Source organism: Scardinius erythrophthalmus, assembly GCF_964197995.2.
Source record: "Scardinius erythrophthalmus genome assembly, chromosome: 20".
NCBI lineage: Eukaryota > Metazoa > Chordata > Actinopteri > Cypriniformes > Leuciscidae > Scardinius > Scardinius erythrophthalmus.
Genome location: NC_138240.1, coordinates 3588482 through 3649429, shown reverse-complemented (window position 1 = coordinate 3649429; position 60948 = coordinate 3588482). Strand labels below are relative to the sequence as shown.

General features: G+C 37.4%; 3 protein-coding genes across 3 annotated transcripts in view; 2 read left to right on the top strand and 1 right to left on the bottom strand.

Moving 5' to 3' along the window:
* Positions 1 to 221: 221 nt before the first annotated feature.
* adra1aa (adrenoceptor alpha 1Aa) lies at positions 222 to 23176 on the bottom strand. Its single transcript, XM_081348434.1, has 3 exons — positions 22999 to 23176; positions 14615 to 16344; positions 222 to 2731 (listed from the first exon to the last, which is right to left on the bottom strand). The coding sequence occupies exons 2-3, from the start codon at positions 15537 to 15539 to the stop codon at positions 2220 to 2222; spliced, it is 1437 nt and encodes a 478-aa protein (XP_081204560.1). The 5' UTR covers positions 15540 to 16344; positions 22999 to 23176; the 3' UTR covers positions 222 to 2219.
* A 28919-nt stretch (positions 23177 to 52095) lies between these two features.
* Positions 52096 to 58950, top strand: tmem230b (transmembrane protein 230b). The gene is made up of 4 exons (XM_081348768.1): positions 52096 to 52316; positions 52468 to 52548; positions 53775 to 53900; positions 57820 to 58950. Exons 2-4 carry the CDS (start codon positions 52468 to 52470, stop codon positions 57958 to 57960), a joined length of 348 nt encoding a protein of 115 aa, XP_081204894.1. The 5' UTR covers positions 52096 to 52316; the 3' UTR covers positions 57961 to 58950.
* A 948-nt stretch (positions 58951 to 59898) lies between these two features.
* The window catches only part of LOC308680434 (protein turtle homolog A-like), a gene marked incomplete at its 3' end in the record, with an annotated part of 40505 nt that continues 39455 nt past the window's right edge, over positions 59899 to 60948 (top strand). The window contains exon 1 of the mRNA XM_081348562.1: positions 59899 to 60320. The remainder of the gene's footprint in view (positions 60321 to 60948) is intronic.

The window sequence follows — 60948 nt, the reverse complement described above, 5'->3', positions numbered from 1 at the left end:
CCCCAAAATATTAAAAGTAAACACAGTTCTTATTTATTTCTCATCCTTGATGGTTACAGCATGACACATTTCCATGTAATTGTGAATAGCCGCCCGTCACTAGGGGAATGTGTGTGTCCACTGCTGGAATATCATAGAAACCATGAAAACATTCTCATGAGTCGTTCCGGGCGCTATGCTATAAGTGGGACGCTTTATCAGAAGTTATTCCCAAAACGTTTGATTCAGTATGTTTTATTGGATATTATCCATATTGGAATCACATGATTTTCTTTCATTTGAGAAACAAACACAATAACAGAAGTGCCACTTTTTATAAGGCATTTAAGCAACATAAGTTGGTCGTTTTGAGGTCATTACATATTCATTGTTATGGTCAAGTATCAATATCACATGGAAATTTGTGCATTTTCCAGATCACAGTAATAGAAAAACAAATTATGGGAAGGGTGACTGTTAGTCCCACGGTGAAACACATGGAAAGCCGTGTCTGACACTCGTGGAGCCATCTTTAACGTAGCAGGTGTGCACAGATAATAAGGTGACCATGCAGGAATACCAAAAAGACACACTGAGGATCAATTCTCTGTTCACAATGTGCATCACGATTAATCGTGGTCACATGGGTTTTCTGTAAGACTTTTTGATTATACTCAATGCAAACAACCAATGGCCATTAACTGTAGTGCAATTTCAGAAACTGAACTGGTGAGCGAGCATTCGAAAATATAATATTCTTTTCTTTTTTACATATATAGAGACACTCATCAAACATTGGTAAAATAACTGCAGTCAATAATAATAATAATAATAATAATAATAATAATAAAAATTGCTGGTATTTATCATCACAGACCCATGCAGAATGATGTCCACCATAATTTCCGAGCAAACAAACACGTGCACTGCCTCCTTTTAAAGGAATAGTTCACTCAAACATGACTTTTCTGTCAGTATTTGTTCATGCTCATGTCATTCCAAGCTTAAAAGCATAAAACAATGTGCCCATGTTTGTCAAACTCTAAAAAAAGACAAAAAAAGACAATAAAAGCAGCATAAAATAGTCCATAAGACTTGTGCGTTATATATTCAACATCTTGTGAAGAACATGATAGCTTACCGAGTTAAACCCTATAAAGCCTACTGTATCATAAATGTCTAAGGCCTCTTAATCATCAGCATGATCAAAACTGCTGTAAAACCTGTTGCACACAATCTACATGGCTTCTGTCGTCTGATTGATCGTTTGTACTTTTTGGCAAGAAAAAGGCCTTTTTGTATAGCCTACAAGTAAAAACATTCCTCTTTTGTGTCTTTTTGCTGTGAAATTAACGTTTTTTTATCAAGTAAACGTAAGAATAACTTTAATATTGTTGGTAATATTTGAAGATGAACACTTGCTGGACTGAAGCAACTCAGGTTTACTTGATTATCCATACATTTTCCTTTAGAAAAATCATGTTCAATTGTGTCAAATATGATCCATCAGGCTTTTAAGGAAGGTTTATTTGTTGTTTTGCATATGCTTTAAAACTAAAACTGATCATTAAACTAAGCATTTAAATATCATCTTTTTAAGACATTGCAGATATAGAGTGATGACTGATATTTATATGCATGTTATGTAAGTATCTGCTGTACTGTTATAAAGATCTCACTGATTTACATTACAAGCATCAGAATTTCATGTTTTTGGTCATATCAGCATCTGCACCAAATTGCAAATTTTTGCTCAGTTTGAGCCTCTGAATATTAAGAAAATTGTGAGCTCGATATTCTCATATTAGCAATAAAAGCCTGATGTATCAAATATGATACAAAACATATGCAAACTTTTTTTCCAGATTTTGTTCCATTGCAGTAATTAGATTTGTTCTGACTATTATTTCATAATTCAGGCTTTACAGGGTTAAGTCATTTCCCTCATTTCCCTCCGTTGAAGCTGCGAAACCTCATGCGTTTTAATCCACTGACTGTCAGTTGACAGGTTTCGAACAACATGAGGGTGAGTAAATAAAGACAGTTTACATTTAATGGTAAACTGTCCCTTTAATAAGCATCAACGGCGTTGCATCAGCTTTTAATATTCCCAGCGCAGATCGTTTCAACTCAAAGCGTCTGGCTTTTCTTCATCAGTTTGTGTTCTCGAGTCTGAGACTCAAGTGGCATCACAGTCAGAGTGAGTCTCCTCAGAGAGATTTCCCCAGCGTGCCGCTCATTCACACCGCATCCCCGTCCTCACACAGCGAGAGCTGATGGATTTTGATGACGGGAAGCGAGTTGTGCGCAGGCGGTTCGGGCTGTGGCGAGTCCATTACCACGGTGCAACACGTCCTCAGCAGGTTCTTACCACACATTCCCGCCACTTTGGCTCCCACGCTGACCCCGGTCGTCCCCACCGACGAGGTCCGGGACGGGGCTTGCCACTCCCTGGAGGAGGGGCTGCGGGACATCACTATAGAAGAAGACGGGCTCAGATGGGACGGATTGTCACGGCTCGACAGGCCGAGGATCTGAGACTGGCCGTGCCGAGGACTGGTCTGGTACAGCGGGTGGGACGGCGTCGATCTCTTGCGGAGGCAGCGCGCACCCAACACACTCAGGAAGGCTTTCTTAAACTCCTGACTGGAGCAGGGGTAGATGATGGGGTTGATGCAGCTGTTGAAATAGCCCAGCCAGAACGTTATCTTGAAGACTGTTTCCGAGGGTCTGTACGTTGGGAAGATGGAACCTAGACAGACGAAGAAGGGATTTTACATCATTAAATGTTTACTTGATGTTTTCAATAATCATTAACGAGTTAGTGATATGCAAAGCTGAATGTTCAGCATCATTACTCCAGTCTTCAGTGATCGTTCAGAAATCATTATAATATGATGATTTGCTGCTCAAGAAACATTTCTGATTATTATCAATGTTGCTGCTTCGTATCTTTGTGAAAACTGTTGATCTTTTTTTTCAGGATTCTTTGATGAACAGAGAAGTTCAAAAGAACAGCATTTATTTGAAATTGAAATTGAAATCTTTTGTAACATTATTAATGTCTTTACTATCACTTTTGAACAATTTAATGCATCCTTACTGAATAGAAGTGTTTATTTCTTTTTTTTTTTTTTTTTTTTAATCATACTCTACCCAAACTTTTGAACAAGTGTACAATCAGTGACAGTGTTTACATTAGGGCTGCACGATACTGAAGAAAAATGCGATATTCGACATGCGAAACGATAATGCTTGAAGTGTGTAAAATAAACTTAAATTATGTTTAAAATATATTTACAATTATATAACCGACATACGTGTTTCACATTGTTTTTGTGACAAGAAAACATCCCTACAGCTTCTGAAAGTGAACATCAGTGTTTTACTGTGGCATAAGAAATGCTATTTTAACATCAGTGTAAACCACGGGTTCAGGAAGGCCTACATTAGGGTTATTTAACAACAGAAACTGAATAATCACATGTAAAAATAATGATTGATTATGTGTCTCAACATGGTAGATGAAGAGGAGACATCAGATGAAATGTAAATATTATGAAAAAATGAATTGGATAATGAGCACTGAAGAAACAAGCAGGTGAGTTTCCATGCAAAGTAAAACCAGTTCCCTGATGAAAGAACAGTTTCAGGTGTGTCCATGTCTCTACACTGTCTGCGTAATAATCTGACCACATCCAGTAAAATACATCTGGATTCGGATCATAATGGATTACCAATCGATAAATTAAATAAGGCTCTTAAAAGGTTTCAGCTGTTTCACTCTCTGTGAAAAAGATGGGAACGATTAATGGGACCTGAAATGAATAATATAAGGAGCAGAAAATGAGAAAGGTTATGTCTGGAAACGAGAAAAACGCGTGAATGCTTCTGAAAGCATCTTTCTCACCACCGCCGTCTCCCTCCGTGTGACAGGACAGATAACCACGTCATGCGTCACAATGCCGGCCAAGTCTTTTTATAGAATCTGATCTGATCTCTCGCTGGAACGTTCCTCCGTTAATCAAGGTTAATAGTTTTATTCAAATTGCCATCATAAATCCGGCTCAATATGATCAGAGAAGGACCCTTCAGAGGAAAGGAATTGTTCAGCGGACACAGGCACAGAAAAGAGAATTTACATGGGGATATATTTAACCGTTCACACACCCGATGGATTTTTCTAATGCAATGTCGGCCGTAACATTAAAAGAATTAAAGTGTCTAGCAAAGCCACTTGGCCTAGAGACGCAGCATCTGTCTTCAGAGCATCTCGTAACACACTTTAAGAGCGAGTCTAGAGGGGCTTTTACGCACACAGGGTAGAAGATAAAGGAGAGCTAGAGACTGTTAGACGGGGCTTTGGGGATAGTCTCTGAACGACACAATTTAATCATTACTATCTGCAGGCTTAACAAGAGGAAGAGCTTAAACTGAGGTTCAGTCATCTACATTTCAGTGACTGTCCACCGGTGACGTAACGTTACATATTTCACCTCGAAATTTCGTTTTTATTTATTTTGCATGAAGAAAATTAATACTACTTTTATAGGACCATTAACACTTTTGGGTTTGTGAAATTATTTTCATGACAATTAAACAATTTTTAACATAAATTCTCATCATACAGTTTTTTTTATTCGCTTTGGTACTATTTTCACAAGTTAGGTGCACATTTTCCAAACTCTTAGTGCTAATATCACAACAGATCATCAAAAGTGCACTTTTTTCAAACATTTCATTATGTTTTCAATTGTGTTAGTACAATACACAAAATCACAAAGTATCCTTTCCACAACACAAAATAAGTGTTTCATCTTGTTTCATTCACAGTAACTGCCTTTCATAAAGCTCTTACTACCAAACTTTTGATTTGCATCTCTTCTTGTTCAGTTTAATACATTTGTCTATTATTTAATCCAAATGATCTTAATGGTTAATCAATGAATCATTTGGTACACCTATAGATTTCAATAGATATTGATTCTATATACAGTTTCTATAGAACTTGTTTGCAATTTCGGATATGGAAAACCAAATGTAATGAATTATTTTTACATAAGTGATTTATAGATAATAACCTCCATCATGTTCAAAGTGTGTGAACACGCATGTGTGTGTGTGTGTGTGTGTGTGTGTGTGTGTGTGTGTGTGTGTGTGTGTGTGTGTGTGTGTGTGTGTGTGTGTGTGTGTGTGTGTGTGTGTGTGTGTGAGAGAGAGAAAGATACAGAGAAATTTGCCATTTGTGCAAATACTGTAAAGCAGAATAGAGTATAAGGGAGAGGAGACATTAGATTGATCAGAGAAGCATCAGTAGAAGGGAGACAGATGGCATCAAATACAGCATTTTACATTACAGTATGTACGCCATGTGATACTGTCAACATGGTAGAGACATGGTAGTTAGATTACTGTAACTCAACCTTCATCTGTAAAGGTCCACTACAGTATATTCAGTCAAATAGTCAAAATCATTTACTGTATTCATTGCCAGCAAACTCTGTTCTAGCACAGAACATCATGGCTGTGCTTCATCACACCTTTTGATAACACACTGGATAGATACTATTACAAACATGGATAAAATTACATAAGTTAGGTTATGCACGTGTATTTTCTAATGTGGCATAGCCTGTATTACTGTAATTAATTCAGCAAAAACGGTGATTTGAAATATGTATCTTGCATTGTTTGCTGTTGAATGAGCTGATTGTTAAAAGTACTAAATTGAAAGAAGATCATACAGTTGTGTTTCTGTGATTAAACCAAATGTTCTCATTACACATTACAATAATCATGTGTTTGAAACAATGATTATGTGGACTGAAAACTTGTGCAACTGACTGAAAGCATTACATCAGGTTTTGAAAGAATGACTAGCTGTGTTACAAGTGTGATCAGTTTGGATTTTTGTACTAAGAGTTTTGAAAATGCACACCTTGTGAAAATAGTACCAAAGCGAATAAAAAAAACTGTAATATGTATTGAAAAATGTATAATCATATTAATTATATAATAAATAAATATTTTTATAATTTTTACTTTAAAAAATATATAAATAAATGTACATTTTATTAATTAAAATGCCCCATAGATAGATAGATAGATAGATAGATAGATAGATAGATAGATAGATAGATAGATAGATAGATAGATAGATAGATAGATAGATAGATAGATAGATAGATAGATAGATAGATAGATAGATAGACAGACAGACATACAGACAGACAGACAGACAGATAGATAGATAGATAGATAGATAGATAGATAGATAGATAGATAGATAGATAGATAGATAGATAGATAGATAGATAGATAGATAGATAGATAATTTTACTTTAGTCTCTTAAAAAAATATATATATATATATATATATATATATATATATATATATAATTTTTTTTTTTTTTTTTTTTTTTAGTCTTGTTAGATGTGAGATTCGTCCAGCTACTGATGGTCCTCGCAATTGTTGTTCAGGAGTCACAGTGTGTTTTAATGTACAAAGAGAGAAGAAAATATAAAATTGGAAAAATTAAATGACTGATGTTCTATCCCGAGTGATGCATGTGGAAATATAAATAGTGGATCTGACTAAATGATGCGTCAAATTGAAGGAAGTCAAAATGAGAAAACAAAAGCGATTTTGTCCGAGACCCATAATGATAATGACTGAAACACAAACGCTTTCTACTGGGAAAGTGTGTTTCCTCGAGTCAGACCCTGAGACTTTCTGTGCGACTGTGGCTCTCGTAAAAATCCTGAGCAATGAAAGTGGTTGTTTATCAGGTCAGATTCCATCAAAAGTTATGTCCTCAGCGCACTGAGGTGTGGTTTAAAGCTCTTTACGAGGCGTAGAGGATGGAAAGAAACAACCTTTCATCTGATGCTAAATCAAGCCACCAGGTCCTGCTGAAGCGTCACATTTCATATGCATAACAGCACTGTCCTTGACTGCTGGAACGACTGTTAGTCATCATTAGAAAGGGTCGCTGGGCTTATCCGGTGTTGTCAAACATTTCTGTAAACAACACACAAAGACCTCTGACACGGCCGCACGTTGCAATCAGTGCAGTCTGAATTGACTGTGCCATTTGTGGCTGGACATTTCTGCAGTTGTTCCCAATAATAAGACTCATGAGCCCCTTTCACACAGAGATTCCGGAAAATACACGGATAAAGTGACCCGGGATTTGACCCGGGTTCGTTTACATGGTTCGAATTACGTGGGAGCCAGTGGGAGCTGAGCTCCCATAGAGAGAGGATGAGCTCCCATGAAAGCAGTAAAATCATACACCTGTGGGGGTCTCTAAAAATCATCAGCACCACAAATAAAGCACTTTTTCCTTCAGACTACTGTAGCGTGACTTAAAAGATAGGACAAGATGGAACACGTGGATCTCGCGGGGTTCTCGGATCGTCATCACACTACATCCTTGTGCTTCGCTTTCTGCCAGGACTTTTACTGACTTTTCTCATCTCACAGAAGTGACGTTAACGTCCGATCTAGCAGAAGCATAACCCATCAGGCAAGTGTTAAATGGCCACGTGTTAAAAAATAGTCGGGTTTAAATCGGGCTCATAATTACAGTTAATGTGTCGGGCCGGGCCGGGCTCGGACACAACGTGCACATGCACGCGCTCGGGTAGGGTCGGCTTGATTTTTTGGGCCCGATCTAAGCTCTAACTCTAAATAGCCTACCGGTAGGTTCAAAGTCTCTGTGCTTGTGTGTGTGTGTCTCATGGCAATGCATATCCCATGTTGACTGCTTTAAAATGCAATGTTTGAGAGATGCTTCTGGTGTTACATCTAATATGTTGTATAGTCAAGTGTTTTATGGATATTGATAACATTGCTTCTATGTAGGCTACCTGGTCATTGCTGTTGGTTATGTTTAACGTGATGATTACGTGCTGCGCGAATAGAGTATACGATTATTATAAATATACGTACTGTAGGCTAATAACCCTCCCATGCATTTCATATGCCCCCCTTAAGACTGAGGTCTGGCGACGGCACTGCACACACCACGCCTGCTCATAGGCTACCTTTTTTTTTTTTTTTCAAAGAGACCCCCATCATAATTTGAACCCTGTTCGTTTAATTTGGGTTCATTCACATTGCCAGTGATTTTCCAGAATCAGAGTGCGTTCACACACATCCCGTAAAGACACGAGACATCGATGTGACTTGTAATGTCTCAGCAGCGTCTTAAGGTTGCTTATGAGCTGCGATTTCTCTCTCGAGAAACCACGCTTGTGTATTTTTTTCTCTGATTCGATCAAAAACTTGCGCATTATGTATTGTTTCACTATCTGGCGTCAGCGTCATCGCTACGACACGGCATTATTACGGCTTTTGTTCACACAGCGCACGTTCCAGGACTGAACACGGCAATGTTACAAGGTCCCCAACCCGGCATCGATGCCGCCATCAATCCCGGGTCGTGTCTGCGTTCACACAGAAGGCGTTCTGGCAATTTACCGGCAATTTACCGGGATCATCGTGCTGTGTGAAAGGGGCTATGGACTGAAGTCATCAGGCCCAAGTATTTTTTTTTTTGAAAAATCATGAGTATCAAATATGATCCATCAGGCTTTTGAGAAACGCTTATTTGTACATCATTGTATTGCATTGCATTATACGTTTAAAAACTACAGAGCTTTTGATTTTTTTTTATAAAAGTATCCACTGGCTATAATTTCATATTTCAGTCTTTACAGGGTTAAACTATTACCCTCTAAATATGTGGTTACAGTCTTGCAAAGTACCAGTTGCTATCATTACTAACCTAAAAGCACTACATGATTTACTTCAGTAAGTTTGTAATATGCTTCAATCATTTCCAAGTCAGTTCTGGTGTTTTTATTCACATTTGAAATGTTAAAGAATTGAAGGTCAATGCAATAACGGCCTTATGAAAGTGTTGTAACGACTGAGACAGTCAGACACATAACTATTTGTTACATTTAACAAATAAGCTTCAAAGCCCAGTCTTAGGAATGAAACATCCCCCCAAAAGAGACAAGAGAGCAGGAAAGGTTTCAGTCGCCAGGGTGAAGCTCAGATAAGAAGTCTTCATTGCTGTGAAAAATGTGACCATGTGGTCAAGACCTAGGCCATAGGAAAGACATACAGACCTTAAAACAGAGTTTCCTGCATTAATTTATCAACGAACTGATCTATAAATGAACATCCCAGAACATTTTGTGAACGATTTACTGTCTTGTGTAATGTCTTTTAATACTATTATTTTTTGCTACTGTGTAAATAGAATCAATGGTAAATGTAACCACCTATACCAAGTTTGGTCTCTATAAATTGGTACTTTGAAGATCGAAATGATATGATATGTTGATAGCTGCACATATTAGTATTACAAGAATCTTTCATATTTTCTTCATCAGCAACCAATCCAGCTGAGCACGATTGAAACAAAAGGTCCATAAATTGCCAACAGAGGAATTTTCCCGCTTGGAAATTCCACCTTTCTCATTGGTCAAGCAAACCCAGAGAGGTGGGACCTTTCTCGGGCTTTATTAGAGACAAATTCACAGTGACCCTCTCTTCTTTTCCTGGTTTCTACTGCTGCTTCTTTGGGTTGATGTCTGCGGGGAATTTCTTCATTCCACCATACCAAAAAACTGCAACTTTACCATCAATTAATGGACAACCATCAACTCTTCCGACTTCCTCCCTTCTCCTGGTTGCTCTGCGTGGCTTCTCTGGCCCAAACCATTCGAGTTCGTCACCATTTTTTTTCTTCAACACGGAAGAAATCGTTTGAAACTCATGGAACCATCAAAACCCGTCTTCAGGAACTTCACGAAATGCTTTCACTGCAAAGGCCATGCAAGTATACATTTAATGAGGTGCTCTGAAAATAATATGCTGATGGGTCTTTTCATAGTTAGATGGATCTTTTCCATAGTCCCATTTCCTGCTTCCGGTTTCATACTGTCACTGTGTGTATGTCACATTATGTGTGTAGATTAGTTATGCCTGTAATTTAGTTAATAAAACTTGAACACAATATATATTTGGTTCTGATTCTCTGCTTGCAACAAAGTTTATTTTATGATTTAGATTTTGACAACAGGCTCTTAGTAGTACTGTACAGTAAGAAAGACATTTCCCTTCCCCAGAAATGAACATTTCTTAGAATTAATAAACAATTAACACTGAGTGTTCACGGGTTGATTGATTGTAATATTAATTTTACTACATTAAATTAATTCAGTTAACAGATCCAAATATTCATAATGAACTATTACAAGTTATGATTATTAATATTTATTTTGAGCTAATTTTGCTACAGTGTATATCACTGCACCACACCACATTAGTCAATCAATATTTTATGCCAAGAAAAAAAGTCTATCAAATTTTTATTATGATTTTTTTCCATCCATTATTATATAAACAAACTAATGAGCTTGATAACACATAATCATAGTGAAATACTGATCAATTGTAAAAAATAAAATAACTTAAAAATATTTTAATGATCTCACATCCTCAAATAAATATGAAGTTTGAAAGATGCCACAGAGAAAGTGGAATTGTCATAATTGTATTATTTAAAAAAAAAATCACACTTTTTGTATTTCTGAAGTTTAATCTCAAATAATGTGACTTATTTTAGCACCCTGTTCATTATATCAGTAAGTCATGGATACACAAATGCCACTGTTTGAGAATGATCCGACTGCTCTCAAAAAGTTGTAGACGTAAAACGTTTGCCTGTGCTTTTCTTAATGTCAAGCCACCGCTGCTCTTTAATATTAGCTCTGATGTAATATTAACCACAGTAGATACTGATGCCTATTATTTATTAAAGCCTCACAGATCCCTACTGCATTTTATGTATATCCACTGTGCAAATGCTTCAAAAAATACAGGATGACTGAGCTCGTTTTCAATTTAATTTTTTCAGCCTGAGTAGTTTAGTACCTCCCGCCTCATTCCCCGTGGGCCCTTGTCAAGGCAAATGATCAGAGAAAAGAGAGAGTTTAAGCCATGTGAGAATTTCAGACATGAATTCAATGTTAAAGATTGACTCATGCTGTCTGACGCAGGTTTAACTGGATATATATGGTACATAGAGCACAAGTCTAGGAGTCTCTAAGAGAGCTTGTTCACACACTAACAAACCCTGAAACAGACTTGGCTACAGGTGATAAAAACATGCAGGGGTGCGGTTCCCAAAAGCATCGTTAGCCAATAGCCAACTATGGTCGCAAGTTCTGTCGTTGCCAACATAGGCTGCGTTTAACTCCACTTTTAGACATACACTCACGAACTTCTCCCCAGGGAATCCCCACCGCCATTTTGAAGTGCGTTCAACTTCGTCAAATGGCCGAGGGAAATGTATTTGGAACGACCGAGCGAGTACTCAACATGTACACTTCAGGCAGATCCATAGACCACAATTCAACATGATTGTAACTTCACTGCAGATCACGCTTAATTTCCACCCCAACACTCTAGTGTATGATATTGAAGTCATTTTGACATTTGACCGCATAATACTTGTGGCTGCCTTAAGTTGACTGTTTTTGCTTTTTTGTTTGTGTCATTTTTTATATTTTCTCCAACAGCAAAAGCATATAGTACAGGCCTATAGAATGGTTCGTCAAACAAATTCATAAGGAAAACAGGTAAATAATAAATCATAAAAACTTGCCATTTTTTGGTAATTATTTGTAACATTTGTGCAAATTCTAAGTGATTTTTTTTAAAGCCTATATATATATATATATATATATATACATACAGTATCAGTTTAAATGTAAACACTGTTTTTTTAGGGATGCAGAGTAAAATTGTATACTTATGTCACAATTTAAAATTAATATATATATATATATATTTTTTTTTTTTTTTTTTTTTTTTATTATCATTAGGCAGGGTTATTATAGTTAACTGAAACTACAACAAGAAAATTACTAAAACTTGGGACAGATGATGATGAAAATGGTGACAGAAAATATAATATCCCTGTTATATGACACCAAAGGCAATCTAAATGTAAAATAGAGGAAGCCATTAAATAAAAATAAAATGTAAATATCTAAATGATATACTACTGATATATCGCAAAGAAGATTTAACAAATTAAGAAATAAGAAATAAACAGAGCAATTCCAATAGGGTCCTCACATCATCAGTGCTCGGGCCCTAAAAATGAGTGTTCACCCATGCAAAACTTGTTGCTATGCGGTTGCTAGGGTGTTCTCACCGGTGGTTGCTTACTGACTCTAATAAACACTCTTAACCCTTTATAAAAATCCATAACTATTGTGCATGCACAATTATAATATGGTAAACTGTTTACCGTGGTGATTTTGCCCTGGCTGCTATATATAAGTCATTGTGTTCATGCAGTATTATCACACTGACTTTAATGCAGTGGATGGTCTTGAGACACAGCCAGGCTTAAAAGGAAGAATGTCTGTCCGAAGGGCAAATCCGTCATCCTAATACCCACGTTGGTCAGCAAAATCCCCCCGATAATATACTATACAGTATGTCTCCACCTCACAGCATCTACATGAAATCTTTCTGCCCCGGGCTTCCAGTGGATTCTGTGATGAAAACAGTATGTAATTACTTTACTGGGAAAACAATTAACTTGTTGTTTTTAATTATCACGGATTAAACTGCGACTTCATCATGAATGCAAAATGTCTCTCTGCTCCACCGTGAGATGCTATACATGCAAAAATAGAGTCGCATCGATCACCGTAACATTAAACGAACAACTTTCCTATTGAACGCAGTGTGTTAGATTTCACTGCTACAAATGTGGTTGCAGAGCGAGAGCGCTGACTGAGTCATGCTTATAAGGTCATTGAATCCCCTGAGCTTTATTAAACGCTCTATTATATGCAATTTAATGCCAGTTAATTAGCAAGCATTTCAGAATCGTGCAAATCGTGTTTCTTACAAATCGACATGCAGATTTATAATCATTTTTGTGTCCTTTTGTGTTAAGAGACTCCCACAGATTCATAATACTATGCTTATTTGTTTGCATTGGCTTTCCAATAATACTATTTACTGGAATCTTAGTTTTTTTCCTGACCAACTCTATTTTGTGGTTTAACTCGGACTGACCTTGAACCGAAAGGTCTCACAAGAGCCCTATTGCAGGGGTGGGAAATATAATAACAGCGCAAAAATTCATATCTGGGGAACTCAAGAAGCTCTGCTGTGCATTAAGAGAATTACTGATTGTTCTGACTCTCTGTGAAACTCATTTCTAGAGCCAAACTTATTGCGAGAACACTCTTGACCCTGTTGTCTGAGAGAACGATCGAAAATGAAGGTTTAAACAAACATCTTTTAAACCACTGGAATAACAAACACTTCAGCTGCACTATAAGATTTGTGGAGCCACAAGCGAGTTGATTCTTTCGACCTGTATACAGGCTTAAATTGCGAGATTAACCATGAGCGTACATGCTAAATATTTTCCTGATCTTCTCCATTCTCCACATGGCAGCATGTCACCCTCTTGAGGCAATTATTTTCCCATCTTCTAGCACTTGGAAAAAGTGCATCTCTGTGCATCTGAATCTCAGACAGGAAACCTAAAAAATGTCCCTGTGCATATCTGTTAACTTACTTCTGTCAAGAAAAAGCATGAAAATCACACATGCAGATATTTCACACAATGCAAAGAGAATCTCAGCTCAGGGTTATCTAAAACTCTTCCTCGTTTAATGACCTTCAATCTTATCGTAATTCAAACCACACTGTCCACTGACAAAGTCCTTTTTGAGGTAAGTTGGTTCACTTGGTGGCCATCTTGGAAACGCAGTGCACAGTATAACTCCTATCAATCTGAACGGGGAAATGTCGACATCTCTTAATCTTTGCCATGCTTTACATTTCAATAACACAATTCAAAATCGGCAATACAATCGGGCAAAAATGACTTAACTCTTCCGGATAATGCACATTCTAGATCAAAAAGAACAGGCCGTCGTGCTTTTGCCAAACAATCTCTTTTAAAGGTCATTCTAAAAATATGGTGACAAACTTTCACAAATAGTGAAGAACAGTTGCATATAAAATGCCTCATTAAATAATTTCACACTATATTGTTTTGCACATTGTGATAAAAGCAAAACTGTGAAAAGAGAAAAACAAAATAATTATATCAATTATTTTAAAAGAAAATTGTCACTTTTTTTCAATGATTTTGTCAATGTTAAAAACGTGTTTTGAAAAAATACAAAAGCTGTGGACAAATACTTACAATGGCGAAGTTCAGAAGAAGGAAATAATGGGCTGTTAGTTTTTGCACAGATGTAACTAATTTATGTTTAATTTAATTTGCATTTGGTTTATTTAAACATGTCATTGGCGTGACATTGTTTAATGTTAGTAAGAAAAATTCTAATTGGGGAAAAAGATTTAAAATAAAGAAGAAAAGTCAGAAAATCATGTTTATTTTGGAGAATGATCCTTAACCGAAAGATAGGACTCCCTTTTTTTACAGGTAAAAATAATTTTTTTTTTGAGTCAAAGACATTTTTGGCTTAGATTTTCCTCAGTCAGAGATATCTACACTTCCAAAATGCTGGTATTTGCCTATAATCAAATGTAAAAAAATGAGACACTTACTGATCGGAAGAACCAGGAAAAACGGAAGCCAACAAAGGATAAAGCATCCAACAACGATGCCCAGGGTCTTAGCGGCCTTTTTTTCCCGTGAGAACTTGAGCAGACGCAGTGTGAAGTTTGTCCGGTTGCGCAAAGCCTCGTCCTCGGACACCGTCGCGTTCCCTCTGTGTATCCGCAAGGTTACGGCCTCGGCGGCGTGATCAGACTTTTCCGTTAACTGTCCACTAATCAGTCCTCGAGTCTCCCTCCTTGCGACCACGTACACGCGGCAATACATTGACAGAATCACCACCATTGGAAGGTAGAAGGACCCCAATGCGGAGAAGATGGCGTAGCCGAGTTCCTCGGTTATCTTGCATATGGATTCGTCCTCTGGCGCCGGTTCCTTCCAGCCGAAAAGAGGTCCAATGGAGATGGTGATTGATAAAGCCCACAGAACAATGAGTGCAAGCAATGCCCGTCGCTCCGTCATGATGGACGGGTACTGCAAAGGATAGCTAACGCCAATATAGCGGTCCACCGAGATCACGCACAAGCTCATGATGGACGCCGTACAGCACAGGACGTCCATGGCCGCCCAGACATCACAAAACGTCCGTCCGAAGACCCAGCGACCCAGCATCTCAAAGACTGTGGAGAAGGGAAGAACCGTGGTGCTTAGCAGAAGGTCCGCGACCGCCAAGTTCACGATGAAGTAATGCGTAGCCGTGCGTAGATTACGGTGGCAAGCCACAGAGAGGATAACCAGGATGTTGCCCAGAACGCCAAAAACGATGAAGATCGCCAACACCGTTCCCAGAACGACGGCTTTCGTGACGTTCAGCTCCGGGGCGAGAACTTGGCTGCAGTTGCTACAGTTCTCAGAGAATGACTCCGGGGTCATGTTGTCTTTGAGGGGAACCATCTGTTCAAGACTTCCAGGCATTTAATAATGGTCTGATTGTGAGCCACGTGGCATCCAGTTCAGTTTGCACCTTAATATCGGATTCTCTCCAAAAAAAAAAACAGTACTACTGCATTGGCCGTGGAACAAGAAAATCGAGGCATTTCCAGTAGAGCTGTGAGGGAACGTAATGAAATTTAAACTGTCTCATTTCTCATTTCTCAATGCCCTTGATGGGCTTTTAATGATTCGTGGAAAATCGCTGTGGGTGAAAAAACAAACATGGGGGAACTAAACATATTATGCTGAGGAGAACATCAGATTCTTTTGTCATAAAGTCATAAATTCGAAGGATATTTTGACATGTTCATAACCATGTGCAGCTGCAACATCTTCCAGAACAATGACAATGACACAAATGGCATTGTGCTTTCCAGGCATCAGGTTTGATGCATGAGCGATCTGTTTTAGATGTGCATCAATGCATGAATGTGTGAAGGTGTCAAAACGCTCTGCAAACATCCACGTCGCTTTGCACATTCATAAAGCACTGTAAATGTGAAGAAAGGCTTCTCATCTTTTTTGTGCACATCTGCGATGGTTGGAAACAGTCCGCATGGTTCTGGCGGTCACTCGTAGATTCACACTGAAAGTCTGGCTGGTGTCTCTGAGGTTGCAAAGCGGAAACCAAGGACAAAGCTAAAAGCTCTTTGGCATGTGCAAGGGAGATATTTTTAGCTGAAGAGCAGTTCTTGGTGAGTCACACGAATTTTAGGTGAACAGCTTCAATCAGAATAGATTTGGTCGTAAAGCATCCACGCTGGTTCGGTTTGAACACTGTTGAACCCTGAAAAACAGAGAGAGAAAGTTTTATCAGTAAAGTGAATCCATTTATCAGACAGGGAACTTTTAAGCCATTACTCACGCATTATAATGAAGTGTGCAATCGTTTGGCATAAAATTATGAACCAGTTCCAGTGGATGATATATAGATTCATTAATTCATATTTCTCTGATAAAGGACCTGCAAATGGATTTCTCTCCATGAGAGATCCTCACAAAAACAAATGCTTTTATTTATATATTTCTCCTGAAATTATTCGTGATGTCAAACGCAAAATCAAATTGGATAAAATAAAATGAATGGTCACTGTTTAATAGAATAGATGATCAGCCCACGTTTTCCTAGGCAGTACAAGACAAATAACTATAAGTCTAAATAGGGCGTGTTTAATTTTTTGAGTGGAATAAAAGATTATGCAGTCATAACATTCACAATGCAAACTTCTCGGTTCAGCCCATACAGATATTTTTATTGAAACTAAACTGCAAAGACAGTTCAAAATGATGTGTTAAACAATGAGCTAATTAACATATGAACACCCACATTTACATACTGTATTTACACCTGTTTAATATTCAGTGACTTGGCCCATCGTGAACAACAAGCGTGCATTAGTGCAATCATAATAAAGGTCATTTTCATACAGAAAGATGCAGTGGTGACAGTGGTGACGCATTTCTGTACCAGAAGTTAGCAATAGCATCAACCTGGTTCCCTTGACAAAAAGCCAATAGGATTTTGCCATTGACCTTTTGATAATAAGCTTTGAGACCAGGAAATTGATTGATTCATCAAGATAATCTTCACAAATGAACAACTTTTGAAGCCTAAGTACAATCTCCAGAGGTAAAAAATAAATAAAAAAAATTGCTCCATGGTTCAACATCACCATAAGCTTCCAACCACCTTTTCCATCAATATTTACAATCTACAAGTTGGAGAGTTTTGAGTTAAAATAGTTTGCAAGAGCGCACGTATAAACACAACAAGGCTGTGAAAATGTAAAAAAGCGAGTTTCAGATTGGAAGGAAGCCACAGATGCAGAAAACAACCTTTCACAGGGGTTTTAACAAGATTGTGTCCTGTGAGACTCTGGCCAGTTCAGAGCGAAATGAAACAGCAACACACTTTTTTATTTTTTTTGTACATTACAGTCGAGGGAAAAAAAACCTGCGCCCACTGGGCAAAAACACAGACTGACTCAAAATCAGAGAACGTTTTTATGTTTGGCGTTTTCATGCTCTCTAATTCCCACTTTAATCAAGCCAATTCTTGCTGCTTGCCATAAGACACAGAAAAAGCCTAGTAAGTTAAGAAAACATATTTAATAACATTCAAATATTTCATGATTTCAGGCAAATCCTGAGGGACACAACCAAATCAGTTTTCTTTTTTCTGTCTGTCAACAAAGATGTATTGCTTTGTTTCATTTAAGAGATTTTTGGCTTCCTGACCTTTAGAGATCAAAATATTCTGTTCTGTTCTGTCATTCTTCCTCCTTTAACCAGTGTTCTGCCAAAACACATGAGCAGAATCAGACAGACAGAAAAACTAATATTTTTTGCCATCTCCATTTATAATGTTGTCAGAGTAAATTCAGCTGTGCAAAGCTGTGACAGTAGAGTCTGCACACATGCAAACCACTGATCATAAACCGTACACATGCTTCATTAAAAAAAAAGAAGAAAAAACTGATCTTTTTCATTACTATGCTATTATTTTTCCAGATTGACACTAATTACTTCTAATGAGATCGCCTACCATCCGTTTGTGACTCTATCAATTAACTTTGAGAGGAGAAATGCACACAAGCTTAACACTCCTACTCAGGCGCTCGCGTTTCCGACATTAGTCAGAATATTGATCTGATTTCCAGCCTAATGAGGCACAGAGGTGACTCTCGCTGCTGGCTGGACGCTGCCGAGGTGTTAGGACACGAAAATACTCCTGCTGTTCTCCACTGTCAACTGCCTTTTAGAAAACACAAGCTGTGCTGAAACACAAACACTGCATTGTTTTCTTTTGAAACGATCAAACTATTGCACTTTTAAAGCAAACCTATTAAAACATTCTCTTTCTTCTTTAAGACATAATAAGGCATTTTTCATTTACAGTATAAGCCACAGTAAAGTCAACTTATCCATTTGATTGGAAATTAATTAATCAATTTGAAAATGACCAGCATTGAAGTCTGTAACTGCATTTATTGATACTACCGTTCAAAAGTTCAGTAAGATCTTTTTTTTAAAGAAAATAATACTTTTATTCAGCAAAAATGCATTCAATTGATCAAAAGTGAGAGTAAAGACATTTATGTTTCTATTTCAAATGAATGCTTTCCATTCATCAAAGAATCCTGAAAAACAATCACAGTTTCCACAAAAATATGAAGCAGCACGACTGTTTTCAACATTGATGATAATCAGAAATGTTTCTTGAGCAGCAAATCATCATATCAGAATGATTTCTGAAGGATCATGTGACACTTACATTTTACAATATATTCAGTTAGAAAACAGCTATTTTAAATTGTAATAATATTTCACAATATTACAGATTTTCCTGTATTCTTGATCAGAACATAAAAAATATTACCGACCCCAAACTTTTGAACGATGGTGTATACTACAAATGTCTTAAATCTTGGCAGTCAGATCAAATAGTGAGCTGTTCAAAATCATGGATTCTACTTCTGATCTGTTCGTCATCACACTGGAAATGGAAGCTCTAGTTGAGCGCATTGCATTGTGGGATACAACATGCACTGCACATTTTGGCACATCAAGGTATTCTGTGCATACAGAAAAGTCATATGCTAATGTACGCATTTAGATCAGGATTTCACTTCTCAGTGCATGTTGTGCTCTGAAAAGATTATTATTTTTCCCACTCTCCTGGACTTGTCAGAGAGCGTTATTGCATTATGATGAAAGACTAAAGAAAAAAAACAAACAAACAAATAAAATGCATGGATGAATCACGCACAACAATGAATTCATGCCGCCTAAAAAATATGTTTTTAACACAAATCCCCTCGCATTATCTCCCTTCCTCTTCTTTGTGCATGCCAGCATTCATTTCCTCTGTTCCTCTGGCTAAATGCAACTGCCTTATAATCCACACAGGCGAGAGAAACAGAATCCCTTCCTTTTTAACAGACTCAGCGTGATAATAATAGTCAGAGGAATGAGATTGTGGAATGCAGCGTTCATTCAACAGCCATTCCGTCTCTGATCTCCCCATCAGGACATCATACGGCGTCTGACATTTGGGCCTCACCGGAGTGTCGAGTGGAGCTCCACGCTGACAGACCAGCTGTTCAGAGCCTCATCTGGATGGCTTTGAGCTGCCATGCTGCACTGCACACCAGCCCTCCTGCCTGCGCTACACCGTCCTCTCCTGAGCCGCTATCAGTTCACTTATACATATTAATGAGCATCGCTCAATCCCATCGACAAGACTCCTAGACGTAACCTATAGTGAGGGACGCGACTGAAGCACTTGTTGTTTTAGTCCGCCGTGCAAACCGTAAATAAAACTGACAGCCAGATGATTCCCACTAACGTCAGTAAGAAAGCTTGAGCTTCGCCAGACTGGCACCCATATGGTCGAGCACAACAATCGATTCGACAACACAGCTCATCACCTCAGCTAGCAAAAGAAAATCAGCGAGTACTAAAACACATCATTCTTTAATGTAATCTCTCTCCATCTCGATTTATTTATAAGGCACAGTAAAAACAACACTAGTTGACCTCTGTGCTGAACAACATCGACTGAACAAGCTGAAATGAGAGAATAAAATCATGAAGTAAACACAACACAAACACATAAATGATGCATAGACCAGCCCCATTACACTTATTGACAGATTATTGATTTAACCCATAAAAAATTAGGTTTGTTGAAATAAATTCATGTGTTTAGGTTGATTCAGCGATGTTAAATAATATTTTAGTTACATTTAGAATTCAAGCATTTCTTTTAATCTGCAGAACACAAATGATATTTTGATTATTTTATATTATATTTTAAAGGTTTAAGTGGTTTTGTCCATGCACTGGAAGTCAATGAGGTCCAGAAAATCAAAAAAGGACATAAAGGAAGTGAAATTAATATCACTCAAATCAAAACAGTGATCAGTGCGTGCATTTATATAAATAATACCTATAAATGTAATGTCTAATTCAATGTGTTGCTGTATTAAAGTGTTTTTCACTACTCAAACCTCAGTTTTTCCGTGATTTCAACGTGATCAACATCTTTGTTGATCCTGGAACAACAATCCAATCAACCAATCAGATTTGAGGGACAAGTTTACTGGTTACGTTAGGTTTAGGCTTCTCTAGTGAATCTACATCACTGATATTTCACCTGTCATTTCCATCTGATTTTAGGGATAACTTATGTTAAGTTTAGGGGTAGGGATAGGGTTAAGACTATACACATTTGGGACAAGAATGTTGTTCCAGGATCAAAAAAATTTCAGTGATCACAGAATCATCAAAATTTGCAAAGTCAACACGGATTCTTCAGAAGACACGGACTATAGCATGGAGTACCCCCCCCCCCCCCCCCCCCGTTTCAGATGTCTCAGATGTCTCATTAGTAGAGACTCAAAGACCTGAAATGGGTGTGTCAGACAAAGTAGATACTCCAAATGTGTTGGTGGGGGGGAACCAGGACAAGAGAACCACAAAAGAGTCTCTACCATTCATTAACAGATTGTGAAGAAATCAGGGCGGCCTGCGGGTGGTCCGAGAGTCTCACTCATCATGGAAACAGTCGATCCGTTGAGTTTGAGCTCGGTGTTCCCTCCACGGCTGTAGGCCACACTCACTCCGACTGAGATTAAATCACAATTATTGGTCTTTTTTGCCTAGTACTTATCACAGGCCTGCAGGGACGAGCAATAACCGGAGCCGCAGCGCTCTCTCTGTAATCGCCAATGCCACTGGCGAAATGAATGGATACGGTTGCCTGCTTTTACATAAAGAGAGGTAAATATTTAGGCTTCGCCGCTGAAAGGTAATGCCAGTCGAAGCGTACTAATGTACAGGCTTCAAAAAGACAGAAATGAGTCCCGTCACTGGCTCTGTGTTTATGTAGCATCAAAGCGTGAGGGTGAAGAGGGCACGCGGGCAGTGCCATATCTCTGCCGACTGACAGAGCTCAGGTCCACGGCTCTCTACAACATTCATCTTCAGGAGCACGTTATTCTCTCCTCTCTGTCATGAGCGAGAAATAGCGGAATTATTCAAATTGAAGGCGGTCTATGGACATTTGGCAACTACATCTAAAAAACATTATGCAAATATGTATATTTAAGAATCTAATTATAAAAGTTTTAAAATGTCTTATAATGAAATATAAGTTTCTTGTCATTTATATTCATCTTGTTTTTGCTTCACTGGCTTATTTAAACTGTGTGTGTGTGTGTGTGTGTGTGTGTGTGTGTGTGTGTGTGTGTGTGTGTGTGTGTGTGTGTGTGTGTGTGTGTGTGTGTGTGTGTGTGTGTGTGTGTGTGTGTGTGTGTGTGTGTGTACATTATTAGGACAAAATGTCTGAAATCCTTGTCCTTGTGGGGACATTTTTTGGTCTCCGCTTATAAATCATACTAAGTGATGTTTTTTGAAAATGAATTGCAGAGTTTTCTGTTCCCATAAAACATGAAAACACAATGTGTGTGTGTGTGTGTGTGTGTGTGTGTATTTATTGTTTAAATATGGGCAGTCAATGTGAAATATTAAGAGGCTTCTGTGTCTGCATATTAATTAAGAGACGTGGAATATTTGTACTTTTAAAAATGTATTGTTACACTTAAGTACCAAAATAAACCAGCAGAGTAAAAATGTGATTAAAATTAGAGAAACTTTAAAAATATATATGTGAGCAGGACCTTAAAAATGATTTTAAAAAATGTTCATGTAAATCTTAACCTAAAATCTTAATATTGCAACAAAAAGCGTATCTTATTATTAAACAAATTTTTTTAACTACTAATAAAATCTGAAACTCATTAGAACACAATGTAATTAGAATTGGTCTATTTTAGTAAGTGTTAACCATCTGCTCCATGATTACAGCAACAACTGTTCTGCGTATAGTTGCAATTTTGACTAGTCTACAAATGAAAAGCTACACATCTTTATGCATGTGTGTTTATCCTTCTTTTCAGAATATGCACACCACCATAGTGTACATATTGAGATTCAGATTTTTTTTTTTTTTTTTTTTGAGAAGACAGAGTCTAACGAGAAATTCTGCTTTACAATCAAACCATTTTTGCCCCAGTTAATGCAACACAACACGAGTATCCTTTTCATGTTGCCCATCATGCATAAATCATTCTGACAGCTGGAGAGGATGCAGAAATCTCTGGAACACAGCTGATCGATGCATTACATCAGTATGCACCAATACATCCGTTAAACAAGCAAACACACTCAATACCTCATTTTAAAGAGAGTAAACTGAAAGCGACAGCATATTTTGTGAAGTTATCAGAAGCAACCTGTAGACTCACTCCAGCGCACATCTGCCTCCGTTACATCACACGAAGTTTGTGAACGAAAAAAAAATACGTTTTATTCTGTGATGCATAACGATTGCCTGTTCAATACAGTCTAGCAGTTGTACGATTGAATGGACACTCACCTCAGCAGCGTGTCAGCGAACGCGAGGACTCGATCCGGAGGTGTTTGAGTAGATGGACGCGCGCAGCGCGTCTCCGGTTCGTCGTTCCACACTCTCCTGTCATCGCTGTGCAAACAGCTGCAGAGCTCAAGTTCAGCGAGTCAAGTGCAGTTCTGTGTTTCCACACGCATGTTTGAGCGCAAGGGTCTTCGGGACATCAGTATTTCTCAGAGGAGGTGACAGTGAGTGAGTCATGGCGCCGCGCCGCCTCCTTTACGCACAAACTTTGCTGCGCTCGGAGCTCGTGGATGTGGACGTGGCTATTGGCCAGCACTGGAACATCACATCAAAGACGAGTGAATCAGCTTCTGACGCGATATATGGTTAAAATAGCCTCCGACGTAGAAATGAAAATAGACATGGGAAGGGTGGTTTCCCAAAACTTGCTGGATCAAACTCCACAAGGTTCGTGAACTGTTCTTACTGTGATCCTAATTAAGCGAGACATATTTCACTCCAACATAAAAAGAAAATTATATTTCAATAAAGTTAATGAGGACATGGTGAGAAATGTGCTTAAATGTCACAGAAGTGCAACAACAAAAACAAAAAAACAAAATATATATATATATAGTATTTTTTTATGTAGATATGGAATGAAATAGGCCTATAACCCAGACGTGTTTTTGTGAGAGTAGCCCATGTGAAAACTCGCCCTTCTGTTTTCCCAAATGGTTTCTTCTTTGGGACATCCTGTCCATAAAATAGATGCTGATTTATACTGCCATACTGAAAAAACAAAATAAACGTTTCAGAACTGGTCCAAACGACTGACTTGTTTTTCACTGATAATCAATACCTCTAGTAACTCTGTGTGTGTGTGTGTGTGTGTGTGTGTGTGTGTGTGTGTGTGTGTGTGTGTGTGTGTGTATTTCAATGTTTCTTTATTATATATATATTGACTTGTTCACTGATAATCAAAACCTAGTAACTGTGTGTGTGTGTGTGTGTGTGTGTGTGTGTGTATTTCAATGTTTCTTTATTATATATATATATATATATATATATATATATATATATATATATATATATATATATATATATATATATATATATATATATATATATATACAGTATATATATATATATATATATACAGTATATATATATATGTGTGGCAGTATATCCATTTAACAGTGAACAGTGAATATATATATATATATATATATATATATGTATATATATATATATATATATATATATATATATATATATATATATATATATATATATATATATATATATATATATTAGTGGTGGGCCGTTATCGGCGTTAACGCGCTGCGTTAACGCGAGACTCTTATCGCGCGATAAAAAAAATATCGCCGTTAATCTATTCTCCAAATTGGGTTGGGAGCTGGCTCAAGCTACACAAGCTATGATGACGCAATCTACCCGCGGCCGCGAGGTACACCCGGCTGCAACGCATCATATTCGTCGTCATCTTAAGTAAACACGGCTGAAAGTGAAAGCTGGTGTAAAAGATCGGTGCAACATTCATTATTTGGACTTGGTTCGGATTTAAGCCGTCCGACGTAGACTGTGTGGTGTAACAGTTCGGTAAATTAACACACGACTAATCCGTTCTACCACCTCAAATTCAAAACGAAACATATCACTGAATACCAGCGCGCGCGTATTATTCCCAATATATCTGAGTGGTGTAGAACATAATCTCTGTCTGCGCCCGATTTAAAGAATCGTTGTTGTGTTTCTTTTTAACTGAAAAGACATCAGTTAGAATATTCTAATTTTAAATTTGGGGTTTCATAAGCTCCAAGCCATAATAAACATTAGACCTACTCAAGTCTCTGCAGCTAGTGTACTTAAATTTTTTTTTTTATCTGCAAAATTATGTTGTATACTTACAGTTTTGCACAATATATGTTCTCAAAACTACATGCACCCTTAAAAAAAAAAAAACCTTTAGCAGTTGTTTAGCAGGGTCTGTGTAACTATAATATCGTTATCGCAAGAGGCTGCAATGTATATCACAATATGGATTTTAGGCCATATCGCCTATCCCTAATTGATAGCCTATAGTAGTTGATAATAACATAGGCCTACCTAATGTTGCCTACGGACGGTAACAGTACAGTAGTAACTTTTTACAGTCTATGAGTAGAACAGCTTTCTCAAGCAGTTTGTGATGCATTTTGGAAACAGGAGATGAGCCCCTGGTCTAATGCGCCACTCGGCTTGAGAAACCCGTTCTCAAAGACTTACTTTTATAGTCATTATTTGGGTAGCACACATATTCTGAATGCCTTCGGCAGAATTCAAATGAGCCATTTTAATCTAGATTAATCTAGATTAATTTCAAAATTAATCTAGATTAATCTAGATTAAAAAAATTAATCTATGCCCACCTCTAATATATATATATGTTCACTGTTCATATGTTCACTGTTCACTATTAAAGGGATAGTTCACTTTGAAATTAAATGTTGGTATGTTTTATCTTACCTCAAGGGCATCCAAGATGTAGGTGTCTTTGTTTCCGCAGTATAGTTTCAATTTTAATATTTTTAGGTCAAACCGTTCTTGTCTGTCAGTCATATAATGCAGGTCTATGGTCACTGTCTCAAAGAGCATGCAGAGTCCAAATTAAACAATTCCCCATCATAAGTACACATTGATGGCCTAAGACACGACACGAGCGGTTTGTGTCAGAAAATGAGTTCTGGCTTAGTCTGCGCAAGCGCCGGAAAGTGTACAAGTGGTAAAAACGATATAAATACTGTTCGTTTTCTCACACAAACCGCTCAGGTCGTGTCTTAGGCCATCAATGTGTACTTACGATGGGGAATTGTTTAATTTGGACTTCTCTGTGCATGCTCTTTGAGATAGTGACCATAGACCTGCATTATATGACTGACAGACAAGAACGGTTTGACCTAAAAATATCAAAATTGAAACTACTGCAGAAACAAAGACACCTACATCTTGGATGCCCTTGAGGTAAGCTAAAACATACCAAAATTTTATTTCAAAGTGAACTATCCCTTTAAGAGTTTGTTGTAGGAGTTCTGCATTTCAAACCATCAGTTTTAGAGGTGATGCAGTAGTGTATTCTCATCTGTAAAAGTTTTCAATTCACAGTGTTGCTTTTCAGTGCCTAAATCGCTCCAAATTTACAAAGACTATAGCTTTACAAAACCCCAGCAAGTAAACTTTTATGTTCAAACTAATTTTCATCTAGAAAATCTAAAAAAAATTAGGAGGAAACCAACACAAACTGGCATTTAAACAAATGTACATACAAAGATTTCTACATTTAGAAATCGATCTCAATGCCAGCTGTGGAGGTGTCACTGGATTTAATGTGACCATTTATAAATCCGCCTACAAAGATTTATTGTATTGAATCTTGCCTTTTGGATCAATATTTCAAGGAAGGCATTCTAAAACCATAAATAATTGATGTCTGTTAAAACATTTAAATCTAAACCTTTGACTCTTAAAAGCATTCCTGGAACAAAGTGCTTGTGTTGGGACATGAATATGAGTATTTTGCATACCCATTTATAGCTCAAACTAGTGTCAAAAGAAACTCGCTGTCACAATGCTATGTTGTGCGGTTGCTATAGTGTGTTTTGGTACATGTTTGCTGACCCAATTATAAAAAAGTATAATATTTTGGCCTCTACACTGTAAAAACTAAAGGAGCCTCAAATATCCTGTCGGATACTCAAGGAACTTAAAAATGTAATTTAAGTGCCTCAAAGCTCTTTCTCCTATAGTAGGGTTACTGGAGGAGCATTGACAAAATTTGAGGTTCTTGCTGGAACTTATGGGATCCTTTAAGCACTTTGTATTTAGTTCAGAGGTTCTGGAGTCACCTTTTCATTACCACGAGACCTCGAAGTGCTTTGGGGGAAAATAGAGGAACTTGAATGTGATAAAAAGGGTTATTGGAAGATCTTTTAACATTTAAGTGGTTCCTGGAGGATCTCTTATGTTAAAGCCAGCATCTGGAGGAACCCAGTGGTTCAGTGAGGCCAGAATGATATTATTATTATCCTATTATTACTTAAGTTTGATTCAGTATATATACCCAGGTGAAAAATACGTATAGGCTACTATTAAAAATGTACTTGAGTGTGTTTTTAGTAGGCCTTCAATACAAATATAACCTACTTTAATGCATTTTAATACATTTAACAGTAGCCTACGTCTTTTTCACCTGGGTAACTTACATTTATTTATATAGGCCTATTTTATTGATTAATTTAAACCTTAAACAACAACACTAAATAATAATAATATTAATTAAAAAAATGCATTAATTATTATTGAATAAATAATAGTAATAAAATAATATTTTTTACTTCTTCATAAATTATTATTTGAAGAAGAAGAACCAGGAGGATAAAGGTTTTATTCAGTCACGAAACTGCTGCTATTCCTCTGCTGTCGTCGCTTCAGTGATGCTCGTGCTGCTCGCGCGCAACAAAGCTCAGCTGATCTACGTCATCGAATTTGAAAGTAACGGCTCTCCTCATCAACGCCTGCCGCATCTTCCGCCGTTTGTTCGGCTCTCCGTTACAAGGTTTGTAAACTCGCCAAAGAAATATAAATACTCACTATATATTCAAACACACACATATATAAACTAAATGTATTATACATTACTACGTTTTTGCAGTGTTTACCACTCGTTTATTGCTATGGTTTATTGAACAGTATCTGGTATGAAGGTTTTAGCCGCGATGCAAACTACGTTGATCTAATGAACAAATTGAAATTATTGACTTATTGTCTTAGATTGATTTAAAGTTAGTCATTCAATTCAACATATTCTGTACAACTGTGTCTTCAAATTGCTGATATAACTTACAGCCTAACTAATTTAGCTGATTCCTGCTGTCGTCATTGGCGTTTGTTATGAATAACAAAAGCAGGTTAATATAGCAGTTTGGTCTGTTTTTGTTTAGCCTAACTTTACTTACTACAGGTGCCCTCATTCTCTCAGATATCATTTTGAATCCATTTAGTGGTCAATAAATACTATGTTGTGAATAATCAGCTTTGTTATTTTGTTTCCCCAGAACAACCAGTACAATGTTTCAGTGGCAACATTGAATTACAGTAAGTTACCTGCACCACATGCAAGTACTTTATTACTATGAACTTTCTCTGTGTGCAATTGTATTGTTTGACTGTGTACTTGTGTTTTTTAATCAGTTATTCTCTGAAAATCTTCTTCCCTCATGCTCTCAAATCTCATTCATGTTACATTCATGTAATATCACTGGTTTGGAGCCAATAATGCTATGCATTTTTTATAGGCTATACCTTAATCATATGCATTTGAATATAAGACATTTGAACCCTGAATTATAACTTTGGTCTTTTTCGACAAAAAAAGGAAAAAGCTATTAAATGGCTTCATAAGACTTACAACACAACCCATAACACATGAGTTGTGAATTCATTGATTATTTTTAGGATCTTTTCTGGGACATTTTTGGAGCTTAACCATTTTTATATAAATTGTTGCATTGAATTGAACTAGACAAGTGTACATAAGAATGGTTTCATGAATGATTTACACAATTTTTTTCTGCTTGTGTTTCATGCAGTGAAAGTGAATGGTGACTGGGGTTGCATTATGCCTGAGATCTGCTTTTGGGTTCCACAGACAGAGAGTCAAACAGGTCTGGAACGTCACAAGGCTGAGGAAATTATTTAAATTTCACAACAATCACTTTAATAACATTACTAACAGTAAATTTTGTATTTTGCAGGGATCTCGGCAAGCTGAAATACAAGTTTGAAGAAGAATAAAAATCCTCCTGTAGACCTGAAAATCACTGAAGTGCCTGGACCATCCTCCAGAGAAGAGGAAAAACACACGGAAAATGAAGCTGATGCACCTTTTCACTTTTCTAACTCGTTAAGTACCTCACATGTCCCTTGTGAAGATTTTATAATTGATTGCATTTTATGTTGCAGTGAGTAAAGGTGCGGTCACATTTGTGAATTTCGTGAAATTACACAGGCAAAAAGGTCCATTGACCATTGTCAGCAGTGTAGCGATGTTATGTATGAAGCACCAAACAAAATTGCTGATCGTGTGGATTCTTATTGAAATGACTGAATTCACCAGTGAACATTCACAGAACAAAAGCTAATTTTACTGCACCTTAACTCTGTTCAAATGGAAAATGTTTTCTGCTTGTTGTGACATAAGGAATACTGTTTCCGGGTCGAAGCCTCTACTTCTACTTGCTTTATCTTGTTTCTAGATATTGAGAATATTGAGATATTGAGAATACTCAACCATTTATGGGAACTGTTGATTCAAGTCACATTTAAGCTTTTCAAAAGCCATAGTGTACATTACAGTCTCCAGTCTCACGGCATCCCAGACTTCAACATTTTATGATTCAAAATAGCTGAATAACTAACCATCTGAGATTTCGGAATAGAGATAAAGGTTAGGATCATAATTTTCAGGAATATTACAGCACAGTGAGTGCATATTAGCACTGTTTGTTGTTTGTTTTTGGCATCTGAGAGAGCTTTTGGACTTGGAAACAGTTGCGTCAGACTTAAGCGAACTGAAACACGTTTTAAAATTAAGTGAAGATGGACATTTTTAATTAGTCAATTTTAATTTTTTACATTGATTTATTACATGGAACATCTGTTTTCTATGCATTTTGTTGAGATGTCTTTTCTTGTGTAGCCTATTGTATACACATGGTTGATTATTCATGTTACTTATGTATTATACAATTTTTTTTGTGTATTCATTGATATTAATCTATTACTAGCTTTTTTCCTCAAGTGCATTGAAGTGTATGTATTAAAATGGATCTAAAATATGTAATAAACAATTCTTATTTTGTATTTGGTTCAGTTTGTTTATTATAATAGAAGTTTATGGTAACCGTAGTAACACCATGAAATTAATTTAATACAAAAAAAAAAAATTTAATTTGGTTCCTGGAGGCACCCACAGTGGTTCCACACAGTGCTTCATATAAGAGTTCCTCAGGAAACCTGTGTGGTTCCTCAGAGAACCACCCCTTTTTAAAGGGTGCCTAGAGGATCTACAGACGGTTCCGCCGGTGTGGCAAAGTGAAGAACCCCAAAAGGTTCCTCCAGGCACCTTTAATTTTTACAGTGTAGATTTAGATTTATAAAGTCCCTCCTATGGGACTTTTTGACCTTTTTAATGTAAAAACAAAAGAATCTAAGTAGCAATAGTAATACTTTTCTTAGTAAACACTTCTAACAATAACAGAAGTCAGCAGACGTATCAGTGTACAGTTCTAAGAATCACTCAGTGAAATGATAAGTAACTGTATGCATGACCAGTTCATCACTGTGAGAGAAAAGCAGTGGTTGTGTACCTGAGCCACAGATGCTGATAACTGTCCACCCACTCCATTAGTCACTATAAAGCTCTGATCTAAAAACAAGTGAGCTATCTACATCACAGGTGTGGGCATGAAGGCTCTTCTGAAGTCTCATTCTGGACAAATTGTAAGGAAACACTGCACATCCTTCACCAAAAAGGCAAAAATGCATTGTGATAAATGAAATCTGGTACATCTGGTACAAGATGCCAGCTAGAATCAAGAGAAAGTATTATACATATATTTCAGTAAATACTGAAAAATTATTAATTAATAATAGATAAAGTATTTTTATAAATTGATAGAACTTGTGTTGCCGTCATGGGCCGTTGCTATGACAAACAGTGCATTTTGTTTTCCATTGGCTACATGAGAATTACAAAAAATATATATATAGATACTTTTTGTAAAAATTGGAATGTTCGTAACATAAGAATTGTTCCGTGGGAGTGTATTTACTTTGTGTTGTTGGGGAAGATGGATATATTGGTGGTCTAGTTTTCCCTGGTGTGTTTCTCTCTCTCTCTCTCTCTCTAACTGTAATGACTCACAGGTGGAGCTGCTAACGAGTGACCTGTATGGTGGCGGTAGTGATTGCCACTGTACTTCAGGAGTGTAAGTCTCCTGAACCATGGATCTACAGCTCTCCGCTCTCGTGGCTTCCTTGACGGACAGATGTGTCATTGTATATGCAGTGCAGTGTACATGGTGATTGTTAAGGGACTGGTACATGAGACATTTGATGTAAACCACTACCTTTTGCTCAGTTGTGATTTGTTATGTTAAGCCTTATATTTCATCCTAATCCTTATCGAATCAGATACGTGCAGCTTTTTCATTAGAAATGAACTCGAGTTCAAGTATCCACATTTAAATCTACCCTTAAAAGTACAATTTTGCCCAAAAAAATACTCAAGTAAATGTACTTCGTTACTACCCACCTCTGAAAGTGTGGCAATCTCAGGTACTGTTTATGTGCTTTATTTAATGTTAAAAGTGTGTAATGTGACTTTGAATATCATTTAGTGTTGTAAAAGCAACAATGGATTATTCACCTCAGATCTTGAAATTAAACAAATGGAAACAAAAACGTTAAAACTGTGAACAAACAAGTATATTATTAAATGAGCTTCCGTTTAGCACAACGAATTTGAATGTTTATACGTGAATAAAAGCCTAAATTTAATCTCATATAGAGTGATTATATCTCTTCAGAAAATTTGGACTAAACCGCTCAATTTATATTAGTTTTACAATCTCTTTATGAACATTCTGAAGCGTCAAAGTGTTAGGTTGCGTAGCTGTAAATGGAAGGACAGAAAGCTCTCCGATTTTATTAAAAAGGTCTTCATTTGCATTACAAAGATGAACGAAAGTCTTATGGCTTTTGAACGACATTAATGACACAATTTAAATTTTTGGGAGATCTATCCCTTTAAGCTACACTCTCCATAAAGTCTGCATAATGAGTTCAGTTTCGATAATGAGTAAAGCAATAAGTGACATTCTCTATGACTTCAATGCATCTCAGCTGTTTTTGGAAGCGACCTTCTATATGTGTTTTCTTTTTCTTCATATTTCACCTTCTTCCTTTATCACAGACAATCCCGGGGGACCCGAGTCAGTCTTAAAGCTCAGGTCAGGCTATGATTGGATTGACAGGCTCGTGTTCAGGAGTATTGAGTTTGGCTTTTGCAGGGTTTGGTTCAAGGCTATATTTGTCTGTCCTTCTCTTTGTGATTCATCGACTGCCCTTGAGACGATTTACATTAGATGATTGTGAATCTTTGAAGATGTATAAACTAACTGAATGAGTGCAAACGCTCTTGATCTCAGGTGTCTTTACTCTATTGTTCAATATTTGAAAGGGTCAGATTGAATCTTATCAGGGATCCACACATTTATTTGTTGTAGTTGAGCGCTTCACTCTCGGGTAACGGAAGGGCATTTTTAAATGCGTCTTTCTAATAAATACGCCACTAAAGGTGACGGGACATATTCAAAAGCACTTTATTAGACAGCTTCTATTTATCCAACTGAGCATCTATCTTTTCTTCATGTCAAGTCGTTCCCACAGTCCATTTCCCTACCCATCAAAACGCACACACAAACCCATTCTCACTCCAGCCCTAATGTGCCATCACCATTTGTCTCGCGGTTTCATCTTAGAGGGAAACACAAACTAATCTAGTGGGTTTCTACACATTATCATGCCCTCCAGCAACAGTATTCCGTGTTCTCTTTCTCTCTTTCTTGCACTCGGTGTCTCTCATCCTCCTCTTTGTCTTTGTCTGCGCCCTCCTCTGCCTCAGGAAGCGTCTTATCGCCACCTCCCAAATCTAAATCACCATGACAACTCTTAGGTTGTATTTATCTCCTAAATCACTGCTCAGGAATAGCTTTAGATATGAGAGGAGAGGGAGGGTGATATGAATCTTAAGAAAATGATTGCAGTCTGGGGCCCGCGTACAATCGATGCCCCCACCCACACATCCCAATCCGCATGGATATCCATCAAGGGTGGCGCGACTCATCCTGCAGTCGAGGAAAAGATGGCAAGAATGAAACGTATTCGGCGTGGAGTGATTTGAATAAACAAATGTCATGGGTCTGGATTTCCAACATGAGGGGCGGTATCATCAGTAAGCGTGGAAATAAGGTTTAAAATTGAGTTTGAAGAGATTCATAAAGGAATTGTTCAGGCAAAAAAATATAAATTGTACAATTTGATCACTCTCAGGTCGTTCCAGACAAATAAACAAATGAAAAAAATCTATGAACTACACAGCTTTGTAAGAAGAACAAATTAATTTTTTAATTAACAATCCTTATTTATTCTGCTAAATTAGAAATAAACTGTTTTATTTAGTAAATTGTCCACCAAAAACTTAGTAAAGGAGGATCTGCAAATTACTACAGATCAAAATATAAGTTTTTATTTTTTATTTTTTAACCTTAATATGCTGTTAACTAAATAACTGTGAAGAAACTTGTCACACCATACGGGGTAAGTTGTCACAAACAACTGAAATATGAAATGAAGTAAAAATGCCATAACATATTTGTATCGAAAGGATTGGTTCAACCAAAAAGAAAAGTTTGGAAAGACATCAGTAAATTAGAATTGTTCCTTTAAAATGTATTATAGGCTTATCAGCCATTAAACAAATGTAAAACAATGAATATCAAAAATGTCATATAGAAAAAATGTCAAAACATTGTTCTAATAAATATATTTGTTAAAAACTACAGACAAAAGGTCCACCTTGCAAATTATCATCTGCACATTCCACATTGCTAAATGAAAATGCTTAAGTGTGTCTATCATATGATTTCATATGGGTCATATAGGCTACGTTTATTTTACATGTTACGAGTGATCATGTATTGTTTCTGTTTTTGGTGGGTTTTGCACGCGTTTAGTTGAGTTTCCTGTGTTTCGGGGGCGTACACGGTGCGATTTTTGCTGTTTTTACGAGCTCGCAGATAATTTTTTTCACTCGGGAGAAATCGAGTGGAATCGGTGATGCTCGCATGGTCGTGGCTCGCAGCGTGTGAGAGGAATTACGAGCCGAGCCGAGCACGTTATGAGCACCTCCCCGACCTCCCGATCATCTTTAAACATGTTTAAAAAATTCGGGGAGTCGGTCCGATTTTCACCAGCTGTCCCCTATTTCCAAATTATACACAACCACGTGGGGCTATACCTCAGTGGCAGCAACCATACAGCGTGCGCATACACTGTCTCTCTCCCTCTCTCACACACCCACACACACACTTCTCTCAATTAAAATAATAATAATAATAATATTAAATAAAAATAATTAAATACAAATAATAATTCTCTCTCTCTCTCTCTAGTTTTTATGTTGAATGGCTACTGTTCTCTGCTTTACAACAAATCATTTGCACACACATTTCGGTCATTTTTTCTATCTGAAGCTTTGCCATGCAACATTGACGGTCTCTGTGTTTAGCGCGAAAGCTCACGTGATTGCTGCCGGCTCGGGATAAAATTCGTGCAGGACAGTCGTGCCGTGTACCAGCTGCATTGACGCGATTATCAGTTAAACTGACTCGCAACGTGTGCAATATCTCACGACCTCCCGAGTGTCCGATCCTGGTCCGAACTCGCACCGTGTACGCCCGCCTTTAGTTTCTATGGCTTTTCATTGATTTGATTATCAGTTGCACCTGTTTGTCATTGGTTTGGTCATGTGCTTGTGTTCAGTCATTCTTTGTTTGGTATTTGCAGTGTAAAGTTGGTTGTTCCGTTCATGTTTGTGGAGAATAGGGGTGGGACAAAATATCGATATGGCGAAATATCATTGTCCTTCTCCAACATAGCCTATAAGATATTAATCAATATGCTGATGCCAAATATCTATATTTTAATTCACAAAATAAGGCGCTCTAAATAGATTTCCCTGTTCCCAGCGTCTGTACTTCATGGCTCCTCGAGGTGGCGCTCAACACATTATTGAGGGAAATGTGAACATAAGTAAACTAGCCTAAGAAGTTTTTTTTTTTTTTTTTTTTTTTACGGGATGGCGGACAGCAGTGTGAGTAAGATAATTGATGCCCATCATGCCCCAGACACGTTTAAGTTCAAAGTCTGGACGCACTTCCGCTTTAATACCACTGATGGGGCAAAAATGTTGTAAATAGACATCTTTGACGCTGTTCACCGAGGGCTTACAGATATACACGGGAGCGTTTGAAAGCATGCGTCTATCAGTGGATTCGTCTATTAACTCAAAATAATGAATTTAATTCACAGACTGAAAAAACTTTGTGTGCTGTTTTTTTAATAAAGAGAGGAAACCTGCACTTAACCTTTTCACAAGCATTATGTTTTCATAGTTAGACCGATATCGTGATGCATCGTCATAGGATTGTCTAGCAATATATACATTTTCGCAGAATTGCTGTATCGTGATATTATCATGAGCAGTATCGTGTCGTATCATGAGGTACCCTGTCATTCCCACCCTTAGTGGAGAAAGTCTTAAAATAAAGTCTTAAAATAACATAGGCTGTATGCGAATAGAGTTTTCAGCGCTTCATCCAGCTGTGACAGTACTTTAATGAGTCATTTTTTAAACCTTTGCTTTTGCCGCATGGAAAAGAGCAGCATGAATATTCAAAATGTAGGCTATACCCTTTTGTGTTTCACGGCAGAAAGAAAGTTTAATTAATTTGGAATAACATTTTCATTTTTGGGTTGAAGTATTCCAACACTGCATTGAGATACTGAAGAAATAGTGGCATTTTCTCCAAAACATAGTGAAATAGCATGGATCACTGGGATGAACCATGATGGACCTTTACTTTGCCTACAGTGTTGTAATGAAACTGTCCCAACTGTGACCTCCGCAGATTGAGGGCTGGTCTTTCGGGTGCATCTCCGCTCCAGAACTGCTTACTTTACGAAGCCCTACAGAATACATGCATCTTGCCAAGTGAAAAAATCTACGAAATCCTCACTGACATTTTCATGTTCATTTACTTGGTGGAGAATGCAAGCAGAAAGGCAACATGTTGAGTGAGCATGCAAGAATATCCACTCCTGAGATGCTTGTCAGATGAGCAATTATCTGAGGTTGAAGTGTCTTCACACAAGAACCGGCAGAGGCAGAAACTTTAAAGGGTTCCAAGAGAAATGAAAATCAATTTCAGGGTCATTTGACTGTTAAAAGTTAATGAATGGAAAAGCATGCAAAGTCAAATGCTGCTGAGCGAATTAATTAATTCTCCTCTGTGGTGGAGATGTTTCCGGTGGTGGACCTTCACATGCAGACAAAACATTCTGACTCAGAGTTACACTCACAAATGAGCCCTTTTCAACAGTCAATTGTCTGGGTAAACAAACATTTAACATTGTTTTGCAGCAAAACCGCTATCTCACATCAAATGCAAACCAGAATACATAATAGTGGAGGCCGGAGTTAGCTCTTATACTAGTAAATTGGTATTGCCACACCATGGCCTGGTTTCACAGACAGGGCTTAGATTAAGACAGGATTAGGAATTAGTTCAATTAGGACATTTAAGTAGCTTTTATAAACGTGTCTTTACGACATTACTGGTGTGCATCTTGAGACAAAACAATGACACTGACATATTAAAATATATTAGTGCAAGTTGCTTTCAGTTAAAACAGCTCAAACATGCATTTTAATCTAGGACTAGACTTAAGACTTTTCTGTGGAACAAGAACCTGCTGTTTGAAATATGAAATTGTGATGGATGTTGGAGCCACTTACAAAATGCCTAAATTAAAAACAAGACACAATATATTTATATTTAAAGGAATCTTTCACCCAAAATAAAATAAGGATATTAATTTAAATTGTATTGAAGGCTATTTAATGGCTAATCACCCATTTATGCAAAACCATTATGAAGTCCATAACATTTTATGAAACAGCAAAAATATTAAAGATAACCTAAAAAAAGTGTTATTTTAAATAAATGCATTCAAATAAAAGCAAAACATAACTTTCAACCAATAAAAAGTTTAACCCCACCTCACCCCCGCCCCGCCCAAAAAACATTTTATGAAACATCGAATTTTATAGTTAACCTACAATATAAATATATACTGTGTATAGTATAGTAGATGTTGAAACCATCAAACAAAACCACTGCTATGGAGAAAACTGAAATATTGCCCTTGTGATGACTTCTCAATGTGACAACTAGCCTCGGGCTCCCTAATTGTTTCTAACAAAGTGATTTTGTTTAATCACTAGTTAATGGCTCAGAAGGCAACAGATCAGATTAAGTGTTACGATGTCTGAGAGAGAGAGAGTAGTTGAGTAAATTACAGCGTGTAATGCCCAGAAACGTTCTTTGTACCTCAGACAGCCAATTATACCTTTCACCAGCAGAACAACACACAAACACACACCTTTGACCGATATCACTGTGTACATCCTCAAAATACAGCTGTGTTCCTCAAAATGATCAATAAACCACTCTGGCAGATAAAGACAGAAACTTTGGACTCTAAAGGGTTGTGGACTTTTCGAACTGCATTTAAACGGGTGTTAAATTAGTTTTTGCTGTGGTTCTGTGTAAATGTGCATGGGTGAACACTGCATGAGATATTGCATAACACCACCCAATGCCTAGCACACATTGTAATGATCATCGCCAAAATGTTTTACCTTCTACCCTGTCCCAATCCACCAATGGGCAAGCAAACAGACAGTCCCGCCCAAAACTTTACTTTTAGTTGTGGCAGAAGTCGCCATGTCGGCCCACTCAAACAAACAGATCAATGTTTTGAAAGCATCACAGTCACGAGCTTTCACTCTTCACAAGGTCAAACTACCATGACTTTGTCTCTGTTTGTTAAACTGGGATGGAAGAAAGTATTTTCACATGAAAAATACATAGAAACTTTAAAATGATGCAGTGAACCCAGTAATTGAGAGCAGCAGGAACATGAGCCAGTGTAACTGTGCTCTGAGAAATACTGTATGTGACCTGCAGGGCAGCGGTTTGGGTTCAAAGTCACAGCTGTGTCAACTTATACACCACACACACACACACACACACACACACAGATTGCAGCTATCAAAATGATGACAATAGGTTTCTATTTTTTAACCCTAAAATACATTTTGCATTGAAACATACACTGCCCAGCTAAAAAAAGAAAAAGAAAAAAAAAGAAAGTTACTTTTTGGATTTAAAAAGGCAAATGTTTAAGAGTATGACTGGATCATTATTGAAGTGATTATGTTTCTAGCATGTTATATGTTTGGCAGCAGTTCTTCTAACTCTAGTTGATGTGTGTGCAGCTTTTTATTTCTTAAACAACATATATGAAGACACATCATGGCCATTTTCTGGGATGACAAAGTCAAGATTCATCAGGCTCAGATTGTGAAGGAATGGTTAGGAGGAGAATGAAGAATCATTTACACACATGAATCGGCTCCTCTGAGTCCAGATCTTAAATTCATTGAAAGTCTTTGGGATGTGATGGGGAAGACTTTGAGTGCTGAACTCTTGCATTGACAGTACAACATCTTGACCAAAAAATAATGCACCTTGTGATGGAAATAACATCACAACATTTATTTCCATCAAGACGTGCATCAGTTTTGGCTGAGCAATGTAGGCCTATATGTAAAACATTTATTTAAAGTATATATATTATATTAATATGATGATATATAATAATATTTAAAACAGAAAAATAAATATGATTTGTTTAATAATAAATTAATGTTACAAATATTATTATTCATATTTATTTATTACTTATTTTTCTTACTTTATTTTTATATATGCATGTATTACACCTGTTTGAAGGAAATATATTATGTAGCATATTAATATATTAATAAAAAATTTAAATTAATATTATTATTTAATAATAAATACATAATAAGTGAATATTATTGTAAATATTATTGTGACATTTGTTTATTTATTTATTTACTTATTTTCCTTCTAAAATATATACTTTTTTATCTTTATTTTTTTTCAATTGAGGACATCCCCAACACAAAGTCAGATTTAACTCAGTTCACTAAGCAAACACACATGCGCACATTAAATCCAATAAATAGCAACACTCTGACAACATAAAGATGCATCTATATAGAAATAAAAACAGGCATTATAACTGTTTCTCTAGCTGTGGTGTTTTCATCAAAAAATACAGATGTGTAATGTTGTTTCATTTAAGCATCAACTTTCTCTAAGATGTTTCTCTTAAAACTCCTAAAAAGAAAAGTGGACACTGAGTCAAATGTTTGCATGGCTATAATCAGACTGGTATCTTGGCAAATCTAAGCACAATCTGAGACATTTACAACCTGCATCCCGGTGTTGTCCACATGCACATTGAAAAGACGCATCTGTGATCGAAACGTTATCCATGCTATCTATCAGGTATAGAGGTAGTCGAGGACGCATTGTGATCGGATCTCAGTGTAATGCATGCTACAAACTGTGCGATTTCATCACAAATCACACTAAGATATGGATCTAATAAACTTGGGTACGACGTGTGTAGACTGTATGATGATGATGAATCTTTGGCTACGACGTAAGTTAGTAGCCTATAAGAATAAAATATCCTCAGCATGAGCTAGTGGTAAACGAATAGAGCAAGATGAATCGCACTTTGGCAATTGTGGTTTTTATGTGAGCTGAAAAAAGAGGAGGATGCGAAAGAGGAGAATATGGATGCAGTCATGGGCCTTTCAAGGAAAAGAGGCCATCTTGGCATGTTCATTTAGCAAATGGAGCTTGAGGTAAGTAGGTTGAAGTTCAATACGCCATTTCATGTTGCATTTTTATTGGCTAGTCAGTGGACGCACTTTGTCACTTTGGTCGCAAGTCCGTGCACTGGGCATTTTTTTCTATTAGCCTATGTATTTTAAATTGTGCGGGACACCGAGATCCGATCAGATATCCAGATACAGGAGCCACTGATTGACAGGTGTAAACGTGCCGTGTCCTGATTGGCTAATGTTAATGTCACATGTAAACACAGCCATTGTTGAAATGTCTTCTTAAAATAGACGTGAAATTAACAAGGTCTTTTTCTTGGGAGAAACATCTTAGAAGCAGGAGACTTTAGCAGAAGTAGGAAAAACAACTGAGACGTTAAAGAGTAACTTTTTTTATTCCTGTGGGAATCTTTAATGAAGTATTTTTGATCATGTGTGTGTCATATCAGAAGGTTTACATCTAACACCTCGCCTTCCAAACCGCCCCTTCATTTTCATTTTTCATTTCAACCTTCTTTTCTCTGTCTCATAATAAACTCAGGCTTAATTATTGAACCCTGGATATCTCCCAGAGTTACAGTTAAGCCCCCTGTGGGAATGTGTGTGCGTCTGTTTATGTTCATTTATTTCTTTTATGTAAAATTTCAAAGTACTCAGCCCGTCGACGTCTGCTGCTTTTAAACCGTGCTCTCCCTAATTACTTCAGATAAATCCATCAGGCTAAATCAAATCAAAGCAGCCCATCAATTATGAAATACTTTACCAAAACAACAATCTGCCCTCCTGTACCTCTGAATCACTTTTATCAGCGAGACAAGATAGCACGCATCGACGCTGCCTCATTACGATGCCGTATAGCATCTCATGTGAAGACAATCTGTCATCCACCACAACGCTGAAGAGGAAAATCAGGTTTTAAAACCCTCCTTAACTGCGTCTTTTACAACCTCTGGAGGAATTGTACTCAGGTTACTTGCATTTGCTCTAGCAACCAATTAAATTCCTGAAATTGGTGTGGGATCCCTGCTGATGTGGGCCGTATATGCACTTAGATTACAGACTAAAAATATCACCACCACTCAAAACTATGACATCAATTACAGCAGAACACTTCGTTTTTACATAAAAAAAAAATAGTGAGTGGCGTTTGTCTGCGCAACTTGCTGCCATGATATTATGATGTTGTGGGTGGTTTCGAGGGTGTTGCTATGTGTTTGCTAACTAGCCCAAGTATAATAAGCATACTCAAGTCCTGGGGATCTCGAGTTTGTCCTTTAATCGAAGTCAGGGGGATTTTTCAGCTGTTTCGGCCTCCATTTGAAAATCATAAGGGCTGATTCACGATACATGGTCAGTGGAATAAGGGAAGCAAATTAGCAAATTAGAATGATTTCTGAAGGATCATGTGACGCTGAAAGATCACAGGGATAAATTACATTTTACAAAATATTACAATGGAAAACCGTTGTTTTAAATTTTAATCGTATTTCACAATATTACTAGCCTGGGTTTCCCCATGCTGCCTTGCGCGCTGCGCGATTTTATCCACGCTGCTAGGCAGCCTTGACACCATGGACCAGATTTTCCCCTCAAAAAGGGAACCAATCACAGAACGGGGAGGGAGCAGCAAGACGATGACGACGTCTATGCGACACACCGAAGCAGTTTATTTATATCTATGGATCCAACATGGCATCAGACGCAATACCTTTTGATGCGGCCTTAGATAGTGTTCTAAGTAGAGAACGCAAGTTTATTTCGTCTTCTTCCTCGTCGAATTTCTGTCGCTCTACATACGTCATCTGGTATAATTGAAACGATTGGCTATGAGCTACGTGCAGGCGCATTTGATAGACATTCGTAGCGCCCAATAAACGGCTCTGGGCATTCGTAAACCACGCCTCAAATACGAGAAAATTAACATGTGGTTCTCAGACCACGTCTCAATGAGAAAGAGGTCTGACGTTAGCCAGGCTAGTTTTACTGTATTTTTTATCAAATTAATGAATTCTTGATGACTTCTTTCAAACCAATTGGATTTTACAAATGTTTAGTCAGAATGAATAAAGTTGTTGATAGAGTTTAAGTTGTATTTAAGCCAGAACATTTCTATAACATTCCTGTCAATGATTTCTAATGGCGAGTGTCTGCAGGGGGCGATACATCGGTCCATGTGACAGGCTAATATTGTCAGGCAGTCTCAGTGGTCCAGTCGGTGGGTGGGACTCCAACAGTTTCCCTTCATCAGTTCAGAGTGCATCAATTATTCAACAACGGGAAGTTGTGGACAAGGAGATTAACTTTTTGCTGTTGTTTTTATTGCTTTTTACCCCACCTACAGTACCAAGAGCGCAGGGACACATTCAGGTTATTATAGGGCAAACATATCAACATACACACATTCATTCACTCCTACAAATGCACTCATGCACACACAGAAAGGCTGATGAGACTGACACAGTGTTTATGTCCTAATAAAGAATGATGGATGGATGGATGGATGGATGGATGGATGGATGGATGGATGGATGGATGGATGGATGGGTTGATGGGTGGATGGAGGGATGGATGGATGGATGGATGTGTGGGCGGATGGATGGATGGATGGATGGATGGGTTGATGGGTGGATGGGTGGGTGGATGGGTTGATGGGTGGATGGGTGGATGGATGGATGGATGGATGGATGGATGTGTGGGCGGATGGATGGATGGATGGATGGGTGGATGGGTTGATGGGTGGGTGGGTGGATGGGTTGTGTGATGGATGGATGATGGATGGATGGATGTGTGGGCGGATGGATGGATGGATGGATGGATGGGTTGATGGGTGGATGGGTTGATGGATGGATGGATGGATGGATGAATGGATGGATGGATGGGTTGATGGGTGGATGGGTGGGTGGATGGATGGATGGATGGATGGATGGATGGATGGATGGATGGATGGATGGATGGATGGGTTGATGGGTGGATGGGTGGGTGGATGGATGGATGGATGGATGGATGGATGGATGGATGGATGGATGGATAGATGGATGGGCGGATGGATGGATGGATGGATGGATGGGTGGATTGGTTAATGGATGATGGATGGATGGGTGCTTTGCTTTCACTAACTTTTTACACTATTTTTGAAGTCTCAATGTCAATTTTGGTGATTTTAAGTGGATGTAGTCCATTCACAAAGTTCACGCATTAGCTATCAACATGTTACTCAAACCAAAAGCAAACATAAAGTCACAAAATTTGTATTTCTTTACTCTCTTTCTTTGCAATAAACAACACTTGCTTTATCATTATCTAAAGCAATGACATTCTGACATTTCTATGTGTGGTCCACGTGCCCAAATATACCTCTGCATAATGCTTTTTAAACACTATTTACAGAGAGCTAGTCATCTGTCAATGCACGTATCTATGCAGATATTCTCTAAATTATGACACAAACTCTTTAAAATTAAATCACTGTTATATAATGAGTCGTGCCCTCACTTCTGCAGCCAAGAACCTGAGAAAATATGACATTACAGAGCACTGCCAAATATTCATTACTTACTCTGAATGCTGTTTTCAATCCCATTCGGCGTGCAAATTAAATGGACCAAACAGTGTGCAATAAGTTATGATAAGACTTTATATAGCCTATATAAAGCAATAAAAGAAAAAAACAATGAATATCATTATTTTGGCAGCCTGAAACATACACACACAAGAAAAAGCTCTCTAGGTGAATGTCACAAAACTGGTCAAGAACATGTAACAGTGTTATTGTAATTCATCCTACAGTATTTTGTCTAGCACTGAAACATTATTTTAATGACATTAAATATAAATACATAAAAAAAATAAAGAACATTTCCACCCCTACATATTACTGCACAAAAAAATCATTACTATAATGAAAGAAAAATAATGACATATTATTTAAATAGTAAAGTGTTTATATATCCTTATTGTGTTTGTTATAACCCCTTTAAAAGCAACTATATGTAGAATTCTGAAACCCTTGTTATAAGTGACACCGGTGGCCGTTAAGTGAACTGCAGCCAGCAACTTGAAGGTCCCGATATACTCGCGGCAAAGTACTTTTCGTTTTTTTCGCTTAGGGGTAAAAAGAAGTTGGAAATAGCCTACCTTTGCAGCGATTTACTTTTAACAAACATCCAGATGGCGTCCACGCTGCTGAAAGCGACGTTTAGATGAGTAAATGTGCTGCGCACTTTCCTCTTCATAACAAAATAAACACACAATAAAATGTCAGCGGTGAGAAAACAGCAGTAAAGAAAGCATCTGATCGTAGCGATGTGGATGTTTGCACCATCTGCACCGGCATCATGTCGACTGATGAGGTCATTAAAATTACACTGTTATGATAATTTGATTATAAAGTAGTCTTTAGGAATATTTTAGACTAGTCTCAGCCTTAGACGTCACACCCACAGACCGCTGGCTGAGCGTCTGATGGCACACAAAATTGGACACACTTCAGGAGTTTCGAAGTCACCATCTGATTGGTTGAATTCTACAGGATTTTCAGGAGACGTGTGTGTCTCGTTTGTTAACGGTCCGCCTGCAAACAGAGATGCCCTGATGCCAAACCCCCTTATGGGAGAAGCAAGCCATTGTGTTTACAACTGTGACAATGTGCGTTCACTCATCAGGATCAACTAAACGCTGGATTTTCAAAAGCATGTGATGCAAAGTTCGTGGCATAGACTCTTTCAAATACGTCCGAGAGTTTTACACACTGGTCTGTGATTGTGGGGACATCGACTTTACATTCTCACGCTCCTAAACATGAAACGGAACAAAACGAACGTGATTGGTTGCTTCACATGTCAGTCAGACGGCCTGTGGGCGGTCCTTGGCCAATGAAAGCTGTGATGGAGTCCAGACCGTCAGTGAGACTAATAGATATAGATCTGACAATGTGAGACTATTTAAAATTAAATTAAATAATAAAAAAAAAGTGATTAATACATGAAACATTTTTACATATAGCCTCTTAAATTTTGATTTAAATAAAAAATGTTTCTTATGAAACTCCACTGAGAATAAGAATAAGAATTTGGGTATTGAATGTGCTTAATTGCCATGAAAATAATAATGAAGCATGATGAAAATTAGGCATAGTATCATGATGCAAAAATCTAAGTGTAATAACCTATTTTTTACAGTCTATGGTAATAACTAGTTTTCTTTTTTTCAGCAATGCTTTGTGAGATTCACACCTCTCTCTTGTCCCATTCATCAGCTTGAATACCGATACATCCGTCTAGCATCAATGATACCAACTCTAGGAAGCAAAAACTATATATATATATCACTGATATATTCACAGTGACCATCCAACAGCAGCATTCCCACGAGAAAAGCGTGTTCTGGACCATGCGAACGTCACAGGATCACTGCTCATCATGAAGGTGACGCGAGCAGCAGAGAGGAATCATTTCCTCAACCCTGTGATTTCAATCGACTCTTAAGATAATTAAGCGATGCTTATCACAGGAGCTGAAATCATGAGGGCTTAAAGCAGTAAAACCACAGCTTTTCTCTGACCTCCATGAACTGCTATGATTTTATGTACAAAAATTGCATATTTAAGCAATAAGTACAATATAATCATCACTACAATACAATCAGCATAGTAGAATGATTTCTGAAGGAGCATGTGACACTGAAGACTGGAGTAATGATGCTGAAAATTCAGCTTTGATCACAGGAATAAATTACATTCTACAATATATTCACATAGAAAACAGCTATTTTATTTTGTAAAAATATGTAAAAAAAAAAAAAAATGATTTTTTTTTACCACATGTGACCTTGTTGAGCATAAGAGACTTCTTAAAAAATATATTTTTTTTCACACTTTTGACAGGTAGTGTAGTGTATATTTAAGGCAATACCTTGTATTTCACTCTATCTTGTATTTTAGCATGACTGGAAGTCTGACCAATAAGCATGCAGAACCTAAAATAGCTGTTTTATAATTAGGTTTAATTACTCTAGTGCTTTGGATTTCCTTCCTAAAGCTTTGTCTGATCAATGTTAATTGGACACAACTCTGACTCCAAACGTTAAGCAGACATTTGCTGATCCGTTAAACGGATATAATAACTTGTTTTCTTCTTTTGAGCAATGCTTTGTGAGATTCACACCTCTCTCTTGTACCATTCATCAGCTTGAATACCGATACATCCGTCTAGCATCAATTATACCAACTCTAAGAAGCAAAAATGAGTGATATATCACTTTAACTTACACAGTGACCATCCAACAGCAGCATTCCCATGAGAAAAGCGTGTTTTGGACCATGTGAACGTCACAGGATCATGTGACAATGAAGACTGGAGTAATGATGCTGAAAATTCAGCTTTGAACACAGGAATAAATTACATGTTACAATATATTCACATAGAAAACAGCTATTTTAAATTGTAAAAATATTTGTAAAATTTTAACAAATTTTTTTTTTTACAAAATAAATGTGTCCTTGTTGAGCATAAGAGACTTCTTAAAAAAAAAGTATTATTTCAAACTTTTGACAGGTAGTGTATATTTAGAGCAATATCATGTATTTTAGCATGACTGGAAGTCTGACCAATCAGCATCCAGAACCTAAAATAGCTGTTTTATAGTTAGGTTTAATTACCCTTTGGATTCCCTTCCTAAAGCTTTGCCTGATCAATGTTAATTCGACACAACTCTGACTCCAAACGTTAAGCAGACATTTGCTGATCCGTTAAATGCGGTCAAGACAAAAGACTTGGAAGAAAAGCCCAGACCACAGACAGCGCCCACAGTGAAAGATGTGATGGATCAGTGGTCCAGCGTCTGAATCGATATACCTCCACCACCCCTCCACTTTGAATAAGACCCACCATCCACAGCACAATCCATATATTGACTCCTGTTGTGAAACCTTTTTTTACCCTGGTGCAGTGGAGCGTTTCAGGGTGATGGTGGGGTGAAGCCAGCGCCTACATGCCGTAATTAATGCTGAGTGGGGCCATTACCAAACTCATTTCTGATGTTATGTGTTATGAAATGGTCTGTCTAAGAGGAGCTGTACATCTCTGTCCTGGAACCAATCCTCTTAATCCATCTAAAAGAGGACAAAACAAGAGGATGGAAGCCGTAAAATGTGTTGGATCAACCTTTATCCCTCTCTGTCTAGACTGGTGGTTCTCAAATAGTTTTGTATAGTAAAATGTTGTGCAAAATTCAATTTTAATGGTTTCATGTTCTTGGCAGCCAATAATTTATATCGCAAAAGAAACACACTGTGCGTCACCAGTCATATTATGAAAAGCAACACTGAATTAAATTCTGATTTACTTGCAACAAGCATAAAATGACTTATACCTAGCAATAGATGCATTTCTGCAAAAATGCACACAAGGTTTATTGGATGCACAGCCTTTCAAGTCATTAACAAACATATATGAGACGCATTTTCTCTTTTCCTTTTACATGCATTTTGCTTTCATAACTATGCATGATTATAAAGTTTGTTGCATTCTATTATTGTAAATAATTAACAGACCTGCAAATTTGAGTGCAATACCATGGACCCCCAAATATGATCCTCCTCATCCCTCCTTTAATTCATGTATAAAGCCCTAATTTAAACTGTGAAAAAGGTAAATATGTCTCAAATATTATTTGGAAAATATTAAGTTTAGTTTTTATTACTCATTATGGAACTATACTATATAAGAGATGTATTTATTTATGTTAATTATATTATTATTATATAAGTTTATTTACTGTTTAGTTTTATTTTTAATATTTATTTATAAATGTTTTTTTCTAATCTATTTATTTTAATCAGTTTATTTACTGTTTAATTTTATTTTTAATATTACTTATTTATTGTTACACTGTTTTTCTCTAAACTTTCTCCCTGTTCTAGAAGACAGTAGACAGACAGGGGAAGATAAATAGATATAGTCTCCCAGCAATAAATGCCGCTGATTCTTTTCATTCATGAGGGATTTCTTTCTTTCTTTCTTCTTTATGTCATGGCGATGGTAACCCACGCTCCGACAGCCCCAACACGGAGTCCCTCCATCTATTTCGGTCAGAGGCTGCGAGCCTGCAAGCCTCGACGATGTTCAGCCTCATTTTTTTCAGATCCTCTTCCAAGTTGTTGAACCATCTTTTCTTTGGTCGCCCTCTCCTCCTTGCCCCGTGCACATGGCCGAATAGAGCGACATTTGGAAGTCGTTCTGTTTTCATTCGGACCACGTGTCCAAAGTATCCAAGCCTCTTTTTCTGAATTCGCTGTACCACCTCGATTTCCATCCCTATTTCCCTTCTTATGTCGACGTTTTTTATTCGGTCTCTTCTTGTCACCCCTTGGATTTTCCGTAAGCAATTCATTTCAAACACTCTCAGTTTATTCTTGTCTGCTTCTCTTAGTGTCCATGTCTCTGAATTGTACAATAGTATGTTAAGTACCAAGGCTTCATAAACTCTTATTTTTGTCAATCTGGAAATATCTTTAGATTTCCATATGGAGTTCAAGTTTTGCATTGCTCCACACGCTAATCCAATTCTTCTTCTGAGGTCGTGTTCTGTAGAGGCGTCCTCACTAATATTTCCTCCCAAGTACACAAATTCTTCTACCTGCTTAAGTTCCTGGTTTTCTATTTGGATGTATACTTTAATCTTTTCCCGTCCAATATGTTGTACTTCTGTCTTTCCTGTATTGACCTTCATGCCCATCCTTTTACTCTCCTCTACGATTCTGTTGATCACTACTTGTAGGTCACCCTGGTTTTCTGCCAAAGCTGCGATGTCGTCCGCGAATCTGAGGTTGTTGATGATTCGTCCATTCATGACTGCTCCTTCGTTCGCCTCTTCCAGCGCACTTGCCATGATCACCTCTAAAAAGATATTAAAGAGAAGTGGAGACACCATGCAGCCCTGAAGTACTCCTACTATTGTTTCGAACCATTCAGTCACATCAGCACCTATTCTTACAGCGCTGAAAGTACCTTTATATAGGCTCTCTAATATTCTGACTACTTTTTCTGGATATCCTAATCTCCTCATCACATTCCACAATCCCGCTCTCCACACGCTATCGAATGCCTTTTGGAAGTCTATATAGCATACAAATAGGTCCTTGCTGAAGTCAGTATACTTCTCAGCTAATTGACGGAGAGTGAATATTTGGTCAATTGTGCTCCGTGATGTTCTAAAGCCCGCCTGTTCTTCGGAGAGGATTTCTTCCGTTTTCTTCTTTATTCTTTCCATAATTATTGTTGTTATGATCTTGCTACTGTGGCATAGCAGGCTGATGCCTCTGTAGTTATTGCAATCGAGTTTATCTTTCTTTTTGTATACGGGAATGATGACAGCTTTTTTCCACTCTGTTGGGAACACCTCCTCGTCCCAGATTCGTTTACAGAGCTGGAAGATAATTTGTAATCCTGTTCCATCTGTAGCTGCTTTTATTTCCTCCGCTGTAATATTATCGATGCCTGGGGCTTTCCTTGTTTTTAGGTGGTCTATTGCTCGGACAACTTCTTCCATCATGAGGCTCGGTGTTGGTTCTTCGTCTCCGTTGTAGTCCAAGTTGGCCAGAATTCTCTCGTCCACCGGATTTGGATCGTTATACAGATCTTCGAAGTACTGCTTCCAGCGTGTCTTTACCTTTTCTGCATCAGTTATCATAGTCCCATCTTTATCCTTTATTATACTAATTTTGATGGTACTCTTCCCGCTTAGCTTTCTGATACTTTCATATACTTCTCGGCTCTTGTTTTGTTTTCTGCTTTCTTCTATTGCTTTGCATGTGTCATTTATATATCTTTCTTTGTCTGATTTTGCACTCTTTTTGACTTGTCGGCATAGGTAGTTGTAGTGTTTTATCGTTTCTTTGCTTTCTCTTCTTCTCGTTTTCCACTCTCTCCTTTCATCAGAGAGTTTCAGTGTTTGCGAAGAAATCCAATCAGGTATTTTACCACCTGGTAACCTCCCTATGATCTTGTCAGTTGTGTCATGTATGACCATTCTGATTTGTTCCCATTCCTTGTCGATGTCAGCTGATGGATTATCTTCTATTCCTCTGGTGTCAAGCAGGTCGTTCCATCTTCTCTCAATCTCTTCATGGTATTTCTCCTTTATGTCTTCATCCTTTAATTTCCTTGTGTCTGCTCTCTTCTTTCTCTTCCCCTTGTAGTTTCTCTTAAGTTTCAATTTTATGTTGGCCATCACCAGTTGGTGGTCTGATCCAACATCTGCACTGGGGAAAGCCCTGCTGTTCCTCACGCTGCCTCTCCCTTTCCTACTGATCATTATGTAGTCGATCTGATTGCGGTCGACGCCGTTTGGTGATATCCATGTCCAGCATCTATTTTCCTTGGACTGTTTGAATTGGGTGTTTGTAATGATAAAATCGTTTAATCCGCAAAAGTCTATTAGCCTGTCACCCCTATCATTTCGTTGTCCATATCCAAACTTGCCTACTACTCCATTTGAGTCCTGATATTGACATCCTACTTTGGCATTAAAGTCTCCCATCAGGATTATGATATCTTTTTTTGGTACATTACTGATTTCTTCTTGTAGACTGGAGTAGAAATCATCCAAATCGTTATCGCTTGCCTTCATTGTTGGAGCATAGACCTGGCATACCGTCATACATCCGATCATAGTTCTGAATCTTGCTGTGATAATCCTGTCGCTTACTGGGTTGTACCCCAGTAAGGCTTTCTCTGCCAGTGGACCCAACACCAGAGCTACTCCAGATCTATGAAGGTCTTCTCTGCCACTGGCTAGGATCCGATGATCTTCATAACGTTTGTCATCCACTCCAATCCAGTGGGTTTCAGATATTCCAATGATGTCCCATCTGAATTTCTTCAGTTCATGCATTAGCAGCGCTGTTGCACCTGTTGTATGCAACGTTCTTACATTCCAACACCCTATCGTCAGGATCGACTTTGGTGTTAGAATGATTGACTCTTTAGCATGTAATCTATCAGCCACTCCCCTCCCAAAAGGGTTTAAAGGAGTTGCTTCATGGCTCTCGTTAAGAGGATCATCTGCTTTTTGAGTAGATATAGCTGGGACTTTAACCCAGGTGTACGTTTGTTGTTCTACCATGTTGGGGTTTCATAGTCGATGTCAATGATTTAAAGGGCGGCTGACTAGACCTCTCCCTCTTCCTGTCCAGATTTAGCCGTCGGCATCTTCACTTGTTGCCGACGTTTCCAGAGGAGACGGACGAGGACGTACTGGACTCCTCCTCCTCATCCTCATGAGGGATTTCATTATTTCAAAATTGCTAATTAGTTGAGCTTGTTAGATGGAGGGCGGTCACTATTTTTATTTGGTTATTTACTGCGGGCTATATTCGTACAGTATTTCTTGAGATTACTGTATGTGTGGTTATCAAACATGAGTCATTTCTCTGCTTTCTGCTCATTGTCAGTCTTGTCAACCTTCAACACAGTTCAACAAACATCCGGAAACAGGGGAAAAGAGAGAACCGCATCTGCTGTTGCATCATTTCTTTTAAGCAAGACAGATTGTTCATCATCAAGTGATGATGAACTGTTTCTATAGTGATTTGACAGCATTCAGAGACATATTCAAAGGCCTGTTTGTTTCTGTCAATATGAAAATGTGTGACCTTACAAGCTAGTTTCAAGATTTAACTTTCTTAGGATATGACACCTAGCCTATAGGCCCACAATGTACCATTTTGTAAAAAAATAAAATAATAAAATAAAAATAAAAACCTGATTTTAAGAAGAAAAATAGTTACTGCATTTTGCACTATTATGTAGAATATAATTGAAATAAATATAAAAATTTTATTTGCAATATTTATGAAAATATGTGTCCTGGCAATTACTAGTTTCAAGAGTAAACTTTAACATACTTAACATACATAATGACCAAGCCATAACAATAACTAAAGAGAGTGCCTTGGAGTTTCCTGAATCTTTTCCACATAAGATTATCCCATTCCCATCCAAAGAGCACCTCAAGCTAACATCTTGAGTCCTGGAAGCGCTCCTCTACAGACATTTGATAAAACTTTAACATACTTCGGAAGTTTCTTTCTAAGGAAGAGATCACACCTAGGCCAAAATACTGTGCCTTTTGGTATAAATACATAACCATACGTTTTTGTTTTTTCCTGACATTTTGAACAAATTCAAATTAGAAATTGTAAGCGTTTTTTATTGGATGATGTGTACATTATAACACGTGCATCTAGATGCTATTACTTTTACGTCTCATACATTTATAAGACCTTTTTACAAGATCTTTAACAACAATCACCAAATCCTTCATGTAAATATTTGATTTATGTCTTCAAAGACAGGTGGTAATCAATATGAGAGAGCTCCCTCTTGTGGTTTTGTCTTGTGAACGTATTCAACGCGCATGCGTAGTTTGAACCCGGAAAACACCAGTAGAGGGCGCATGCGTGTTAGTGTTTTACATCCGGAAGCGTCAGGTTTATAAACAGAATTTCATGTGCGACTGTCACAAACTGGAATTAATGACGTTTTTAATACACATCAGCTTAAAATGACTTAATATAAAGGTTTCTTGTCACTCGTACGGTCTTGTCACATCAGACGATTCGATTCTATTCTGAGGCTGCAATATCAAGTCGAAGGTAATAGATTATGTTGATAAATTGACCTAATATCTCTGTATTTCTCCTACATATTACCATTAAAAATGTTCGAACTGATTTAATAGTTTAGTATTAGATGATTGCTGTTTTATTCGTGTGTGTTTATTATGAATTAAATTTGTTTTTGAAGATGCCAGCTCGAAACACTATCAACAATGGAGTCAGATACTCCAAACTAGCGAGTGATGATGACGGATACATTGATCTCCAGGTGAGAGAGAGGCGTTTAAAGCACTTAAATGCATATATCAGTGTCGCTCACTTTAATATTACATATCTATATACTACATACATGTTTATTTATTAATATGCATGCATGTCTGTCTGTCTGTCTGTCTATATGTACAATACCTGTCAAAAGTTTGGAAACTTTACTATTTTTCATGTTTTTGAAAGACGTCTCTTATGCTAATCAAAAAGTACAGAAGAAAATCTAATATTGTGCAATATCATTACAATAATGATGGTTATTCTATTTTAATATACTTTTATAAAGAATTGTGATCAAAGCTGAATTTTCAGCATCATTACTCCAGTCTTCAGTGTCACATGATCTTTCAGAAATCATTCTAATATGCTGATTATTATTAATGTTGGAAACAGTTGTGCTGCTTAATATTTTTTGGAACCTGGGATTATTTTTTAGGATGTTTTGATGAGTAAAAGGTTAAAAAGAACAGCATTTATTCAAAATAGAAATCTTTTCTATTAATATAAATCTTTAATTATATTTTTATTATCACTTTTTATCAATTTAAACACATCCTTGCTGAATAAAAGTATTAATTTCTTTCCAAAAAAAAAAAAACATTTTAAGATCTTTATTTTAAATAAATGCTTTTTTTAATAATTTTTTTTTACTTCTTATTCATCAAAGAATTCTGAAAAAAGTATCACAGGTTATAAAAAAAATTGCATATTGTAATGATTTCTGAAGGATCATGTGACACTGAAGACTGGAGTAATGATGCTGAAAATTCAGCTTTGATCACAGGAATAAATCATATTTTAATGTATATTAAAATAGAAAACAGTTATTTTAAATTGGAATAATATTTCACAATATTACAATATTATTTAACAAATAAATGCAGCCCTGATGACCATAAGAAACTTTTTTCAAAAACATTAAAAATAGTAATGTTTCCATGCTTTTGACGGGTACCGGACATTTATGTACAGGCATTTATCACATAATATTATATGTATACATTAAACTATTTATCACACATAAATAATAATATTATCATCATAATAATATCACATATAAATAATAATATAATGCATATAATATTATTTTAATAAATGATACATGCTGTATATCACACAAATCAATGCAGAAATTCGTCTTTTATTGCAATGTCCAGTAGTTAAAAAATTTATGCAAATTCTGCACGAGTGCATCGTAATATTGAGCAATGCTCTTTGTTTTCTCAGTTTAAGAAGAGTCCACCTAAAGTCCCGTATAAAGCGATCGCCCTGGCAACCGTTCTCTTCCTCATCGGCTCCATACTGATCACCATCGGATCCCTCCTGTTAGCAGGATACTTCCAAGTTGATGATGTAAGTGTCGTCGCACATTATTATAGACCTTATTCAGAGCAGCGCCATGACGGTGTGAAAGTGAGGCTGTGAGGGATAGACTCGTCGTGTTTCCAATGGCATCCGCTGTATAAAGCTCCTAGATTACTTACAATTTTCCACAGCTTAGTTCTTTGTCAACTGAAATTTCTTGGAAAGATATTTTCCCAGTGTTTCATGAGCAGAACAATCCAAAAACACATGAAATAACTGTACAGCCCATTGAAGAGCTGCATGTCTGTCCCTCACAGCCTCCCTTTCATTCCAATTAAAATCAAAGATGGCGCTGCTGTGAATAAGGTCTATAGATCTGCCTTTACAGATTGCTCCATCATTCAGATAGAAAAGTGCTTCATGCATTTGTTAGTGTGCATTAATTCATTTGATTTCATAGGGCTGTTGTTTTATGTTTTTTATGTTCACAATCCTTCTAGCCTCAGGAGCATTTGCAGCGTGAACTCATTCACTTTTTTATTTTCAGTTTTCATTTTAGTTTGTGCTTGTCATTTTTATTGTTATGTATTAATATTTCAATAACACTTTACTTGAAGCCTTCATATATAATGCATTAGCCTATAAAAGTATTTTAATGTATTAATTATGCCTTGTAATGCACCTCATAATGCATTGTATGATTTCATGAATAATTGTAGCAGTCATAGTTACATTATAATAGACAGTTATAATACTTATCTATTCATTGTTAAACCTTTAGAAAGTATAATTGATTAAGATACATGACAAACATGAAATATGCAAATATTACAATGCATTTTAACTTTGCTTGCAATTATTTATGAAAAGATATATTCGATTATAACGTACATTATGAATAGCTTTATAATGCATTATCCATAAAGACTTTGTGTTAGCTTATTTTTATTTCAGTTTTAGAACTTAATCTTAATGTTTATTTCAGTTAGTTAGAAGGCATTTCTAATTTTTGTGAAGGTTTTTCATCATATATATATATATATATACATACATAGTCAATAAGTGGTTTTCTGAGGACTTTAAAGTCTGTCATATACTGATCAATAGTGCAAAGGGTACAAATTCTCTTTTTTTTCATATATATATATATATATATATATATATATGTATATATTTTTTGTTCAAGTTACCCTTTAAATGTGGCCCATTTCAAAGTATTTTGTATTTTAATGCATTGATTTATTCATTTTAATAGATTCTTTATAGTGCACATTTATGACGAATGGTATATATATATAGAGAGAGAGAGAGAGAGAGAGAGAACTTAATTTCAATCAAATTAATTCAATTACTGAAAATTATTTTTAATAGTTTTAGTTAACAATAACAACACTGTAGGCTTGGAAATATCATGTACCGGTACATTTCCAAAGTGAATATACAATTATCTAATTATGCTCTTGCTACTTTATTTAAAAATGTGTTCAAAAGCCGTAGAGATTTTTCTTGAATTGTTCTTTTCAGTAGTTCAAAGCCATTTAGAAATTGGCTTTAATCAAAAAATCTTTATCCAGTATTCACAAATTATTTGAAAAGACTTCATGAAATGTATCGGTCAAAATGTGAGGAATGTGAGAAGGACGTTCTCAGTGAGTGAGTTTAATGGCTAAATGCGTGAGCATAAATGAAACGAGTCAGTTTAGCTCCAGTAACTGCTCTTCTGTGAGTGTGTTATGGAGTGGCAGACTGCTGAGATTACACAGCACCTGATGTGGAGGTTAATCCTCCAGATTTAGCAGCGCTGCTCTTAAGAAACCCGTCCGTCTGTGGCCTGTCCTGTTTCTGCAGCTAATGCAGTGAATCCACACTACAGCTTCATGTGGAAACAGAAACATTTCCATTCAGTCTCACAGGATTTATTATTTTCCTACTACATTCACACGGCTGTAGAATGTGCCTCAAAGGACTGAATGTGACCTGGATCTGCGTTTATATTGAATATGACCTTTTTAAATTCTGATCTGAGTCACATATTTGGAAATAACTCTGATTTTTATAGTGACATTTTAGAACGGTTTGAAAAGTCCGGTTAGAATCCATCCATCCACCCATCCATCCACCCATCCATCCATCCATCCATCCACCCATCCATCCATCCATCCATCCACCCACCCATCCATCCATCCATCCATCCACCCACCCATCCATCCATCCATCCATCCACCCACCCACCCACCTACTCATCCATCCATCCATCCATCCACCCATCCACCCACCCATCCATCCACCCACCAATCCATCCATCCACCCATCCACCCACCCATCCATCCATCCATCCATCCATCCATCCACCCACCCATCCACCCACCCATCCATCCATCCATCCACCCACCCACCCACCCATCCATCCACCCACCCACCCACCCACCCATCCACCCATCCACCCACCCACCCATCCATCCATCCATCCATCCACCCATCCAACCACCCATCCACCCATCCATCCACCCACCCATCCATCCACCCACCCATCCATCCACCCACCTACCCATCCATCCATCCATCCACCCATCCACCCATCCATCCATCCACCCATCCATCCATCCACCCATCCATCCATCCATCCACCCATCCATCCATCCATCCATCCACCCACCCATCCATCCATCCACCCACCCATCCATCCATCCATCCATCCATCCATCTATCCACCCATCCACCCACCCATCCATCCATCCACCCACCCACCCATCCATCCACCCATCCACCCATCCATCCATCCACCCACCCATCCACCCACCCACCCATCCATCCATCCACCCATCCACCCATCCACCCATCCATCCATCCACCCATCCATCCATCCATCCATCCACCCATCCATCCACCCATCCACCCACCCATCCATCCATCCATCCATCCATCCACCCACCCACCAATCCATCCACCCATCCATCCACCCACCCATCCATCCATCCATCCACCCACCCACCCACCAATCCATCCATCCATCATCCACCCACCAATCCATCCACCCATCCATCCATCCACCCACCCATCCATCCATCCATCCATCCATCCATCCATCCACCCACCCACCAATCCATCCACCCACCCATCCACCCACCCATCCATCCATCCATCCATCCATCCACCCACCCACCAATCCATCCACCCACCCATCCATCCATCCATCCATCCACCCATCCCTCCACCCACCCACCAATCCATCCATCCACCCACCCACCCACTCATCCATCCATCCATCCATCCACCCATCCATCCATCCATCCGTTTTTGACAATTAAATATGACCTTTTTAAATTCTGACCTGTGCCACATTGATATTTTGAAATAACCCTGATATGGATCTGTTTTTTGTAGTTATGGTTTAGAACGGTTTGAACAGTCGGATTGAAATATCTGTGATTCCTTTTTTTTTTTTTTTTTTTACTTCCCATTCGTCGTAATTGTGCACTATAAAGTATCTATTAAAACTAATAAATCAATGCATTAAAATACAAAACCCTTGTAAACCCTAAAAGGTCACTTGAAAAAATTAATAAATATATATTTGAGCATAAAATGAGAATTTGTACCCAGTAGATGACAGACCATATGACCTTTTAAAAATTCTGATCTAGGCCACTTTCATATTTGGGAATAACTGATACATATCCAATTTTTTTTATGATTTTAGACCGGTGGGAATTAGTGTGATTTTAACTTCACATTCTATGAAGATTCTATTAAAATGAATAAACTGATGCATTAAAATTCTCTGAAATAGTCCACATTCACTTGAACAAAAAATAGTATTTGAGCAGAATGAGAATACAAAATTGCACTGATCCACAGATGACAGGCTCAGAAAACCACCTATTTTTGACAGTTATTAATGAGCTGCGCACTTGTTTGACCTGTCGAACACTTCAACTCAACTTCCCTGTCTCTCTGTCACTCACAGCACCGGGATCGCACCATCCCGGTCCTGATTATTGGAATCCTGGTCTTTCTTCCTGGGTTTTACCACCTGCGCATCGCCTATTACGCCTCCAAGGGTTACCGCGGTTATTCCTACGATGACATCCCTGACTTTGATGACTGAGCGTCTGGGACGTCCTGTCAGTCTCCTGATGTGACAGAGATCTGAACCTCGTCTTCCTGCCGCTGATGTCCACCACGTCACAATGACTGACAGGCTCTTTTTTTAAAAATATATATATATATGTAATTCCCATAGACCGAGAAGGTGGTTTGAATTCATGAACTAGTATGTTTCGTGTGAGGAAACTCATTTCATCATGGATTTTATGCCATTTTTTTGTAATGAAAACAGGTCACAGTTCAGTTGTTAAATCAGTGAGCTGTAGTGAGTTGCAGGTCTTTGGAACAAGTAAAGCCTGAGGCAAGAATACCTACTCAAAACACGCTGTTTCATATGAAGACTTCAGATGCAAAAATGCATCTGACATTTTTCTTTTAAATGAGCATTTTTATCAGGCTCCTATGTTTTATGTTCAGTAAATTCACTTTAATGGCAATGAAAAATGTTGTTAGTGAGATATTGAAATGCCTTGTTTTCAAAAATGTCACTGATAAGAGTCAGATTAAAAACATAAAAATGGTCATTTAAAAGAAAAATGTCAGACGCATATTTTAGTCTTCAGCGACGTCTTCATAATGTACAAATATTTTGATGGATTGCCCGTGGGCTGAAACACATTAACCAACTTAACATTACCATTTCAAACTGTCCTTGAAATTAAAAGCAAAAGGGTTTCATTTTTAAATTAAATCATTAAGTGTATGACCGTGACGTGAAGAAGGCATCATTGCAAACTTTCCATGTTTATGTTTCATGGATTTAACTTATTTTCTTTTATGTGATCATTGATTGCTTTTACAGAGAATGCTTTATGATTAAATGATTTGTTTTAAACTGATGTCTGATTGTTTTCATGAATGCACAGTTTTTGTAAACCTCTGAATTGGACATTGTCAGTTTTTCAGTAAAGAAAGGGATGATAAAATTACATTTACTGTAGTTGTTTTTGGTGGTTAACGCGCCCCCGTGTGGGTCATAAATGAACTTGTCAAAATAACCGCATTGAAATTCTTTTGTTTGGGAAGAAAAAATAATAATAATAAGACCAGCAAACATTATGCTATCAAAAGTGTAAGATAATACATATCATTTTATTTTTAATCTGAATAGCATGTTAGATACATAATGTTGAAAAACTCAGATTTACATTTATTTAGTATGAAGTGAATGAAATGGTCCACCAAAAAAGGACATTTTAAATAAAATATTTATAAAATTTCTAAAATATTTATAAACAGTAGATAAAAAAAATAATATGACCTAATAGCTTGTCTAAAATGTAATCTTATGTTATCTTTTGTTGTTAAATCCCCAAATGTTACCGCAAAACCCCACATTTGTTTTCTCAACGATCCATCAAAAAGAAATGTAAAATATATTTAAAAAAAAAGATAAAAAGCAGCTTAAAGAGACCAAAAAGAAAGAAAGAGAGACTATTGACTTTTAAAACTCTTTATTTCAATTCTACAGTGTGCATGTCCAACACAAATCTCTTGAAAATATTCAAATTGACCATCAAACATCAGTTAAACACTATAGTCTCATCTTCACATATGTTCAATAAAGCACCATTTAATCTCAAATATAAATCAATTATTTATGATTTGATAAAGTTTATACACCAGTGTGATCCTCTGATTCAAACAAAACAGTACAAATTTGCAGTGCACTTGTTTTACTACAAAGTTTGCCAAGGTACACTGCTCTCGAGTTAATCTCTCACATTGCATAATACAATGAAATATATGGACATTTATCTTGCACATTTGAATTCAACACTGAGATAAAAGTTCCAGCCTTCTTGAGAGAGAGAGAGAGAGAGAGCGAGAGAGAGTGAGAGTGTGTGTGTGTGTGTGTGTGTGAGAGAGAGAGAGAGAGAGAGAGAGAGAGAGAGAGAGAGCGGCAGCAGCGCTACGATGTTTCAGCGTGTTTTAAACCGTCTGTGTTCGTAGGCTATAACGATAGAATCATGTGAGTAACTGCACAAACTTCGCCGCGGGAAACTTCACACACACACACGAGGATATTCACTTCAGTTTGGATGAGATTCTGCATGGACGCCGAACAACGACAGGTTTAACGTGCAAACAAACCCGCGGAACTTACATTTGCGTCGCTGAAGGTTTCAGAGCTCTGGAAGAACCGAAGCTATCAGAGGAACGAAGTTTTAAAGAGCCGCTGGATTCACTGGAACATTGACGATACTCAACACTCTTAACATTTTCAACTGAATTCTGAAATATGCTCAAGAATATTTTAAGTGTTTTGGGGGATATTTATTGCAACTTTCAAGAGGAGGAAAAACTGTAAAGCCGGAGTGACACCTTCATTTTATCATCACAGTCAAGTGCCTCAAAAAGGTAACAGACACACATACACACACATGCATATAGAAGTAGACATATTGCATTCGTTTGCGCCAGCAGATGTTATCCTGTCAACATGCATAATTCAAAAATCAGGGCTGCCATTCATATGTTGGGGCTTTGTTTGAATTATGATGCTCTTATCTTGCATCTGAAGATGTTGCAGACTTTTATTCTTCATGTCTGTATTTGTGTATAAAACAGGCTGCACGTGAGGTTCAGTGTTCCTCATGAGAACAATGACCAACACACACACACACAGTCTCTCTGACCACAGCAGAACACGCTGGACATCAGTCCAGTCCAACACTGACACCTTATTCAGAGTAGACTTCATTAAACTGCATGAGAGATTGCTTAAACCTTAAGAAATCTACTGCAATATACACAAGACGAAAACTACTTTCTATTAGTGTTATTAGTTGGACTTTTGTATTTAAAAGGGCATTTTGGATGTTCAAGTGGCTTTCCATAAAATTGGCACCTTCTTCAACTCAAATTTGTTTACAGACAACATTAAAAAATTTAAAATGTTATATGTAGAACTAATATAATATATATATATATAGAGAGAGAGAAAGAGAGAGAGAGAGAGATTTGTTTAAACTTAATTTAGAGATTT

What these genes read in the sequence shown, in the direction of transcription:
- adra1aa (XM_081348434.1), bottom strand. Translation starts at nt 15,539, where the DNA reads ATGCCTGGAAGTCTTGAACAGATGGTTCCCCTCAAAGACAACATGACC. An exon ending in TTTCCTGGTTCTTCCGATCA is followed by an intron (nt 2,732 to 14,614) that starts GTAAGTGTCTCA and finishes TCGTCTGTCTAG; the next exon opens with GTTCCATCTTCCCAACGTAC.
- tmem230b (XM_081348768.1), top strand. Translation starts at nt 52,468, where the DNA reads ATGCCAGCTCGAAACACTATCAACAATGGAGTCAGATACTCCAAACTA. An exon ending in ACGGATACATTGATCTCCAG is followed by an intron (nt 52,549 to 53,774) that starts GTGAGAGAGAGG and finishes TTGTTTTCTCAG; the next exon opens with TTTAAGAAGAGTCCACCTAA. An exon ending in GATACTTCCAAGTTGATGAT is followed by an intron (nt 53,901 to 57,819) that starts GTAAGTGTCGTC and finishes TGTCACTCACAG; the next exon opens with CACCGGGATCGCACCATCCC.